Genomic DNA, 72089 nt, shown 5'->3' on the forward strand with positions numbered 1-72089 from the left:
CAAGATTGACTTCGTGTCAGTGCAGTACTGTTCTGGGACCAGTGAGAGTGGTACATACTCCGAGACTGACTTTGTGTCAGTGCAATACTGTTTTGGGACCAGTGAGAGTGGTACATACTATGACGCGGACTTTGGGTCGGTTGAGACTGGTCTGGGACCAGTGGTACACTCTCTAAGACTGCGATACTGGTCTGGGACTAGTGGTAGGAGTTGTACCATACTATGACACTGACTTCGGGTCAATTGAGACTGGTCTGGGACCAATGGTACATACTCCGAGACTGACTTCGTGTCAGTGTAGTACTGGTGTGGGACCAGTGAGAGTGGTACATACTATGACGCTGACTTCGGGTCGGTTGAGACTAGTCTGGGACTAGTGGTACACTCTCTGAGACTAAGATACTGGTCTGGGACCAGTGGTAGGAGTGGTACTTACCATGAAGTTGACTTCGGGTCGGCTGAGACTGGTCTGGGACCAGTGGTACGCGCTCTGAGACTGACTTTGAGTCAGTGGAGGATGATACTGGTCTAGGACCAGTGGAGTTGTACTCACTATGACGTTGACTTCGGGTTGGTTGAGACTGGTCTGGGACTAGTGGTACATACTCTGAGACTGACTTTGAGTCAGTATGATACATCCTCGATCATTTCTTCTTCTTCATAATTCGGACAAAAGCAGAGCAGAACAGAACAATGTAAGAGCAAAGCAAAACAGAGAAAAACAGTACCAATCAGTATAGGGTAGAACAAGACAAAGCAGAACAGGCAGAATAGAGTAGAGCAGGGCAAGGGTCAGCTATACAGGGCAGTGCATTTGATGGATGAATAGTAACGACCGATAGACAAATTGCAAATGAATTTCTCCTTGGTTGAGAGGGAGTGTTAAAACTGGAAACCAGGGCAAAACTTCATGCGGGTCATCTTATTCATGGCTGATAATATTTTTATTAGATTCCCCTTGTCGAGAAGTGTAGGATTGATATAAACATCATCCTATTCCGATAAGTATTCATGGAGATATGAATGTATTTTTATTATGGAATTATTATCAAGCCGACCTACAACTCATGTAGGCTCAAAAGCCCAATAGTCGCATCTATTCAAACACCAATGTTGTGTATAAATATAAGAGGACTTTTCCTCATTTGCACTCACACTTCTCATCACATCTCTCTCTCTCTACTGTGCAAAATGAGTCTCTTCTCTACTGCGTAGAAATGGGTCTCTCTCTCACACATGTGAGGCCGAAAGTTGTTGAACCTGAAGCTGCAACTGCAGATCAAAGATTGACCTACGTGGCCTAGAAGATATCCTCTTTGGAATTGCGTTGTAGGTTCGTCTGAACCTCCTCTAAAAGCCACAACTTTTGGTGGTGGAATGAAGTCAATCCGACGAACAGTTTGCAAGATATCGACTGCCCTAGTTTGAAGCCGGAAATAGAAACTGAAGCTGCAATTGCAGAAGTAAAGATTGACCTCCGTGGCCTAGAAGATCTCCTCATCTGAACTATGTTGTAGGTTCATCTAAACCTCCTCTGGAAGCTGCAAATTTTGGTGGTGGAATGAAGTCAATCCAACAGTCAGTTTGTGGGATATCGACTGCTCTAGTTTGATAATGAAGCCACTAATGTTGATGCTGTTGATCTAGGGTTTGCTACTGCTGATATCAATCAGATTTATTGTACTATTTCTCTCTGATAAATTATTGAAGATAAAAGAAGATTTTATCAAAGGGTTTCCCCACACATTGTGGGGTTTGTCCCTGGCTAGCCGCCACATCTTGTGTCTCTTGTCTTGGCTTGTTTTCTGTCGATCGTTTAATGTTCTATCTGCACTTTACTTTATGTACATGTGATTGCTAATCTGTGGAATATAATAAGAAAAAGAAGTAAACTGTTATAGGAATAGAACATACCATAACTTAACAACTCCAGTGTCAAGGTAAATGTCACACCTGCTACAGTGACTTGGCCATTATGTAGATGGAGCACAAACAACCTGGCCAACTCATGATGGTATTGGACTCTCTCTACCATCTCACAGAACTGATAATAGGATTGGTGTTGAAAGCATGTGACAGTAAGAGGGCAGGCCTGCAGCTTGGCAAGTTAAGTAGGCTCCTCTCGTATATGTTTACCACCCTTGTGAGGTCTCCTTGGTGCATGCATTTCTGTAAGAGAATCACTGCATGTCTCCTCATCTCAGTCATAAGAAGGATCAGACTCCATGTTTGCTAATGTGTGAGTTTTCTTGATGAGTATGAAGAGATTTATGGTGTTTTTAGTTTTCTGCTACCAAGGATGAGAATGTATGAGGGACTGTGGAGGGAGAGGGCATGAGGGGTTTTGGGAATGGGTTTATGAAACTTGAAAATAAATCAGGGAGGGAGTGATGAAGTGGACTTGATAGCAAAAACTCAAACTGCAAACCCTAGGCAATTGTTTTTGAGCCAAAATTGCAAAGAGGTATGGTTTTAGTTTTATCACACTAAACCACCATAAATTTTAAGAAAACTCTTTCACTAGCAATGGAAGGAATTTTGACTTACTTGCACACCATGGGATTGGGAAAAATTGGAAATTTGAGGGAGTTTATGGTGAAATCGGGCTTGCAGCTCTATGCGCCACGCCAGAAACCCAACGCACCACGCCTTCTATATGCATCGCGCCAGTGTATTTTTTACACTGTGGAGGGCAGCTCAATGTGCCACGCCTGTTCTATGCGCCGCGCCCATGACCCAATGCGCCACACCCTTGAACTTGCACAGTTTTGCTTCAAACTTGCTCCCTTTCTCCAACACGACCTTCTCTTGCTCAATTTTTCTCCTTTGAATGTAAATGAGCACTTTGAACATGACCAATGAGTTATATACAAGAGCTTTTGATTTTTCACTCATAAAACCCACTTTTATAATGTTTGCATTGTGACTTACTTTTTCAATTCTGTTTTTTGGGCAGTTTACTTCATTTTTGCCTTTGGATGAATTGAATGATTTGATTTTTTGGTTTGCCTTGCAGGGGATGGAGTTGCTAAAGCTTGGTAAGGTGACTAGGGTTTCCACTGAAGTTGCTTACATAGGAAAAATTGAAATGACATCAAATTTTATACATGAAAACATAGAATACTCTGTTTTTCCTCAAAACAAGGTTTTGAGGAAAAATAAGTCTCTGAGCATGTGATTATGGAACTTATTGGTACTGAAACTTTATTCGATCGCCTCATGCGCCTTCTGACTGTTATTGAACATTTTGAAGACATTTTTGACGAAACCTTAGACCTAATGAAGCGGAAACCCTAAAAATGACTTTTGCAGATTTAAAAACTAAAAATGACTGCAGATGATCTAGATGAATGGAAATGTGCCAGAAGGTAAAGGGCATGAGGGAAAATGTACAACAAGCCACTACCATCAGATGATCCATGATCCTAATGGAATGTACCTGACTAAGTGAGACACCTAACATGCAATGCAACAAGAGAATTTGATCACTGACGGAGGGATGAAGATACCGCACACTAACATTGGCTCCAATGAGGATGGTAGCTACTTGGAGGTGCCAAGAACTACAGATATCTGGGAAAGCAGGCAGTGCCTTCGTCCATTGGGCTATGGAGTCAATAACTTTGACAAACCAAAACCAAACTCTTGACTCAATTTGAGGACTGAAATCTGACTCAAAACTGACTCAATTTCAAGACTGAAATTGACTAAGAAACTTGACTTAAACAAACCAAACCAAAACTGAAATCAAACCTCATCTTTATAGCCTTCACCTCGGGCCCCAAACTGAAAGAATGATGACAGCACACACTTGCAATGAAATTAAACAAACCGATATGTACAGTGATACATAGGACAGCAGAAATCATTTCAAAAATAGTACCATTTGAGTAGTTGACCATTGACTGGCCCACCTGGACAATCTTCTCCATTCATTTCTTTTAGAAGGAAAGCATTTTGGCCCTGATATGCAGCAATTCTGAAAGGTCCTTTCCAAAGATTCTCAAATTTGCCATGTTTACCTTTATCTTTGTTTCTTGCATCCTATTTCAACACTACATCTTCTATTTGAAACTTGTCCACCTTTGCCTTTCGATCATATATCTTCTTGATTCTCTCTTGCAGCCTGAAAGTGTTCTGAAAAACCTCCTCTCTAGTCTACTGTAAATGGATCAGTTGATTTATTCTCCGCTGCAAATGATCATCCTCGCTGCTAGCTTCCTGCAGAAGTTTAACCACCGGGACTGCGAGAGAGGTCGGGAATACTGTGTCCACACCATACACGAGCTCAAAAGGGGACATGCCTATAGATTTCTTTTGACTTACTCTATCTGCCCAAAGTGCATTAACTAGTTTCTTGTGCCAACTCTTCTTGTTCATTTCCAGCAGCTTTTTGATAATATTGACCAATGATTTATTTGAGGATTTCACCAATCCATTGCCTTGTGGATATATGTAGTTGAGTACCCCAAAGTAATTTGATATTTTTTACAAAAATCAATCATTCTTTTAGATTTAAAAGCTGCTGCATTATCAGTGATCAGCTTATTTGGACAGCCAAAATGGGACAAAATATTGTTCTCAAGAAATGAAATGATTATCGAATCAGTGGCCTGCCTAGTGGGAATTACCTCAATCCATTTGGTGAAATAGTCCGTCGCTGTGAGGATCCATTTGTGTTGCGCTGAAGAAGTAGGATGGATCTCACCAATGAAATCCAAACCCCACTGCTGAAATGGAGCACTTACTTCAATGGGCTTGAGCGGTGAAGGCTGCAATTTTTTCCTACCTTGAAAAATCTGACATTCATGGCAGCTTGTAACAGTTTTGTACACATCAGCAAAAAGAGTAGGCCAATAATATCCTTCTCTCAAAATTTTATTGCCTGTTGTCTTCCAGAAAAGATGACCTCCACAATCTCCCTTGTGAAAGTCTTCCATAACCTATTTTACCTCTTCTTCAACCAATCAATTGAGCAAGACACCACCGGGATCTTTCCAATAGAGTGCATTATTCATGATACAAAACTTGGCAGCCTTCAATTTCAGTGTCCTGCTTTTGTTCTTAGCCATTCGAGGTGGTGGTGACAAATTTTGGAGTACATAAACAATGTTCAAATACCAAGGAGATAGAAGAAAAATTTATGATACCTTAGCGAGCGAACTTTCTTCATATTCCTAGGACATAGCAGCAATGAGATTAATGTCCAAGGCATGCAAATTTGACTCAGCCATTAGTTTGGCCAACCCCTATCATTTGATGAGCTTTGTTGGTTTGATCTCCACGTCATATTCCAACAAGGCAGCAATCCATTTGCCTCATCTCCCTTCTGGATCTGTTTTCACTAAGACATCTTTAACAACAGCATTAGGAACATAAGCAAGGATGTGAGAATGCAAAATATAAACTCAAAAATATTTCAATGCCTTTACCAAAGCAAGAGCTTGCTTTTCAATAATATTATACTTTAAAGCTACATCCCTTATGGTTCTACTGAAAAATGCAATTGGTTTCTCAAGATGGTCTCTTTTTTGCATCAAGACTGCTGCCATATTATGATCCAAGGGAAAAGGAAACAAAATGAAATCTTGAGTATAGTCCAGGCTGATCAAAACCGAAGCTGAAGAAAGGGCCAATTTCACTAAATTGAAAGACTTTATTGCTTCCTTGGTCCACTTCACTACACTATATTTCTTGAGCATGTTTGTGATTTCCCTTAAATGTTCTATAAGATTGGGCATAAAGTGACGTAAGAAATTCATCTTGCCGTTGAATGATTTGATCTCCTTTTTTACTTTGGGGAAAATAAATTTGTTGAATGGCTTCCGTTCGAGCTGGATCGATGCAGATTCCATCCTTTCATATAATATGACCGAGAAGGTTGCCTTCATCCATGGCAAACAGACTCTTCTTTGGATTGACAGATATACCATATTTTCTACACCGCTGAAATACAATCTTCAAACGATAAAGGTGCTCTTCATCTAAATTAGAGAAAACTATCAAATCATCAAGATAAAAAACTAGAAATACATCTTTTACATTAGAAAATTCAATATCCATTGCCCGCTGAAAGGTCGCACCAGCATTCTTCAATCCGAAAGGCATTTTGGCATAATGAAAAGTTCCCCACGGAGTGGTGAACGTTGTTTTATCTCTGTCATCCTCATGGACCAGAATTTGGTTATAACTAGAATAACCTTCGAGTCGCGACATGTGAGATGCTCCAACTACTCGCTGAAGTATGTGATCCATCTTGGGAAATGGATAGTTATCTTTCAAAGATACTTTATTCAAATTTCTAAAATCAATACATAACCGAATCTCACCTGTTTTCTTACGCATGGGCACCAAATTAGAAATCCAATCTGAAAATCTTATGGGGACGATGATACCAACTTTGTACAACCAATTCACTTCCTTCTCTATTGAGGGCAGCAGCTTTGGATTTATTCTTCTTAGCTTCTGACGAAAAGGCTTTTGATTTGGCTTGATCGGGATGATATGCTGAATTATGCTTGTGTCATATGCCTTCAAATCTGAATAATCCCATGCAAATACATTAGTAAACAAAGATAATAAACTGATATACTTTGCTTTTACCTGTGGATGCAATGCCTTTGATAACTTCACCATTCTAGGATTTTTTGTTGATCCAATGTTCACATCTTCAACTCCTTTCTTGGTTGGTAGCAAGCTCGGTTTTCGAGCTACATCATCTTGTTCGAAAATCTCCTCTAAAGTTATTAGACCTTTAGGAATGACATTATATTTGAGCTGCAAAACTTCCATCTGATTGACTTCTATATCCGCCTGCCATCATCATGCTTCCCATCAATAGAAGTGTCTTTGAATTTACCTTCATTTTGTAGAAATTCACCGATCTCTTCATCATCTTGAAATAATTGCCAATACCTTTGATTATCAGGGACAGTTGGGCGATGCTTCACATGAATTTCAAACTTGTTTGAATTCATCGGAATTTTCAAATTACTTGCTGTTGTTGCAAGTGAATTTGCAATGACATTCTGAACACGAGGGACATAAGTCAAAGTGTAATATGAAAACAATCTCAAGATATCTAATACAGCATTGCAATAGGCCCGCATTCGAGGATGCTTAGCTTGGTATTCCCCTTTGACTTTCTTGATAACTAACCCGGAGTTTCCATATATTGAAATCCTTTTAGCATTTAACTTTCTAAGAATTTTCAAACCAGCAATTAAAGCCTCATATTCAGCCTCATTATTTGAACAGTCAAAAGCTAATTTATAAGAACAGACCCTTACATTACTTGGCACTTTGTTTGGGGAGAAAACAGGGCTGCGTATCCAAATGCCAATTCCAACACCTTCCCTTCCTACTATGCCATCAAAATCCATGCTCCATAGACTAGCTTCATCCTCTTCCAAATGCTGAAATTTTGTTTGCTCTTTTACTTTTCCTTGTTGTCCATCAATATTTTGCTGCTGTCAGAAGGCTGATTGCTCAGCAGTACTATCAAGTCTTTGTATTTCTTGCTTTAAGACCTATCTGAAAGTTTCAGTGATTTCTGGAATGTCTTTTACTTCAACTACTTGGCTATTTACATCATTAAAACTATTTGAATATAAAACAAATGATTCTAAATCAGTATGTACATAGTTGATTGGATGATTTACCAGTTTCTCCTTGCTGGTGATCATGTACTTCATCTTTTGCTCCCAGTATAATTTCCTCATCTGACTAAACATGGGAATAGTAGCATAGGAGAAATCAAGCTGCAATGTCCATTTAAGTTTCGCTCCCCAAGATCTGGAAAGAAGCATGCCAAATCTAGGAGGAATATCCGCCACAACCACATCCATCAAAACATTTTTAGCCAGAATCTGATTCAAATTAACCACCAAATCTTTGATAAGACCAATGCATCATACTCTACTAGAATCGAAAGAGTAAAGGTCATGATATTTCCTAGTGATATCCAATCCCAATTTTTCCATGATTTCCTTAAGCATGAGATTATGAGAGGCTCCGGAATCGAACATAGCATTGTGTAACACATAGTCATGCACCCTAAGGCTGATGTAAAAAGGAGCTACATCACTATCTTGAGATTGACCTTCCAATGCTAGACCAAAAATCAACTCAGGTCGATCATCCTCCACGTTTACCATATCATATAATGGATCTAAATTCAAAATCTTAGACACCTGACCTTTATAGCTGTTATTCTTCATCAACTCAGTCAAAGGAATAGATACTTTTAAGTTAAAAACTGACGTTTTCTCTACCTCTTTAGCTGGCACATCCTTCTTTTCAGTTTTCTCCTTTGATATATTTGGCTGATTTAATATTTCATTTTCTGATAGTGTTTTGCTAGTGGTAGGATCAGCTATCTCTTTTCCCTTTTTCTGCACAACGGGTGGATCATTCTTTGGTGTTGTCGCCTCCTTTCTTTTCTGAATTGGATTAATGGGTACATCTCTATTCTTGAGTGAATATTTTCATTGTTGAGCTGTCAAAGCATTCATGTAACCCCTCTGATATTCATCAGACTCTTTTTCAAGAGCTGTTTCATTTGCCAAGATGAAATTTTCATCCCTTTGTACAGCTGGGCTCTCTGAATACTCCTCATCCTCAGTGATAAAAATTGGCATATCATCAAGTGTAAAGAAATTATTCTCCTCTCCAATTACATTATCCTCATCATCTGATTCTGAACCATGTACAAAATTCTATTGTAAGGGTGTCTTTACCTGCTGTTGTGATGCTTGGTCTTATGCTCATTGCTCTCTTTGATTGATTCTAAATTGTTGTTGCTGCTGGCCACAGAAGAGGATTTCGGAATTGCGGTTCAAAATTTTCAATTGTCAATCTATCAAACATCTTTTCCATCTTACGGAGCATTTGATCTAAAGTGGAAACTTCTTCCTTTATTGTTACCTTCTTTTCAGCTTTCGTTCTAGCTCTCTTGGCAAGTAGATTTGCTTCAACGTTGACTGCAATTTTCTGCATGTCTTCCAAAGTGGCTGGATCTCTTTCTCTTAATTGATAGGCCATGTCAGGATCGAAACCATCTGAAAACTTAATCAAAGCCAACTCCATAGGTGGCTTTATATCAGTAGGAATTGCATTGTAAACATAATTGAATCTAATACAATAATCTTGAACAGACTCACCAATGTTTCGCTTGATGTTCTCATATTCGGAAAGGATCTGAAGAGGGTTTTTATTCACTTCCCATTGATCCAAGAATTTTATTTGAAGATTAGTCAATGTAGTAATGCTCGCAGCCGGCAAAGCTCTGAACCACTTCCTCACTTCACCTCCAAAGTTTTGTTCAAACAGTCTCATTGTCACATTTTCCGCATCAATCTCATGAAGGTCAAAGAAATCTGCCATCCTATCCACATGTTGCTGAGTTGTAATACTTTGAGGAGTGCCATCAAATAATGGAATTATACTTTGATATTAGATGGGCATGTCATCCAAATTTTGAGGCAACACAAGGGGTGCAAATCAGGCAACCATTGCTCTAGGTGGATTTACAACCGTTGTTTGGGATGTAGGAGTTAGAGCAGCTGATGTATGTGTATGTGGTGTGGATGGAGGGGACGAAATTTTTGATGTTTTAGGGGTAGACGGAGTAGATGGAGGTGACACCACTATAGATTTTTTATCAGAGATAGAAGGCTACACGGGAATGGTGGGAATGAAAGGAGGCTCGGTAGGAATTTCTGAACTAGATGCAACTGCGATGACCCAAGAGTTGTAGATGCAAACTCTAAGAATTCGGGAATGTTTGTAGCCATAATGGAAGTCTGAAGATTCAAGATATAATTTTCAATTGATCTATTGGCCTTTTCAGTTTCAAGATCTTTGACAAACTCTGGATTTAAGGCGGTAGAACCAACAACACTTTCAGATTTGGTCTCAAACAATGATAGCTCAAACTGTTCGTCAAACTCAAGATCTTCAAGGTACTAAAAAAAAACAGGACATGAATGAGATTTGAACATAGGAATCACAAAACTTTATTGACGAAGGATTATCATAATAAGATTTGGATTTTCATACACAGGAGGTGGATCAGGATCCGAATTTGCCCTGGTGTGTCTTCTGGAAGCCAGTGTGTTATTATTTCCAAGAAATCAAAAGGACATTACCAACTTGTTCAGCCTATCAAATTCTAAACTTATCATCCAAAAGCTTAGAATTATCAGATGTACTGGGGCAATTTGCAAGCCAGATGTTTCGTTTATAAGACTAGACCGGAGATTGACTGAAGCAGCTTTTATCTACTTTTGCAAATGCAAAGAAAGATCGTTTCGAAGGCTACTTGGCATAACTTCAGGCTCCGTCTATAGTTTATAAAATGAAGAGCACTAACAAACAAACAATTTCTTCCCCAGTATGGTCGCCACTATGTTAGGGCCTAAATCTACCTTAGGCTGAGAAAGGTAGGATCTAGGGTAACATCATACCACGCTTAACATGGTAGCTAGCCCTACCAGTTCAGGAGAGGGCTCTCTCCTTGTCAATATCAGAAAATATGGCCAATGAAAGCTTGAGATGGCTGATGTGATGACTGATTTTAGGCTAGGTATGTGTACAGAGGTGTTTGATTGAATTTGATGATGTTTTGTTGGCTCAAATGTAAAAGGCAGATTTGGGCTTAGAGAATGAGGCTCAGTTTTGTAGAGATCTCTATGGGGCAAGGTAGGCAAGTGATTTGGTACTTCAAATTGAGTGAGATGGAGAGGTTTTAGATAGATGAGGAGTTGAAAAGGGCATGAAGAACTCAGGGATCCTTTTCAATCAGCTGAAAACATAGATAACTAAGCAAACCCTAGGTAGAGCACTACACTTTCAATGTATTCTACCTTTATCCTTGTTTGATTTAGTTAAGATGAAATAAAGAGAGATATGGCATACATAAAACACATGTAGACTTACAATTACAGAAGAAAACACAATACCAAAGCAAGATGCCACATGAATCCCATAAAGTGCTGCAAACCACTGGTCTATTCCTTAGCCAAACTATTGAAATGAGTATACAATGAAGCTCCAAGCTTTCCCAAAAGTCCAACCATGCTAATGACTGAAAAACACAAGATATAGGCAAACAACAACTCATCCTAGCCTCTAGGGGTCGAGCTCATGAGTTTAGGAGTTGTTCCAACAAATTGTAAACTAAGAACTAAAAAGTAGGCAGTGGAACATCATGCCTCTAAAAACTAGGGAACTGATTCATTCAGTTGCAAACTACCTTTTCATGGATGAATCTACCTCTACGACTGAAAATTTGACATAATTACATCAAGATCCATCAAATTACATTAAATTACATCATTTATTTGACAATTAGAAGGATAAAAGTCAAGCTATCAAGAAACTAGGCGAAAAACAAAGTATTTTTGGTCAAACTGAGCAAAATTCCTCCAATGCGCCATGTTGATTTCCCTATGCATAACACCTTTGTGCAGCTGATTTTGGAGGCCTTCCTGGTGTCCAAATTTTCTCCAAGTGGTCTTGTTGGAAAGGTCCACCTATCTACTTTCTAGAACAAGTGGAATTTTTGAATTTGGCCTCCATTTGCCCCTCCAAAACTGAGTTCTCCCAAGAATGCTTCCTGTGTGTCAAAAAAGGGGCAGAAAGGTTATTTTTGGAGTGTTTTTGACCTTTTTCGAAGCCCAAAACCTCTCAAAATGTCTTGGCCATTTGTGAGCATGCATATTTTTTCATGAAAAAACCAAATATGTTGATTTTTTCTCAAAATGATGCCTCCATCAAAAGCGAGCGCCAGGTGGTGCGGCGCATTGGGTAGAAAACTCTGTTTTTTGAGCCAAAAATTCAAAAATTACAAAAAGTGTCCCAAATTTTTTGAAATTTGGGTTGAGTGTCCTCCCTTAAGAGCTATGTTGGGCCAAGGAAGTGTCAACCAAGATCTGAAGTCTATCCTGCTCTTTTCGCCTCCTTGATGCCTTCTTCAACTTGGCCTTCAAGTTCCTGATTCTTGCTTTGCACACCTTATTTCTCGCCAAGTAGTGGTAGGCCATGTGCCTCAACACATTTTTCTCTTTGTTGGCCTTCTCCAGCATCTTTTCCAAATTTATGTTTATCCTTTCGAGCCAAGATTCACGATCAGCTTCAATTTCTTGTTCAAGTGTTGTGAGCTTGACTTTCCTTTTTTGGCAGCTTGCCGGTTTTCTCGTATGTTTCGTAGCTCCATTATAGTTTGCTGATCCTCTAGATGCTTGTTTCTTTGCTCCAGATAATTGATTATCCATTTGGATCTTTCTAGGTTGAGAGACAAACCATGGATGTCCTCTTGTTGCTCTTGAATGATCTCTTTAAACTTTGAGCTTTGTGAGCCCAAATCGGTGTCATCATCCTAAATAAGAATGAAATCTATCTCCTACCCTCCTGAAGGCCCCTCATCATGTAATGGCTGCTTGCCCTTGTCCTATACCTGCTCTGTTGATCGAGGAAGAGAGACCCCTTCCACCCCGGGTGGAGATAATACTCGCTTTGCTACTGCAAACAACCTTCTAGTGCCCTTTTGGTAGGTGACAAATACTGGCACACTAGCAGTTTGTGTCTCATGAAGCTCCTGCTGATGTGAAGGCCCGCCTGTCTCATGAAAAGCTGCTAGAGGTACTTGAGGAGCAATGAAGACCTCATGTGAAATGAAATCCTCCCATGAGATGTTCTGTAAACCAAGCTGATGCATGACCACCATCTTGATTAGTGCAAAATGATATATGTTGTTATACTGTTGCTGAGGAGTCTTCTTGTGCACTAAGGTGGTCATCTTCTCAATGTTCCGGCAAATAAAGTAGGGGAGATTCATCATTCTCACCCTAGTGAAGTGCATCAACAATTTGATATGGTAGGCATACAGGCGAGAAAATCGGCCCTCACAGCTGAAATACTTAATTATGAGTTTCATAAAGGGAGCATATGAGTCTTTCAGATACCGAAAGGAAAAAACTCTACTAAGATTTCTCAAATAACTAGCCTTGATGTAAGGCTCATAATGCTCTCTGTCAATCTGTTGCCTTTTATTCCACTGCTCACCGACATTTGGAACGCTAGTTTCTAGAGAAATAGACTCCGGTGTCAAGGTAAATGCAACACCTGCTAGAGTGACTTGGCCATTATGTAGATGGAGCACAAACAACCTGGCCAACTCATGATGGTATTGGACTCTCTCTACCATCTCACAGAACTGATAACAGGATTGGTGTTGAAAGCATGTGACAGCAAGAGGGTAGGCCTGCAACTCGGCAAGTGAAGTAGGCTCCTCTCATACATGTTTACCACCCTTGTGAGGTCTCCTTAGTGCATGCATTTCTGTAGGAGAATCACTGCATGTCTCCTCATCTCGGTCATAGGAAGGATTAGACTCCATGTTTGCTAATGTGTGAGTTTTCTTGATGAGTATGAAGAGATTTATGGTGTTTTTAGTTTTCTGCTACCAAGGATGAGAATTTATGAGGGATTGTGGAGGGAGAGGGTATGAGGGGTTTTTGGAATGGGTTTATGAAACTGGAAAATAAATCAGGGAGGGAGTGATGAAGTGTACTTGACAGCAAAAACTCACTGCAAACCCTAGGCAATTGTTTTTGAGCCAAAATTGCAAAAAGGTAGGGTTTGAGTTTTATCACACTAAACCACCATAAATTTTAAGAAAAACTCTTTCACTAGCAATGGAAGGAATTTTGACTTACTTGCACACCATGGGATTGAGCAAATTTGGAAATTTGAGGGAGTTTATGGTGAAATCGGGCTTGCAGCTCTATGCGTCGCGCCACAAACCCAACGTGCCGCACCTTCTATATGCGTCGTGCCAGTGTATTTTTTACACTGTGGAGGGAAGCTCAATGCGCCGCGCCACAAACCCAACATGCCACGCATTCTATATGCGTCACACTAGTGTATTTTTTACACTATGGAGGGAAGTTCAATGCACCACGCCTATTCTATGCGCTGCACCCACGACCCAATGCATCGCGCCCTTGAACTTGCACAATTTTTCTTCAAAATTGCTCCCTTTCTCCAACATGACCTTATCTTGCTCAATTTTTCTCCTTTGAATGTAAATGAGCTCTTTGAACATGACCAATGAGTTATATACAAGAGCTTTTGATTTTTCACTCATAAAACCCACTTTTATAATGTTTGCATTGTGACTTACTTTTTCAACTCTGTTTTTTGGGCAATTTACTTCATTTTTGCCTTTGATGAACTAAATGATTTGATTTTTTGGTTTTCCTTGCAGGGGATGTAGTTGCTGAAGCTTGTTAAGGTGACCAGGGTTGCCAATGAAGTTGCTTACATAGGAAAAACTGAAATTACATCAAATTTTATACATGAAAACATAGAATACTCTGTTTTTCCTCAAAACAGGGTTTTGAGGAAAAATAAGTCTCTGAGAATGTGATTATGGAATTTATTGGTACTGAAACTTTACTCAATCGCCTCATGTGCCTGTTGACTATTATTGAACATTTTGAAGACCTTTTTTACAAAACCTTATACCTAATGAAGCGGAAACCCTAAAAATGACTCTTGCATATTTAAAAACAAAAAATGATTGCAGATGATCTAGATGAATGGAAATGTGCCAGCAGGTAAAGGGCATGATGGAAAATGTACAACAAGCCACTACCGTTAGATGATCCATCATCCTAATGGAATGCAGCTGACTGAGCGATACACCTAACATGCAATGCAACAAGAGAATTTGATCACTGACGGAGGGATGAAGATACTGACACTAACAGAAAATAGCAACAAGAAATGCTAAAAATAGAAATACCAAAATTAGCATTGCTATAGATAGCATTTCAGGATATATTCCAATTTTAATTTGTCCTTGAATTAAAATTGAGAATTAAAATTCGAATTTAGTCTCACCAGTTGTTTGAAAATTAATTAATTAATTCATCCTGAGTTAATTAGTTGGAGAAATTCAAACATGAAGTATTTGTAAAGTCATGCAACAGTTATCCCTTTGATTGAGGAAGTTATCCCTTAATTAAGGAGATAAGGATGAGTTATATTTGAGTTGTAATTAGTTTGCTTAGTTAACTGAGTTAAGTCCAGTTAGATTAGTTCCAAACAATTTTTGGAACTGATTGTGAGTTCAGTCAATTAATGCATGCATGCATGAAACTAGTGTACTCCGATAACTAAATATTCTCTCATGAATAACTCATGCATGTCAGTTCAAACAGAGACCCAGTTGATATTAAAGGCAGGGACAGTGTACTATCAGTTGCAAGAATTTTCCTATAAGAAAATATCTTGCATGCAAAAGAAATTCATTCCTTGATATTTGTGCATTTTCGCAGTGTGTTGTGCGAGATCAATGTCACACAAGGTTACAGCAGGAGCACCCAGGGAAAACAATGCAAGGAAATAGGAGGCTTGGAGGACAGAGGGAAAGGCATATAAGTTGTCTGGTCTGTTTATGAGCAGTAAGAGGGATTGTACTGAGAGCTGGATAGTTGTGAGAGCTAAAGCTTTGTATAATCCTGAGATATTTCCACTTGTATGATAATACAAATAGCGGGGTTTTTAGTTGAGGCTTTCCCCAAAATATTCTTCTGTGTTTAATGTTTGATTGATTATTATTCTCTATTATATGTGTTTTGATTGATCTTGCTCAAATCGATTAAGCTTCCGCAAGTTTGATAGTAGAACTATATCAAGTATTTTTCTTTCGTCACATTGCATTATCAGGTGATCTACAGTGAGAATTTCTATACAATCTTCGTTTAGGATATCATCAAATTAGAATGAAGACTGAGGACATTCCAAAAACAACATTTAGAACTCATGAGGGTCATTATGAATTTTTGGTCATGCCTTTTGGCCTTGCTAATGCACCTTCTACATTTCAAGGTTTGATGAATTCCATTTTCAAAATCTTCCTTAGAAAATTTGTTTTAGTATTTTTTGATGATATACTAATCTACAACAAGTCATGGAAGGATCATGTTCAACATGTTGACTGGGTGCTCAAACTATTGGAGGAGAAACAATTATATGCAAAAAGATCCAAATGTTTCTTTGGAGTACATAAGGCGGAATATTTGGGTCATATTGTATCTCATGAAGGTGTTAAGGTAGACCCTAGAAAAATTAAAACCATTAAGGAATGGAAAATTCCCACATCCATAAAGCATCTACGAGGATTTCTTTGGTTGATAGGGTATTATCGCAAGTGTGTTAATAATTATGGGAGAATAACAACACCTCTAACAACCCTACTAAAGAAAGATGTATTTTCTTAGACTCTAGAAGCAACGAAGGCCTTTGAACATCTTAAAGTGATGCCTCAGGAAATGGAATTGGTGTTGTTTTAATGCAAGAAGAAAGACCCATTTCTTTCAAAACTTGTCAAATTAAAGGAAAGTATTTAAACAAAGCTATTTACGAGAAGGAAAAGTTGGCAATACTACATGCACTTAAGAAATGACGACCTTACCTAATGGGAAGACACTTCAAGGTAAAACCGATCATGATAGTCTTAAATAGTTTTTAGAAAAAATATTATCTTCATAAGAGTAGCAAAAGTGGGTCACAAATATGTTGGGTTATGACTTTGAAATCATCTACAAAAAATGGAAGAAAAATGTTTTTGCAGATGCACTCTCAAGAAAGGATGAGGATTTGGAAGCATTGGTTTGTGCCATTTCTATTTATCTAACCAGATTGGATAAATGAAGTAAGGGATGAATTGAAGAATGACAAATAAGTGTGGCCACTCATTCAAAAGTTGCAGAAAATCCTAGTTCAAATAATATTGCGAGAACTTGATGAGGAAGGAAAAATCATATTGGAACCTGAAGTAGTCACTAAAACAAGAAGTCAATAGCTACAAAATCGATCAATTTTAGAGTATGTCATCAAGTGGAAGAAATTACTCGCTGAAGATTCCACATGACAGGATGAGAATTTTATACAGAAGCATCTAGAACTACTCAAGCATTGAGGACAACGCTTTTTTGAAGGAGAGGGGCATGTTAGGTCCCTATACTACTAGTGTAATCCCTTATTGTTATTAGTGCAACCACCTTATTGTGTTATTGTGCACATATAGTCCCCATGTTATTATTATTGTGCCCCATAGAAGCCCACTATTGTTATTGTCTCTTCATTTGTATCATCCAAGAATTGTTCATTTGTGTAATGTAAAGGAGGTTTCTCCCTCGAAGAGGCCTATTTTTAAGTCGTTGATCTATCTTTTCTATCTTTTTGTGAGCTGGTTTCATCACAATGTGAGACTAGACAGGTGTTTGATGAATGGTTGATTATGCCATTTGATTTATGTGATGCTCCAACTTCTTTAATGAGAACGATGAATCATGTGTTTCGTTGTTTTCTTGATAAGTTTGTCATAGTCGATCTGGATGATATTCTTATTTGCAGTTCAAGTTGGTAAGTTATAAGTTTCATGGGTGTAGTTCAGTATTGGAGCAAGTTTGTTTTTCGTTTCTATTTTATTGCATCACCACTTCATGCTTTAACAAGTTTTAAAGCCTCATCTTAGTGGGGAGGAAAACAATAAAAAACATGTGAAACTTTAAAGAAGAAAATTGTAACAGTTCAACCCAACCTTCAACAACTGTTTGAAATAGAAACTGATGCAAGTAGGTATGCAATGTGTGGAGTTTTATTTCAGAAAGAGAAGCCTATTTGTTTTCATTTTGAAGCATTTTCTAAAGCAGCTTCAAACTATCCAACTAATGAGAAATTATGTGCATTAATGGAAAGTGTTAATCAATGGAAACATTATTTAATGGGCAAAGACATAGTGATTCAAATAGAACACGAGGCACTTCAATACCTTCAAACTAAGTTGCAACAATCTCAACGTTATAAATGGATGTGTTTTTTGCAACAGGTCCACTTAGTAGTCAAGTATCAGCAAGGTACATCAAACAAAGTAGTTTATTTGTTGTAAGGATTTTATTTGAATGTTTCAGTCATTATGCAAAATAGTTATTTAGCACATGCAAGTTATATTGAACAATATACTGTAGATATTGTTTTCAAATATATTTGTGAATCACTAACTCATGATGCACAAGTGGAATAAGTAAATTACCATGTTCATAACAAGTTATTTAACCATCTTGGAAAGTTGTGAATACCTCAAGGAGAAAGAACGCATGTGATCATGGGAACACTTTCTTCTTATGTTTCAGGGCATGTTGGCAAATGCAAGACAGTGGCACAGCTACAAAAGTTTTCTATTTTCCGCAGATGTAAGATACAATTCACAAGTTCAGAGTGCACCATGATAAGCATCGGAAGCGTCATCACTTTCAAGTTGGTGATTAAGTTTGGCTTTGCATCAGCATGGTAAGGATGAAAGGTGATGAGCACCAGTATTGCAGCAAGAATGTTGCAATTCCTAGAGCTACTAGCTTTACTTTATCGTACAAACTTGGAGGTGACAATGATGTATACACAAGTAAAAGTGATGGTTCTACCTTTTGTCACTATTCAGCTCGCGAGAGACCACTAGGTTTTTCAAGCCAAACTTCTATGGATTCAGAAGAATCTTGGTTCCTTGATGAAATAAATAGAAATCTACTCTAAGAGAGAGCTGATCTACTGCAAAAATGAAAAAAACTAAAATTCAATGCTAAGGTACACCATTTCCTAATTAACTGCTAAGAGTTATGCTTTGCAATAATGCTAAATTAACATGAACAAAATGCTACTGTCCTAATCGTGGAAGTAAAAAGCATCAAACATCACTACTAGGCATGTAAAGGACTGTAATATATATGTTTTGTCTTTTTATGCTTTTCATGAAAAATCAAGTGTGCAAGCTAATCACTTTTGGTGATGTGGCAGGTGGTTTAGGGATGCTGCTAGATGGTTGGAAGGTTCAGGAGATGGTTGGAAGGTTTGGGAGACCCTTGGGTGACCTTGGGAGGCTTCCTAGAGGTTTTCCCTCAATTTGGCCTCAAAACAGGCTACTACAGGAAAACCTACAGGATGTACTAGAAACCTACAGGATTCCCTATATTTCTACAGGATACAACCGTGAGGAAAGGTCTAGGATAACTTAGAACCCAAAACCAAGTTTAGGAGATGGTTGGATTCGCTCAAAATGCTTGAGGAAATTTCTATGTAAAATAATGAAATTGGTGAAGGTTTTGATGAAAACAAGGGATGCCTATGGGTGGATGAAGTTGGAAGGTGGTTGATTGCTATGAGATCTCTTTCTACTTATCAAGCACCTGATCTACATCAAACATGTGTAATTTCCAAAGAGTCATGTAAACAAGAAGAATTCTGATGAGCTAGAAAAGCATAATTTAATAAACTAACTGTCTACCTTATGCATGAGGAAATTTCTAAATAAAATGGAATTATGGATGAGATCTACTACAAGAATTAAGAACGAAGAGGTGGCAATGAAATCCTACTTTGCAAAACTGATCAAATGCTAGTTTAAGTACAACAAACTCTAAATCTTATGAAAGAAATGGAAATCTATCTTTTTGGGGCTACATAAGGGTATTTTCCTCAAATCATGATCCCAGAAGGAAGAGGTGAGACCAAGACACCTATTGAAAACTTTTTGGTGCTTACTTTATCCCTTCTAATCTGCTACTGAAGTAAGGCACAAATGGAAGCAAACTAATAAACAATTAATCAAATATACATTACTTGCAATGAAATACTTCTAAAAAATAGTTTAACCATGAATCTATGAAACTAAGCTAAGCATAAAGATACAAGAAGAGGATCCTTTGCTCCTAGGGTTGGGCCCTAACCCAAGAGCTTCAGCCCTCTAAGGTAAACTCAATACTAGATCAAGAAAAAACTCATTCTTATTACCAAAAACATAAAATTACATCAAAGTCTTCAACAAGTCTGGAGCTCGAAAATAGCTATACTTTTACAACAAAAATTTGAATCCTAATGAGGCTCTAGGACTCTCTACTTATACAACTAAAGTCCCCAACGAATTTCTTAAATTTAGGGAGGCTTGGCTCCCAAAATCGAGATGAACTAACTCTTTGTCTATCACTTGGTCAGCTGCCTTCTAATCTTCATGACTTGGCTAATTGCACTTCGGGCTTGTGGGATTAATAGAGGAATATTCGAATGGGGGAGGAGAAAATGAGGAGGATTTACCTCCTACAATCTCTCTCCCTTGTCCCATTCGAGTTTCAAACCTTGGTCTTGCCAAAATTCCTTGATTTTCTCTTCCAAACATGCATTCAATGCATATTAGTTCACTACGCATAATATCTCACTTTAACTCATCTCATTAAACAAAATATAATCAAAACATGTAATAAGTTGTGAGAAAAGTTGGTTTGACTAAGCTAGGAGGTGAATTAAGGCCCATATAATTACCCAATGATGAGGATCATCATCACCCCCTACTGAAAGTGTTGCTCATCCTTTGAGGAGAGTGGTATTCTCTTATCTTCAAACTATATGGAAATGTGTTCCATCTCCTTAGGAAAGCTTGCATGTTGTCATCCCCTAACAACCTAAACATGTCCTCAAAATGTGAAATTTCTTGCTCTTGGGTAGCAAGATACCTGGGTGCAAGATGAAGATCATTTGCAATTAAATTATGTGTATTGATGAGGGCCATTGGATTGGACTGCTCAGCTCTAATCATAAGAGGCTTTGTTTCTTCTCTTGCCAATATCTTCTTCATTTCTGCAACCCTTACTTCCTCATGGTTCATCCATGATGCCACAACCATAAAATGTAAATCTCCTAGCTTGGCATTAGGGTCCCATACATTCATGTCTGTTAAGGCCATGTTATGCAAATAAAACTTAGACATCTTGGCCCTATCTTCCAATGTACTTTGATCACAAAGATCAATGAACTGTCTATAATCCTGAAATGGCATAGTGCCTCTCTGTGCTAGGGTCTTGATTTGGAACTGCAGCCATTGTTCCTTAAGGTATATGGCATAGGATTTAGCTGGCATCCTACACTGGATTGCTTCCAAAGAGAGACTAGCCATACATGCCAATTGGTTCTCTCTTTCTTGCAGTTGTCCTTTCAACCATGAATTTTCTGTCTCTAACTGATTTTTCATTATGGCCTCTCTGTCCCTCAAGCTACTTAGCTCTCTGCCCATCTCTTTGAGCTTCTCCTCCATGTGACCAATGTCCTCCACCCCCTTGGACTTGGCAATCTGCATCCATCTATGAGTTCTGGCTCTCTCCTTCTCAAGCTCAAAGAATAATGGAATAGAAAATTTTGTGGAATCACGCTACCCCCTTCAATAAATCTATAATAGGAGTCAAGGTTAGGTTGGGGGCTAGGTTCCATTAGCTCTGGGTCCTCTTCTTTAGTTTCTTGCTGTAGGCTTCCCTCCTTATCCAATTTTTGAGTCTCCTGTAGGTTTAGCAGAGTCTCCTGTAGGATTGCTTCTGCTTCCTGTAGGTCCTGTTGTGTATCCTATAGGATTTCTTTTCCTTTGGATGAGGTGGATCTAGTTATAGGTCTTCTCACATAGGTGATAGGAGACTTAGGAGGAGGAGTTTTCTCCTGTTGTTTAGGTGAGTCCTCAATTACAGTTGGAATTTTGATTGGAGTTTGGGGTTTCCCCTGCCTTATCCTTTTGCTTTTCCATGTTCTGAAATATAAGGGGGTATGCCTTTGTCCTTTGCCTTTTTGTTTGATAGGGGTGCTAAGAGCAGTGACGGCAGCTGCTGCTTCTCTCTCTGTGGGTTCTGGAGACACCCTAGGTGACTCCTCCTTGTCTTCTTCTTCCTCTTTCCCATTGCCCTTTTCCTCTATGTTTTTCCCCTCTTCTCCTCCTCCTAGGTCCTCATCTTGTTTATGAGTCTCCTCCTTGACATCTTCCTCTATTTCCTCATCACCGACCCTTCTCTTTCTCCTCTTATTTTTCCTCATTTTTCTCATCTTCATCCCTCTCTGCTTCTTCTCCATCTGTTTCAGTTTCTTCCTCATCTTTTTCACTGACAGTAGGACTAATGTCATATGTGAGGGCTTTGATATCCTCCTTTGTCTACATGTCTCTAAAAATTTCCCATTGGATAGGAATTTTGAGCTTATGGAGGGCATCTTCTATGATGATTCTAATTAACCCATGTTGGGCTAACTGTTGGTGGTTTCCCTCCTACACCTTTATGCTTGTGTCTATCAGTGATTGTAGAAGGAAGTATGGTATGCTAAGCCTGTGGTGAGGAGGTGTTTTTGCTCCAAACCTCAACTCTTCAAGAAGACTAAAGTGATACCCATAAACCACACTATACCTACCTTCACATGATATGTATTTGATAAGGTGGTAGCTCACCTCATTCCAGGGGTATGGTAGGATTGCTCTCCTTAATCTATTTTTGTCCTCAATGGGCTCTTCTCCCTCTAGAAAGAACTTCTTCTTCGCAATCTGGCTATCTCCCTTGTCTTCCTTCCTTCAAGGAACTCCTAGGGGAAGTGTTTATGAGTTTATGGGTGAGCTCTATGGAGAGGCCTCTCATCACAACAGTGGCATGGACTCTGGTCGGTGGAATGAGGGAGAGAGCAAAATCTCGGGCCACTTTATCATCATACCCTCTTAATTTTTCAAAATACCACATCCAATTATGCCTTGTGAAGATTTCTAACACCTGAGGGTGTTGGTGGATTCTCACAGTTTAATGGGCTCCCTTCTATTAAACCCTCATGTCATTTTGGATAGTGAATTTTGAGGAGCTGAGATGGTTGACACAATTTTTGAATGCAGAAGTAAATAACTGAAAGAACTGTGGAGACAATTCCCTTACACAACTGCCAATTTCACTCAATACTAGGTGATTTCTCTTCAATTCACTTTGAAAAAGGGAAGTAATTATAGAGCATACCTCCTCATAGAATTTTTTGTATCCAACCCCTATGTTTTCCCCTCTGAAACTCCTCTCAGCCAATCCTATAGATTGTATGTCTGTATCCTATAGGATTCCTGTGCAATCTTGTAGAATTTCCTGTGTAATCCCGTAGGAAGTTCTGCGCAGGAGACAAACTGAATTTTCCTCTTTTGTAGGTTGCCTGGGTATGAGAATGACTTTGCTAGAGGGAGCCTCAAGGAAATGCATGGGAATCAATGATTATTTCCTCTTATTGTCGAGTTATGTGAGGTGGTGTGCTGGCAGCGGAGGTACGTTTTCTATTTTTGGACCATTGGTCCCCACTACCACCTCATCATTCCCCTCTCCTCATAATCAACTCCCAATTCATGCCTTTGTAGACTTAACTATTTTTGTTTTTCTCTTATCTTTTTTGACTTGACTGCTGCCATGTGTGGGAGGACCAACTATTTTTTCTTTGTCGACTAAACAGAGGTGGCCAAGTTAATTGGCCACCTTTCGCTTATAAACCAACTTACTCGTAACCCTTACATCTTTTGAATACATTATGCAAATGAGAGAGTGAAGAGAGATACTTACTTGTGGTGCTAATACCTTGTTGCAATTGTTGAAGACCGGAGGTGCTTGCTGTGTGTTGGTTGCATGCTACTTTTCCTTCCTTTTTTATTTCTCTCTGATGATTCCTTTGATGTGCAAGTACCTGGTGTTAAAGATGATGGTTGTGTTGTTGCTCTGAAGCTTCTTCTTCCCTTGGATCTTCATCCTGTAAGATTGCTTCTACTCATGATTTTTATTCTGTGGGACAGTCTGCTACAAGATTTCCTACAGGATGTCCTGTAGCTTCTTCTCCCTCAGAACTTTTAATCATTTCTTCTGCCAGGATTTTGAGGATGATGACATGGATTGAGAAGAAGAATAGGAGTGTGGAGAATGAGAAATACTCAAGTGTTTCTTCCTTCTGCTCTTTGTTTCATTTTTTCTCTGTGTTTTCTCTTGAAGAATGGAGATAGGTATAGTAATGAAGAGGTGATGTAGGGATGTTATTTTTTGACATGGTAGGTCATTTTCTCACCCTAGGGTCACTTCCTTTAGGTTTTCCAAGGGATCCTATAGAAAACACAGTTCCCTTGTAAATTGAAGCAAATGATAGAAAAAAATGAAAGAAATGGTGTTGTGATGAATGATAATGAGTGGAAAAATAAAAATGTGAGTGAAATAGGTCCTTTTTTGATCCTCCTTTGTTTTTTGATCGTCCTCCTTGATGACCTGCAAATAGAAGTTTTCATGAATTTTCTCTCTTTTTTTTTTAACTTTTTTTAATTTTTTGAAGACAACTAGTTTGCCTCTAAGAGGTTTTCATCCTTGTTTTTTGCCCTAGGTGCCCCAAGAGAGGTTTTCACCCAAATATTTTTTCATTTTCTCCCTTTTTTTTCGTTACCATTGGGCTGCCCCAAGATTTTTTCCACCCAATAGTGGGACTCAGGGGCCTCATGGAGGTTTTCACCCGAGTCCTTATTTTTCTTTTTTATCTCAGTGATTTGATGAGGCAGGAGTTGTAACTTGCTCCACCACCATCACTGTTTTATTGATACCATCAATGAAATCTTGCTTTGACAATGGTCTCTTGTAAACTTTTAGTTTGTGCCCATTAACAAGTAAAGGAATGGCCTCTTCATCTATGGTTATGATCTGCACTGAACCATTATCATGACATTATTCTATAACATAAGGCCCTAGCCATATTGTCCTTAACTTGCATTTAAAGTCTTTATATCTATAATCATATAACAAGGCCCAATCACCTTCTTGAAATTTCTTATCCTTGATGTTCTTATCATGCCAGATCTTCCTTTGGAGTTGGGTTGCCTCTGTGTGTAGAAGGGCCTACATTCTGAACTCGTCTAAACCATTTAACTAAAGCAATATCTCTTTTTGTGCATTGTTGAGATCTAGATCTAGTTGGGCTGCCATCCTTAATGTGTTATACTCAAACTCAATGGAAAATAGGGCCTTTTTCCCATAGAACAACTCATAGGGTGTGAATCCAGTGGTGGTCTTCCAAGTGGTATTATAGGCCCAAGTGGCCTCAACTAGTCTATCTACCCAATCTTTCCTGTTGCTGTTAACCACTTTGGTCAAGATGCTCTCCAATGCTTTGTTGGTCACCTCCACTTGTGCATTAGCTTGTGGGTGATAGGGAGTGGAGGTCCTATGCCTGAGCTTGTGCTGGCTGAGAAAGTCTTCAATCACGTTGGGGGTAAACTAGCTTCCTTGATCAGTGACCGCTCTCTAGGGCACCCAAATTTGTAAAACACAATCTCCCTTAAGAACTCGACCACCTTCTCCTCTGTTGCTACCTTAATTGCCTTGGTTTCATCCCACTTATTCAGATAGTCAGTGCACACAATGACGTACTATTTTTGCTTGGAAGGAGGGTCAATAGGTCCAATGAAGTCCATGCCCCACTTGTCAAATGGCTCAAAAGTCACTTGAGGCTATAGAGGCATTTCATCCCTTGGAGTAGGCTTTCCCATCCTTTGGCACCGATCACACTAACTAGTATATATTTTCACATCCTGATGAAAAGTGGCTCTATAATAGCTTTCTTGTAACACTTTGAATGTTTTCCTCTTTGCTTCAAAGTGACCTCCACAAGGCCCATCATGACAGGTCAGAAGGATGTCAAAGACTTCTTCCTCCCTAACACACCTTCTCAAGATTTGATCTGGGCCATGTTTGAAGAGATTCCCCCAATCCAAGTGAAGGGGGCGCTCTTCCTTATAATCTTGCTTTTCTCTTTGGAGGACAAGTTCGGTGGGAACTGTGTAGATACCAAATAGTTTTCTATGTCAAAAAACCACGGAGAGAGAACTAAAATGGTGAATAAGTTCTCATTCAGTAACTGGTCATGAACCATTCCCTTCTCACCTGTAGGTAGATTTAATCTAGAAAAAAAGTTTGCAACAACGTTTTCCTTACTAGGCTTATCAACAATAGTTAGATCAAATTGGTGTAACTAAAGTAACCATATTATAATACAAGCATTCACATTGGGTTTATTCATTAAATATTTGATTGCAACATGGTTAGTGTGGAAAAATGTTTGATAGTCTGTAATATAATGCCTAAATTTGTTCAATGAATGCACAACAGCCAGGAGCTCCTTTTCAGTCACTGTGTAGTTCAGTTCGACCTTTGACAAATTCTTACTAATAAAGTAAATGGCATAAGGTAAATTTTCATCTATCTGACATAGGGTTGCTCCTATGGATTTGTGTGAGGCATCAACATGAATTTGAAAAGGAAGGGCCCAATTTGGGCCTTGGAGAATCGGTGCAGTGGTTAACTTGTTCTTCAGGATGTCCAAGGCCTCTTGAAAACTTTTTGACCATATAAACTCAGAGACTTTTGCCAACGACCCAAATAAAGGAAAGGCCAACTTGCTGAAGTCCTTTTTGAACCTTTGGTAGTATCTAGCTAACCCTAGGAAACTTTTGAAATCTCTCTATTTTTGAGGAGGTGGGAACCTTTGGATGATAGCTATTTTGTTTGGGTCCACCTATAGTCCTTGCTGAGATATTGATTGACTTAGGACGGTCCCTGCAGTCATCAAGAATTCACACTTCTCAGGACTGAGAGACAAGTTCATCTCAATGCATTTGTGCAGTACCTTACCTAAGTTAGACAAAGCCTCCTCGAAATCACCCCCATAAGGTGTGAAATCATCCATATATATTTCTACCGCATCATGGACCAACTCAACAAAGATACTCAGGACTTCTCTCTGAAAAGTGGTAGGAGCATTGCATAGGCCAAAAGGAAGGACCCTATAGGAAAAATTGCCCCAAGGACAAGTGAAGGTGGTTTTATCCTAGTCTTCCAGGCTAATCTGGATTTGATTGTACCCGCTGAATCCATCTAGGAAAGAGAAAAAAAATTCCCTACTAGGCCATCTAGCACTTGGTCGATGAAAGGTAGAGGGAAATGGTCCTTATTTGTGGCTTTGTTCAACTCCATGTAATCGACACAAATCCTCCACTTACCATTTTTCTTAGGAACTAACTCCAAAGGAGAGACCCACTCACTGTCAGAGATAGGATAAATGAATCCTGCATCTAGAAATTTTTGCAGTTCTTATTTGACTATATCTTTAAGAGATGGATTCATCCTCCTTTGGGGTTGTCGGACTGGATTGAAACCTTATTTTATGTAAATGTGGTGAGTACACACTGAGGGGTTTACTCCCTTCATTTCTTTGTAACTCCAAGCGAAGGCATCCAGATGTTCCTTTAGCATGTTGCACAACTTCTCCTCTTGGAGAACAGAAAGAGATGGATTGATTTTCAAAGTTATCTTAGGTCCTAATTCTATGGTTTTGACACGAAGATGGTAGGAATCAGCCAAGTATAGATCAATTGGATGGCTGTTTTGGGTTTCCTTTACTACTTCTTCTAAGGACAATGAACTAGGAGTTGGACTTTCGAGTAGGTGTTCAATAAAATCGTCTTCATCCTATTGTCCTACTCCCATGGTTGTTTCTAAGGTATACAGTTGGGCAGAATAAAATTCATCTTCTTCCTCCTCTTCCAACCATAAAGCTAAATCATGCTCTAGAGATTGTTGAATGGGAGGGTATAGGACTAACTGCTTGGACATATGCCCATTCTTGATGGTCATATTCCCAGCTCTATAGCTGATATAAGCATCGGCAGTGGCCAACCAAGGCCTCCCAAGGATGAGAGGGTAACCAGTAAGCTTAGCCTTAGGCTGGAGAACTAGGAAATCTACAGGGTACTCCCAAGAGTCAATGGAGACCATCACATCCTCCAGAATCCCCTCAGGGGTCACTGTGGAGCGGTCTGCAAGTTAAAAAGTTGTCGTGGTCTTTCTCAATGAACCTTGGAGGTTGAGTTGAGCATGGTTTCCTTGGTCATCACATTAATGGTAGGCCCAAGATCGATCAAAGTGTGTGGGACAATGGTGCCATTGATGTGCACATCTACTATAGGGCTTCCAGGGTCCAAATACTTTGGACAGATTACCTACCCCAGCATTAAGTCAGACAGTTGTCTAATGACATTAATGGTAGGGGCACCTCTTTTTATCCTCCTTGGATGACTGAAACACTTCTCCTTAATCAACTTGTTGTAAATAGGTACATCCTTGATGGCTTGGAGAAGTGGAATCTGGACACATAGGTTTTTAAATTCTCCCAGAAGTTCAGTCTCTCTTGGGGTAGGCTGGAGTGGTTGAGTTAATCTCTCAGGAAAGGGTGGATTTACTTTAAGAATGCTTTCCTCTCTTACTTATTCAACCTCCCTAGGTGGAGGTGGAGGTGGAGGTTGGTTATCCGGGAGAACTCTCCCAGATCTCAGTTTAATTTCCTGGATCTCCACAACATAAGCTGGATATGATGTCTCTCCACTATATACTGGTTGTTCCTGTCTGTTGTTCGGGTTCAAATTTGGTTGGGCAGGCATCTAGGGTTGTTTAGATGGAGCATAGTGTAAAAATTGTGGTTGGGAAGGTGGTGAAGGCAATAAAGTAGGAATATTGTTGTACTAGGGCCTCCACCCTATGGTTGTGCATTCCACTGAGGTTGTGGTGGAGCATATGGTTGAAATGACTGGCTGGCTGGCTGGGAATGATAATGAGATGCAAAGGACCAAGGAAGAGGCGTAGACATGGAAGGAGCAAGGGGTCCCCAAGAAGGTATGGATGTGGTCTGATTGGGGTTGTAATATGCATGGGATGACCCTAGCATGCCCTGCTAGTATGGCCTAGGCCCATGAGGTCTCCTTTGGTTTATGTAGCAGAGCTGCTTAGTGACCCCTTCAGCTCCTTGATATACAGCTTTGAGTCCAGGCAAAGAAGGGCACTTGTCTGTGGAGTGGTTTTCTTCACAGACTGAGAAAATTTCAATAGAATTTAATGGACATTCATTCCTAGGGTGCCTCTTAGTGCATCTAGGACAGAAAATGGCCAAGGATCTCTCTGCTTCCTCTTGCTTTCGCCTAATGTGGATAGTGTCCATCTATAAGGCAAGGGTTTGCAACATCTCACTCTTGAAATCTTCCAGCATGTTTCCAATTTCACCCTTGATGGATGAATTGGAGGAGGATGTACTGACCATAGGTTGACTTCCCCTACCCTTTTTCCTAGCTACCCTAGAATGGTTTCTAAAGACAATCTTGATATCCTCATAGGGTAACTGGTATATATCTCCTCCTACTAACAAGTGTAGGGTATCCAAAAGGTCTTCCCTTACTCCTCTAAATAGGACCAGCTTCAATGACTCAGGTCAAGTGTGCACCTGGCCCTTTTGTAACTAAGCTGTAATATTTCTTCATAATCATCTAGGGATTCATCATTACCTAAGGTCATCCTAAAAATTTCCTCTTTAGTATCTTTAGACCTACAGTAGTCTCGATACTTGTTGTTGAAGGCTTGTTGCATCTGAGCCCAAGTTGTGATGCTATCCCCAGGTAAACCCATGAACCAGCGCAAAGCTACATCCTTGAGGGTAGATGGAAATAGTTTCAACTTCTACTCATCATTTGTGTAGTCATCGGTTTGACATATAACAAGAAACTCAAATAGGAAAGTGTCGGGATCTTCTGTGGTTAGGCCATGGAAATGAGGGAATGTAGAGTGGCTTATATTTTTCATCTTAGTGTCCCCATTGGTTTCCCTGAAGGGGAAGGCACCTCAACTCTCTCTCTACTCCCTCTGTCATTTCTGTTTGTAGCCATTGGCTCAGTAGGAATGTGTTCTTCTTCTTCTTCTTCCCCTGTAGGTTCTTCAAATATGTCTGGTTTCTCACGTAAGGGTTCCTCCAGTTCATAGCCACCTAAGAAGAGGGAAGGTTGGATGTTTGATGTAGTGGGGGCATGTGGTAAAAAATTCCCTAAGTTATCCATATTCCTACGAGGCATGAAAGAAAATGTTTTTGGTTTGGTTTTGTGATTTTTTTTAAATTTGAAAGTGCTTTGCAAAACTGAAATTGCAGATTGAATGAAAACTACTAACTGAATAAAAAACTAATTGTTGAATTAAATCTAACTTGTAAAATTGAAATTGCAGACTGAATGAAAAGATTAACTACTTGATTGAAATCTAACTTGCAGAATGGAAAGGAATGTAAAGAATGCAAAATGAAAAGGAAGCAAACTAAATTACTTTTGCAGAAATGAAACTAATGGAAAAATATTTGAAACAAGAAATAGAAGAAAGTAGTAATCACATATTACTCAGACACCTCCCCAGCAACAGTGCCAAAAAGTGATGAGCACCAGTATTGTAGCAAGAATGTTGCAACTCCTAGAGCTACCAGCTTTACTTTATCAACTCGGGGTTCGTACAAACTTGGAGGTGACAGTAATGTATACACAAGTAAAAGTGATGGTTCTGCCTTTTGTCACTGTTCAGCTAGCGAGAGACCACTAGGATTTTCAAGCCAGACTTCTATGGATTCAGAAGAAGCTTGGTTCCTTGATGAAAGAAATAGAAATCTACTCTAAGAGAAAACTGATCTACTGCAAAAATGAAAAAAAACTGAAATTCAATGCTAAGGCACACCATTTCCTAATTAACTGTTAAGAGTTATGCTTTGCAATAATGCTAAATTAACATGAACAAAATGCTATTGTCCTAATCGTGGAAGTAAAAATCATAAAAAAACACGACTAGGCATGTAAAGGACTGTAATAAATATGTTTTTTTTATGCTTTTCATGAAAAATCAAGTGTGCAAGCTAATCTCATTTGGTGATGTGGCAAGTGTTTTAGGGATGCTGGTGGCTGAATGGAAGGTTTGGGAGACCCTTAGGTGACCTTCAGAGGCTTCCTAGAGGTTTTCCCTCAATTCGGCCTCAAAACAGGCTACTACAGGAAAACCTACAGGATGTAATAGAAACCTACAGGATTCCCTGTATTTCTACAGAATATAATCGTGAGCAAAAAGATGGGCGTTGGAGGTGATGGAAGGCTTAGGGAAGGTGGTTGATGGGTGGAATGGAGTGAGAAAAGGCCTATGATCACTCAGAACCCAAAACCAAGTTTAGGAGATGGTTGGATTCGCTCAAAATGCTTGAGAAAATTTCTATGTAAAATGATGAAATTGGTGTAGGTTTTGATGAAAATAAGGCATGCTTATGGGTGGATGAAGTTGGAAGGTGGTTGATTTCTATGAGATCTCTTTATATTTTTGAAGCACCTGCTTTGCATCAAACATGTGTAATTTCCAAAAATTCATGTAAACAAGGAGAATTATCATGAGCTAGAAAAACATAATTTTATAAACTAACTGTCTACCTTATGCATGAGGAAATTGCTAAATAAAATGGAATCATGGATGAGATCTACTACAAGAATGAAGATAGAAGAGATGGAAATGAAATCCTACTTTGCAAAACTAATAAAATGCTAGTTTAAGTACAACAAACTCTAAATCTTATGAAATAAATGGAAATCTGTCTTTTTGGGGCTGCATAAGGGTCTTTTCCTCAAATCATGATCCCAAAAGGAAGAGGTGAGGCCAAGACACCTACTGACAGATTTTTGGTGCTTCTTTTATCCCTTCTAACCTACTACTGAGGTAAGGCACAAATAGAAGCAAACTAATAAACAATTAATCAAATCTACATTACTTGCAATAACATACTTCTAAAAAATAGTTTAACCATGAATCTATGAAGCAAAGCTAAGAATAAAGATACAAGAAGAGGAGCCTTTGCTGCTAGGGTTGGTCCCTAAACCAAGAGCTTCAGCCCTCTAAGTTAAACTCAATACCGGATCAAGAAAAAACTCATTCTTATTAGCAAAAATAGAAAATTACATCAAAGTCTTCCATAATTCTGGAGCTCAAAAATAGCTAGAGTTTTACAACAAAAATTGAATCCTAATGAGGCTCTAGGCCTCTCTACTTATACAACTGACGTCCCCAATGACTTTCTTAAATTTAGGGAGGCATCACTCCCAAACTCGAACTCTTTGTCTATCACTTGGTCAGCTACCTTCTAATCTTCATGACTTGGCTGCTTGCACTCCAAGCTAGTGGGATTAATGGAGGAATATTTGAATGGGGGAGGAGTAAATAAGGAGGATTTACCTCCTACAATCTCTCTCCCTTGTCCCATTTGTGTTTCAAATCTTAATCTTTCCAAAATTCCTAGATTTTCTCTTCCAAACCTGCATTCAATGCATATTAGGTCACTAGGCATAATATCTCGCTTTAACTCATCTCATTAAACAAAATATAATCAAAACATTTAATAAGTTGTGAGAAGAGTTGGTTTGACTAAGCTAGGAGGTGAATTAAGGCCCATATAATTACCTAATGGTGAGGCTCATCAAAAGGTGAACGTAGAAAGTTGAAATCGAACAGGTGTTGTGGGGAAAAATGGCTATGCAGGACGATCCTATCCACCTAAGGTGTGATAGTGCCTTAGCAACAAACAGAAACAGCTATTCTAGTATTCTTCCTTTATGAATTGAGAATGAAGAGAGATGGGATGGACTAACCGGTGTCTTCCGTTTGTCCTTCGATTCGATTTCTCTTCTCTTTGAGAGCTCCCAGCTACTTGCCTTCTCGCTCGCCCAGCTTCACCAAGTTCCTGCAAGATCACAAGAAGGGAACACTACACAAAGACATAGATTCATATTCATAACTAGCTCAGGATTAGAAATAAGCTAAACATATTAATGCCATCATACATCAAAGACACATCAACATGTAGGAGAAACTCAAATAGCTTTATTGATGAAATAACAAGGTTCAGGAGGAGATACAACCAAGAGAGTTCCAATCCAGCATCTACCTCCCAGCAAATGAAATCCTTTCTTCACCTCCCTTCAAAGCATATAGCACCCAATGATCTCAATCTCAAACCAACAGCAATTCTTTGAAATATCAAAATTCCAGCCTCTGGATCCCATGGATGAGAGATCCATATATAGATGTTTGGAGAGAGGATGAGTCAGCTTGTGATCTGACTAGTGTCCTCTCTCTCTGTCAGTTCTTGCTTCCATTTGGAGACTAAGAGCCTCTTACTCATCACTTAGTCGAACTCAACAAGGCAAGTGTCATGGAGGAAGATTCTGGAAGCTTCCACAGTCTTTATACCTCGCACAAGGGCCCTTCCATTTGTCATTTCCCGCTCAACGCACCCTGGTAGTGCATTTGGGTGCGTTGCAACGCACCTAGCTAGTGTACTGGGGTGCTTTGCAACACAGGTGGCCAGTGGAGCCACTGAAATGATCCTGATTTGACTTGTTTTTGAGCAGTTTCTGGTGGAGAACTTTTGTGAATTGCTGTGGTTTTCCGACCTTGTTCCTCTAGGGGTAGGAACAACATGTTTAGGGACTTTGGATCCCTTGGATTATGGACATTTCATGCTTAGAGCTGTAAGGCACAAAAATGTTTATAATAGTTGCCCCCTAAAGTATGAGGCCATTTATCGGGTGAAATGCTTTATTAGGAGGATCCGAAGTTCTTTCAATGCTGGGAGGAGACCTGTAATAAATACAATACAATACATTATTTTCATACAGTTTTCATGATCTAGCTGAGGCGGGCATTCCCATGCTCATCTTTATAAATTCATTTTCATGTACATAGGACAGACAATCGTCTGATGATAGACTGATGATTCTGATAGAGCCATCATCCTTTTGGTAGGATGATTATCTGTGCTGCAAAGCTGTACATTTCCATGCCTTTATTTTCCTGAATATATATCCCAGCCCGGATGGATGAAACTAGATCCGGGGTCTTCAATCTCGTCCGATCTTCACTCTAAGTACAAGTCGATCTGTGTGAGAATTGTTTTGAAGTCGAACATGGAAAGACATCACTTGATTACCAGTCAATGATGTAAATTGTTAACAAGCGTGAGAGGAATCACCGATAATGATGATGACCCTCAAGGTACTACAGTACAGTTCACGTGGTGTGAATAGAGGACTTGGCGTCGAACACCACGCAAAATCTTTCGGTCGAAGGTCATTGATGTATACCTGTCGTCGGAAGTGAGAAACTTGCCATTGAGGCATGCAAGCTTCAAAGTACTGAAGGGGGTGTTCCTAGATCAACCTCTTGGATAATGAGCTGATGTCGACAAGAAGCGATCCGTCAAAGGAGGGCCTTGATGAATCCCACATCAATGACACGGAACGGAGCTAATGATTTTGATGGAGGTGAAAATGATCTAATGATATATGATTCAGGGTGGTGGTCATGAAAGAGTATAATGTATGGTAGTGGATGGGACACAGGTGACTTCTCTGAACGACTTCTCTTGAACATATGGCGACACTTATGCGATGGATTGGTAGCATTTACCCCAAGTATGGATGGTATGGCGAGACCATGGTGATGTGACCGGTGAATGAAACAACCCAACCCGATTGTGGTACGGAGGAAAAGTGTCATGTTCAAGAGCGACTTGCTACCATCAAAGTTTCTTTGAGTTTCTCCCAATTTTTCCCCAGTCATTGTTGACCAGTACCTCTTTATTTTTGTCAAGCTTGAGGAGGATAACATATGCTTGTTCTATAATTTGCCCTTCGGGCAAACCCATCGCTATGTTTTAACGAGCCTAGCGATAGTGAAACTCGTTCTCGTCTAAAGACAAGTTTGTCGCCATTTAATGCTTTTAACGAGTCTAGCGACAAAGATAACTCGGTCCTTTTCATTTTTAGAGAGTCTGAAAAGGTACGTAAAGTTAACTCCAAAAGTCCTTTTTCGTCATCTAATCCCTTAAGTCCGAAAAAGTATAAAACAATACAGAAGGGATGAATTTTCGATAGCTTTAACGAGCCGAATAAAACAAGCGCTCGATCTTTTTGTGCAATAATCCCTCAGGTCCAAAAAGATTAAAATCTAGAGGAGGGATAGCTCTTCCGGTCACTTTAACGAGCTGGAAGGCCAAAACTCGGCAATCTTTTCATATTTTACGAGTCAGATGAAAAGAGCTTAAAGAAGACTCGTCTTTTGAGGAACGAGTGATAAAATGGGTAGCAGCTGATTCCAGGTAAGGATTGGAATTTCCAAATCACGGCAATGTCACAAGGATGGCTAGTGAAATCACTCTTCACAGCTGTTCCTCAAAATGGGTAAACAATCATATGGAGGTGAATGATCGGCCAATAGAAAAGTGGAGGTGATGGGCAAACACAACCAAGGCTTTAATGGCTGATGATGCTACATTCACGGTGGTTATTTACCGGAATAGTTCATTTTTTAACGAGCTTAAACGCGGGTGGAAACATTTGCTCGATCTTATGTTTATTTTTTAACGAGCATGAACTATGTGCTAAAACTGCTCGGATCTTGCGTTTATTTTTTAACGAGCATGAACTGTGTGCTAAAACTGCTCGATTAGATGGTCTTGTTTTGATTTTTTACCATAAGTAGCTTTGTTCTTTGAAAGACAGTACTGCATGTTCAACTCCTTCATCAAGTTAGTTAGAAATGAACAATATTTGTTTGAAAATGAGATTAAAACACTAATATTTTACTTTGAACTACGTGAAAAGCAATTTAAAAGTGTCTTTACCTCTCATTTTACCATTTCATTTGAACTTGGTTTGTTGGAGCTTTGGAGGTGCTTTTCCCTCTTGATTTCATCAGCTGATTTCGGGAGATTCTGTGGACGATTCTCGACGCCGTCTGGACCAGGTAGGAGCTAAACCCGAGCTCTTTCATTTCATGGTTTCCTTTTTGCATTATGTGCTTCTTTTCCTATTTTTCTGAGCCCCTGGGGTTTGATGGGCTCGTTCTGCCATCAACGCACCCAGTGCCTATCGAAACCTGCGCTGAATGTTGGCCAGTATGAAGGCAGTTTGGCATTCAACGCAGGTGGAACACTCCTGCAGGTGCGTTGGGCGAAAAAGGGGAATTTGTTGCACAGTTTTTGATGAAAATTTTGCCTGTTTCTCATCAAAATCAGGATCTTACTCCTTCTCTTGTTTGTTTTGCAGGGATCTTTGAGCAAAATGACCCTTACATGGCGAGAACGAGAACATGAAGAAGAGGACATGATTGCCCTACATGATCCAGTTACAGTAAACGCGCTGCGGAACTGTGGCTTGCTGAAGTTCTTCCGCATTTCTAGCATGAGACAGCAGATCAACCTACTGCAATATTTGCTCGATGCTTGGGATCCTGACCACCAAGTTTTCCAGATTAGGGGCAAATCCATCCCCTTGACAGCAGTGGACATCTATTTCTTGACTGGTTTGTCGAGGCGAGGTGCCCCCGTATCTTTGTCAAGTTTGGTCCGGGGGAGCAATTCTGTGAGAGATTATGTCCGCCAGTATTGCAGGGAAGGATCTCAGCTGAGTAAAGACGGCAAGATCATCATTCGTGATGTCACTGACAGGCCCCTTAGGGCTATCCTGTTTACTTTTGGTAGGATGGCCGGTAGTGCGTCTCTTCATGTAGCTAACAGATCCTATATGCAGCATGCCTTGGAGTGCCTCCAACCGAATGTGTTCAACTGGTGCGATGCAGTACTTCATGTGATGAAAGAACAGTTGACCAAGGTAAAGAACGGGAGGTTGAAGAACTTTGGGTTCAATTCTATTTTGACCGCCTTTGCCTTGGAGAAGATACCACTGATGCAGCCTCAGTACATTGCACTCGACTTACCTTCTCCTACTGAACCACGTATGCAGAGATGGGTTGACCACATGTCTAGGCATGTAGGCCAGTCTCAGATTTCATTTTCTGATACCTTCTTCAGGTGGTTCGATCGTCAGGAGATGTTTTATGCCGAGTATCCATATGTTGGCATGGATTTCCGGGGTGATCCAGATTTAGTACTGCTGGCTGGCGAGCAGTGGGGTGCTATTGGTAAAATCTCTGACCATATCACTGTTTACTGTTTTTGCTTATAATGTCCCTGTGCTTTAATCTATCAAGACTTTAATCAAACTCATGTGTACATGCAGATGTTGGTCCTGTTCGTCCAGCAGTTCGACTGGGAGCGCCAGCCGCTGTCCCAGCAGGAGAGGCTGCCGGAAGAGTTATTCTTCGTGACCTCGATGTAGCCGAGACCCTTACAGCTGTGCAGGAGCAGGTTGAGAGCCTTACTCTCGGTATTCCAGATGTGAGGATTGACGAGCTGCCGTTGTAGTTACAGCGGCATACCACTGGTGTGCCCAGACGATGGACTCGTCTCTTACGCATGATCGCACAGGCCGTGACTTGCTATCACGAGCATCATTAGACTAGGGTGCCCCCTAGCATTTTGAGTTTTTGGGTCGCGTGACCGATTTTGTCTTGGTTACAGAACATTATATGTAAACCATAAACAGCTATATACATTTTTTATTTTCGGAGTTTTATTCTGGTTGATTTATATGATCCACATGTGAAACATTGATGATGTGTTTCTTTTTATAAATTTTGCAAATGTCTATCTAACACATAGTTTGCTAATGAGTCGGTTAATGTGTTTAAGTTTCTGGAAATGTGTTGATATTGAATAAGATCAAATCGTCTTTCCAAAATTTTAACCCTTAGGAACATGCGATAAATAGCTGGATTTCGGACAGAGTAGATACCAGTGAGTTGTAGTATTACGAGTTGTGAGTCTAGCCTGACAACTAGTCGGCGTATACCATGGGTGATGGCATCAGAGAGTAGTTCTATCAACGCGCTATACTCAGCGATGTTATTCGTTGATTGACCAATACATACACCTCTGAAACTTACTAACTCGCCACTTGGATCAAAAATGGCCCAGGCTGCGGAGGATAGGTTCCGCGAACTACGACTCGCTCCGTCGGCATATCCAACACACGGTTCCAATGGGTTTGACATCTGCAATAAATGTAAAAGTGGATTACTTGACCAAAATAAACACTTTAGCGAAAACAAAAATATAACAAAAGCATACAGGTTACTATTAGGCATAGTAACGCTTGAGGTACAACCCATTACGAGGTTGCGCCAGTGGAATTCCGTCATAATCCATTAACTCGTAGGCTCCTTTTGCTAATACCCTTTTAACAATATAGGGGCCCATCCATAAAGACTTAAATTTACCAGCTCCCAATTTATCGGATTCTTGGTCGTAAAGCAAGACCAAGTCACCTTCTGAGAAGACACGGGGTTTGACATTTTTGTCGAACTGCGCCTTGACTCGTTTCTTATGGGCTTCGTTAGCCAAAGCGGCGTCACGACGGGTTTCATCCAATTGGATTAACTCCAAGAAACGAGCCTCTTCTTCTGAAGTTCCGGGGAGGAGATCAATTGCGAGTTTAAGAGACGAGATTTCACACTGGATTGGTAGGACTGCTTCCAGGCCATACACCAGTTGGAAAGGTGTGAATCCAGTTGCATTCCTTACCGATGTTCGATAGGCCCACAAAGCTGAGTACAGGATTAGGTGACATCTTCTTTTGTGAACCCCAATCATCCTTTGCAGCATGCGCTTCAGGACTTTGTTGATTGCTTCAACCTCTCCGTTAGCTTGCGGATAATATGGAGTAGAGCTGTCGTGAGACAACCCTAGTTTGGCAGCTAATTCGACCATCATGTGATTGCGAAAATGCGATCCATGATCTGTAACTATGGCCTGTGGTACGCCGAATCTAGCGACTACATGATTGAAAAAGAAAAGGGCAGCTGTTTCACTAGTATTATCTAATGTAGGCATCGCCTCAGCCCATTTGGTAAAATAGTCAACCGCGACTATGATATACCCATGCCCCCCGGTCGAGGTGGGGTTACATGTCATGAAATCGATGCCCCATTTGGCGAAAGGCCCCACAGCTACTATTGGCTGTAGCAGAGCGGGTGGTCTTTTGGTTTTGCTATCAAAAATTTGACAAGCATGGCAACTTCTGACTGCGGTTATGCAATCTTTGAACATGGTTGGCCAGAAGTATCCTGCTCGTAAGATTTTTTGTGCTGTAGCATATCCAGATTGATGCCCCCCACAGGCGCCTGAATGACACTCATTCAGGGCTTTTTCGGCTTCCTCATGGGTGAGGCACCTTCTCAGAACTGTATCGACACCACGATGGTAAAGTGTATCACCGACGATCATGTAGTCTTTTGCTTCATATCGAATACGTTTTTGTTCTGAGTGGGAGGTGTTTGGCCGAAATTTTTGGGTTTGGAGATAAACAATTATATCTCCATACCACTCATTGCTTGTTGATATCAGAAACAAACTTTCGTCCATGATTGATTCTTGGGATGTTTCATCGTTGGACAACGATGGGAGATCGCATAATAATTCTGCGAAAACTAGAGCTTTCTTCGATTTGGATTTTACAAATTCCATATCAAACTCTTGAAGGATTGCTATCCATTTTGAATATTTGCCCCCCAGCAACTGTCACGACAATATATAAGTCATGGGGTTGCAATCTGATAGAATGGTAGTTTTCCGAAAGAGGACATAATGTCGAAATCTCTGTATCGCTTGAACAGCGGCGAGTGCTAGCTTTTCAACGTAAGAATATTTGCTTTCTGTATCATTTAAGTTTTTACTTAAATAATATATTGGATGTTCAATTCCATCAACTTCTTGAACTAAAAACATCGCAATGGTCGTATCTGCTGCAGCTAGATACAGGTTAAAGTCTCTTTGATAGTCTGGTGCATACATTAATGATGCTTTTACTAGAGAGTCTTTCAAAGCATCAAAGGAAGCTTGCGCAACCTGATCCCAGACAAAAGGTACTTCCTTTTTCAAAAGATGAGTATAACCTTTAGCAAGTTCTGCGTAATTTGGAATGAACCTCCTCAGAAAGTTTGCTTTTCCTTGGAGTTTCTGAATCTGAAGCAAATTTGAAGGTGGAGGCAAATTTATGATTGCCTGAACCTTACAGGGGTCGAGACGAATCCCGTCTTTGGTGACTACAAAGCCAAGCAAACGACCAAAACTGACGCAAAATACACATTTGTGTGGATTGAGTCGTATCTTGTAGTGTCGGCAACGTAGAAATATCGCTCTTAAATGCTGCGGATGATCAGTCCGCTTTCGCGAGTGAGCCAGAAGGTCGTCGAGGTATGGTTGAACGATGTTCTTGATGTCATGGAAGGCATAATTCATTGCCCTCTGAAACGTTGCCCCAGCGTTCTTTAGACCAAAGGGTAATTTTCGATATGCGAATGTGCCCCACGGACAAATGAATGCAGTCTTTGACTGGTCCTGCGGGCGGATATTTATTTGATTATACCCAGAGAATCCATCCATAAATGAAAAGATTTCACATCCGGCGCATTCATTAATTATCTGGTCGATAAAGGGTGTAGGGTAGTTGTCTTTTGGACAAGCTTGATTTACATCCCTATAATCGACGCACACTCTAATTGTTCCTTGTTTTTTCATAACAGGGACAATATTCGATACCAAATCGGTTAGAGGAACCGGGTAGATGAAACCAGCATGGAGAAGTTTTTCAACTTCTGCCTTAATGGCAGCGGCTTTCTTGGGGTGCACCTGTCGTAGCCGTTGTCTTACCAGTTTGACATCAGGATACATCTTAATTTCATGTTCAACGATACTTGAGTCGATGCCTGGCATTTCATCATATGACCAAGCAAAGACATCTCTGAATTCGCGAAAAAGAGCGTTATATATTTCCAGTTCTGAAGGAGAACAACATTTGCCAACATAAATATTCTCTACAACATCTGTTTTGGTCGAGATATTTATGGCTATAGTCTCTTCAATATTGGATAGGTTTCGCTCGGAATCCACCGTATTTACAGTATTTGATAGGAATTCAAAGACTGAAGGATGATAAAGGTCATCTTGAGTATCTTCTTCACAATCCGGAAGAAGGGAACGATGGTTGCTATCATTCCATGGTGCCCCCTCAATCAACATCGATTGTATGATTCCTTCGTCGGTTCCATGCACTCGCGACCAAGGATCTAAAGGGGTACCATATTCTCTAGACCTATCTACCCAAACGCATGATGAGCGTTGATTTGGGTTTGCCTCCCATGCTAGGAACATTGATTGCTACAATATCTCCATTGGGCTTGGGGGCAAAACCATTGCATGATCCATGTCAATATCGTCTTCTGACATCTTTTGCGTTGAAGATATCATGTTGCAGGTTCCTACCAACGCTACTTCTCCTATATAGATTGGAGGTGGAAGTGCGAAAGTTCCCATTAATACGGGATCTTTCAGTAGGCCTACTCCGATATTTTGAAGCGAATGGGTGCTTCCATGGATCATCGGAATGCTTCCCGTAACTTGAGAACCGTTAGGGAGGAAGTTTTGCTGGTCGACAATTGTAATCCCTCCTTGGAAAGGGAATGCAATTTTTCTGAAATAGGTCGACACGACAGCTGCCATGGCATAGATCCATGGTCTTCCTAGTAGGATGTTGTAGTCAAGGTTCCCATCAATGACTTCGACATCTATTTCTACTGTTTTCCCTCCTAGTTCAACTTTCAAGTTATTCAGGATACCATATGGGGTATACGATCGTCCATCAAATGCTTTTAATGTTGTCGAAGATCGCGACAAGGTTGGAGATCCTAAAGTTTTCCAGCAACTCATCGACATAATACATGTGGATGCTCCCTCATCAATAATCGTTCGATGAACGGTTTTGTTGAGGGCTTTCACTTGAATAAGGAAAGCTAATTGAGCTGGTAACTGAGGATCGTATCCTTTATGATCGAAGGATACAAGATTGGAATCTTTTGGGTCAACCCCACCGATAGCTGATAACAAAGCCTACCTTTGGGATGGGCAATTCTGTAGTAATTCAAGAGTCGACATAGCGGATGGCGATTGGGCCAAATCTTCCACTATGTTATAATGTTGCGCTGCCCTAGCGCGAGGATTAAATGTCGACTTGTGTACTACTCCCTTTGGCGGTTTTATTGTTAATTCAGGTATTGTGGGTGGAGTTACAACTTTTGTCGAAGTTGTTGTCGAACTACTTGGTTGATCTTTATCCTTGTTGTTCGACAGCTGCGGATTCCCGTAATCTTTGTTCCTTGTCGAGATCAAAGCATCATTTTGCTGTTTTGAAACCGACAACATTAGCACTTGAGACGGGGAAGCATCTCCACTATCAACCAGATTTGTTCCTGGATTTGGAAACGGATCAGTTAACACTGCTGAGGTTTTCGAACTCTTAAAGAATTTCTTAAACTCAGCTTTGTATGGACATTCGGTTGTCCAATGACGCTCGTCACATATCTGACACCTGAAGTAGGGGGTTTCCTATTTCCAGGAGGGTTTGAAGAAGGTTTTTCAGGCGATGACTCATCCTGTTTCTTCTTCTTCCCTTTGTTTTGTTTCTTCTTGCTTCCTGGTTGTTTGGTTTCTTTGCCCTTATCTGTCGATACGGCATTTACTTCCGAAGCAAGAATTTCGTCTTTTGCATTTTGATCTGAAACCTTACGGGCTTTCTTGGATGTAGCCTTTGTCGATTTCGCGTTTGTCGTGCCAATCACGCCATCGCCGGCGTGAGAGTCATTGTTTGATTTAGGAGGAGGAGGAATTGAGAATTTCGGTCTAGGGGCGTCAGGTATTTTGTCATAGAGCATGCCAGACTGAGTATAGACTAAGTCCAGATATTGCACACGAGCGATAACTTGCTCTTCTGTTACGACTCCCCCTTTTGCCACATCTTCCGTGATGGTAGGAAGTAATGACTTGATAAACCATTCAGCTAATAGCTGATCGGGGACGTATGTTTTTACCATCCTACGACGACGTCGCCACTCATGTATATGATCAGATATGTGAGTGGCCGTTGTCTGTTTGAAGTTGGTAAGGATTTCCGTTCCCGTTTCATACCTTATCGGTAATTGAAAATGGGTTAAAAAGGTTGTGGCTAAGGTACTGAAATTGTCGAACGAAGCTCTAGGTAATTCAATATACCATTTTGCCGCTGGACCCGTTAACGTCCTCTGAAAGAGGCGAAGTCTTATCGAATCATCATTTAAGGTGTTATATGAACACCATAGATGAAATTTCATCATATGATTCAATTGATCTTCACCAGGATTTCCATTAAACTTAGGAATATCTGATGGAAATTTGTGTGGAATCGCTGGCCACCAAGGGGCGTAAGCAATTGGATCGTTTGTTAACCGGTGTAAATCCGGTAACTCTAGAGTTGCCACGAATGGTAACTGTTGGCTCAGGTTAGGCGAAGCATACCCAGGATACGACGGGATCGCCTGAGCAGTTGGTCTTTGCATGCCAGCATAATGCAGTTGATGCTGGTATGACTGGTAAGGTTGGTGGACAAGACCATTGTAAAATGGTTGATTTTGACCATTTTGAATGTATGGTTGTCCACTGTTCGCAAAGATCTGCTGCTCAGAACCTTGGTATACTTGTTGGAATTGTGGTTGTTGGTATTGCACCAGCCATGGTTGGGAGGCCATGTGTTGTTGCGCCATACTAACCGTTGGACCAAGGTGTGGGGTAATTGTACCCGTCTGGACCTGTGTCGCCCCACTAGTTGGCGATTGTGGTTGAGTCGCAGGGTCAAGGGGGTGTTGCATTACAACCTGAGAAATCTGAGGTTGGCATACAACAGGCAGCGTTTGAACTTGCGACACCGTCACAATAGCTGGTGTAGTTGGGATGTTCGACATAGGTACACACTGTTGCATTGAATACACAACCCTTGGTTGTTGAGGTAGCATAGGTACCCAACCACTTGAAGTAATTCCAGTGTAACCTGAACTTTGTTGTAAACTCCCGTATGGATAACCTCCTGGAGGGGGTAATGAAAGGGCGTACTGCCCCCCATACGGTGGTAATCCGGAACTGAAGGGGATTGTTTGCCCTTGGGGACCGGATTGCCCAAATTGACCTCCAAATGGATCAATTTGTTGAGTTTCAACATAAGAGTTGAGGGGTATTATTCCGAAGGAACAAACAGGAACCGACCATACTGTCGTAATACCCCTTGAGTGGGCTCTTTCTAGCAGTTGAGAGCTAGTCGGGACAGATGGTATGCCGGCGAACATTGTCGGAGTGACGGCAGGGAGTTCTGCTGTCGCTGTGTCAGGTGCCACAGTCCTAGATGTTGACGGTTGTTCAGACATTTGTAGTCTATCCAAGAGATTCCCTAGCGATTCTATAGGAACTTCCTCTGGTGGTAGACTAACTTCCGATGAAGGATATAGAGTGACCCCGACTCCAAAGTGAGTTGGAGTACTTGCTGGAGGATCCTCTACAATTTCTTCAATCGCAATCAAACCAGGTGGAAGAGGAAGACCGTCAGGTCCGTAAAATATTTCTAGTGCCGAAGAAGGGGTTGAATCAACAGTGACAGATGTTTGAAGAGCAAGACTCTCTGGACCGGTTACTGATGGAACTGGTTCGGTAACACAAGTGTTTACTCTCAAACTAGGATCAATATCACTGTCCCTCTGTGACTGTGGAACTTCTTCTGTAGAGGCAGGGGTTCCAGAAATTCTTGGAGTAACCGGAATCTCTGTTGTCGTCGGAACACTTGTTCTAACTTTAAGCGGAGATTTGGAACCGGTTAAATGAGTTCGCTTTGTCCGTACTGGCTTCGATTCCGGAGACAAAGACGGTTGACTCGTAATCCTCCGCGAACGATGGGGTTTCAATTGACTTTCTTCCACGATTGTGGATTACTCGATCAACTAAAATAAAAGGGGAAGTATGTTTCCGATTTGAATGAATTTTAGACGCTTTTAGACACAACTTGTTTTTTCAGTTTTAAAGAGTCGAGAAAAAACAAAAGATGACTCTAGTTGCCTTCGATGTTTTAACGAGCCCAAAGTGACAAATGCTCGGATGGACTTTTTCCGTTATAGAGTCTGAAAAAGGCCAAAAGGAACTGCTCTGGAGATCTAAGTAGAGGGTGTGCCAAACCAATCACAAAACTGCAAAATACGTTTTACGGTATGGCAGTCAATCTTCTCGAATGCTGTGTTCGGTGCATTGCGATCAGTAGGGCGGTCGACACGGATTCCTAAGGATAAAGGTTTTAAGCCTATAGGGGTCTCCCAATATATACGCGACGGTACGTGGGAGCACAATCCGTACTGGCACTTTTGGTCCCTCAGGAGGAATCACCCAACCATCAGTGAGGCCAACAGATACCAGGTTTTACGACGCCGGAACACGTCTCTAGCCTAGACCTCTATGTTGTGCGTTAAGTTACAAAGCGTTGTTAAGTTCATTCAGTTTATTTTATGTTGATCTTTCTTAGAATTTTGCCTTTTGAGGTTCACCACGAGATGTAGATACAACTCCTAAATGCAATCTAAAAGATGATAAGCAAATCTTTATCTCTTTTTCAACAATGAAAATCCTAGCTACAAGGGGAAAAGAAAGACACCATCTTTTCTCAAAGAGCAATCAGCACACTCTAAATGCACTTTTCCTAAATCAAGCCATACAAACTATCAATATGCAAATGCACAATGCATGTGTTTGTTTTTCGCTTTCTTAATATTGATGCCTAAAAAGAAAGTTTTTGCACAACTTTGAATTCGCTTTTAAATGACAAATACAAACAAGCTTACTTTTTCGAAATCAAAAAGGGTAGAAGAGATTACAACACTTAACGATTTTCAAAATGGACACTTGTTTCGACACTTAAAAGAGACAAACTCAAACCAAAAGCAAAAGTAAATGTGTATAATCAACTGTCAAATAGCCAATGAACTCTCTCCTAAGATCAAAATCAACAGATCTGAATCAAGGGCTACAGGATGACTATTTCACTCTTGCAAAGGAAAACTGTAAATGATGCCACAAACACATAAAAACACTCACAGTATTTTTGTACAAAGGAGGCGGAATTAAGGCAGAGAAAAGGGGTTATCAGACAGGTACCTATGCTGGTTACAGGCTGCAAAAATCAGAGATCAAAACAAGGCAAAACAGAGCAAAGAACCCCAGCTGCACAAGGCATAAGCTGATCAGCGCACCTGTATAACAGAGAAACTGAATTGCAGCGCAAGTAGCCCTCTCGGGAACTATGTTGAAATGCAGAGTCTCTTCACAGAGCCTACGCTGGAGCAGAAGCGAGAGTTCTCCCCGGGTTCTGGGTCACGGTTTGCTGTTTAATCTACGGTTTCAGGCCAAATAAAAGCAACAAGCAAGGTACAATCAAAGGGATGATTTGAAGGAGGGCTAAGAGCTATCACAAAGGATCATCAAATCATTTGTGAGTCCATTGTTCAGATCATAGACAAATCCAGTGATTGGATCAAGGCAGCAGTTGTCTACTTTGCATCTGAAAATAGCAGATGCAGTTCGATTGCTGCTCTTGAGTCTATGAAACAAACAATGATAGAGACACAAATAAAATGATTAGACAGATGTCCCCAGTGGAGTCGCCAATTTGTTGTGGGGAAAAATGCCTATGCAGGACGATCCTATCCACCTAAGGTGTGATAGTGCCTTAGCAACAAACAGAAACAGCGATTCTAGTATTCTTCCTTTATGAATTGAGAATGAAGAGAGATGGGATGGACTAACCGGTGTCTTCCGTTTGTCCTTCGATCCGATTTCTCTTCTCTTTGAGTGCTCCCAGCTACTTGCCTTCTCGCTCGCCCAGCTTCACCAAGTTCCTGCAAGATCACAAGAAGGGAACACTACACAAAGACATAGATTCATATTCATAACTAGCTCAGGATTAGAAATAAGCTAAACATATTAATGCAATCATACATCAAAGACACATCAACATGTAGGAGAAACTCAAATAGCTTTATTGATGAAATAACAAGGTTCAGGAGGAGATACAACCAAGAGAGTTCCAATCCAGCATCTACCTCCCAGCAAATGAAATCCTTTCTTCACCTCCCTTCAAAGCATAAAGCACCCAATGATCTCAATCTCAAACCAACAGCAATTCTTTGCAATATCAAAATTCCAGCCTCTGGATCCCATGGATGAGAGATCCATATATAGATGTTTGGAGAGAGGATGAGTCAGCTTGTGATCTGACTAGTGTCCTCTCTCTCTGTCAGTTCTTGCTTCCACTTGGAGACTAAGAGCCTCTTACTCATCACTTAGTCGAACTCAGCAAGGCAAGTGTCATGGAGGAAGATTCTGGAAGCTTCCACAGTCTTTACACCTCGCACAAGGGCCCTGCCATTTGTCATTTCCCGCTCAACGCACCCTGGTAGTGCATTTGGGTGCATTGCAACGCACCTAGCTAGTGTACTGGGGTGCTTTGCAACGCAGGTGGCCAGTGGAGCCACTGAAATGATCCTGATTTGACTTGTTTTTGAGCAGTTTCTGGTGGAAAAATTCTGTGAATTGCTGTGGTTTGCCGACCTTGTTCCTCTAGGGGTAGGAACAACATGTTTAGGGACTTTGGATCCCTTGGATTATGGACATTTCATGCTTAGAGCTGTAAGGCACAAAAATGTCTATAACAACAGGTATGGTCTTTTTAAAATTGTTGAAAAGATTGGGCACAATGCATTCCAGTTAAATTTGCCTCCATAAATGCACATTTATTCAGTTGTAAATGTTGAAAATTTGAAGTTGTATGAACCTCCTATGATTATGGATCCAGAGGAGAATGTTCAAATTTCAAATGTAGATTATTTTTCACTTGAATAAATGACTGAGTTGCAGGAAGATACTATATTGGACAAGAAAATCCATACTTCTAGGCATGAAGATGTTGAATATCTTCGAGTGGTACTCAAAGGAATGAAACCAAGCAAGATGAGGTGGATGGAGATCATAAGGGTGATGGAGTTGTACCCTCACCTCATGTCTGCTTAAAACCAAACTTTTGGTGGTCCAAAATCTTCTAGTGGAGAGCAATGATCCAAGACGATTCTTGAGATGCTAAAAAAAAAATTAGTCTTATATCGTCCCAAAAAAAGCACCAAGTCGTAGTGCTCATTGCACTGATTCTGGTGGTATATTTGGTTTCGCGATTGGACTTCGTATGAGCAAAAAAATGCCCGTTGAAGTTTTGTGTAAACAAGTAAAAATTTGGGTTTTGTGCAGGACAAGTGGCAGCCCCACAGGTCGAAACGTGGCAATCAATGGTCAAATTGGTCAATGGTCAAATTCAAACTGGTAAAATTTGGAGGAGTGGATGGGAGGATCATTGAGGCTCGACCCCACGACCTTACTCTACTAATACAAAAGTTTCAGCAACGCGCCACGCGTTGTAGTTATAAAGTTGTGGTGGAATATTTATATTTATTGTTGATTTCAAATGGCATTGGGGGAGAGGGTTGGTGGGGCCCATCATGTTTGGTGGCCCCACCAAGCCCTCGGTCTATTTGGCAGAAGCTAACAAATGTTGGGTGGAATTTCCACATCTGGCAACGAAAATCACATAACCTAAAGTCTAAACCTTGCAATCCGGTGGAGTTTGATATATTTAAAATTTGTTAAAAGTTATGACTGCACCATTGGCATTTGGAATGGTGTATTAAGGTCTATGTTGATAAATGTTTTAATATACCGAGAGCTGGTCCAATAAACATTGGACTACATACATGCCAGAACTGTATTACCAATTTTGCCGAGGGTTAGGTTCATTAATTGAATTGTCAAAATGTGGTGGTCTATAAACTTTGGATTATGTATTAAGGTTTTGGTAAAAACAAATTCAGGCGCAATCCAATAAAGGTTTATCATATAGTTTGTTTAAACTATATTTGATAGATGCCTAAACACCGACACATAACCTTATGTCACAAATTCATTTTGTTAAAACAAACAAAACAGTTGCCAAAGATAGAGCGGGTGGTTCAACCCTAAAAACCTGCCCAGGGAGTTATAAAACTTTTTTCCATTGCACCAGTGAGGGAGAATTGATTAGTGAAGGTTGGTGTCGAATCTTGTACAGTGCCTGCAGTGTTCTTTTGGGCGTAGAATGGCCGTCCTTGGGCCTTTTTTAGAATGGATACAAGGGTTGGAAAGATGAGGCTGAGGGATTACATTTTATAGTAACTAGTAGTGCCTGTGTGCACAGTTTAGTTGGTGAGTTTTCATGTAAAGAAACTCTTTGGATCATTTCCGTTGTCATGTTATTTGTTGCTCTCAAGTTTATGTTATGGCATATTAATAATCTATTTCCCTCTTTCATTCAAACATAAGCAACCTTAGTTAATGTTGGTTAAGTTGCGTAAATATTCAATCCTATTGATTTCAGATCAATAATTATCCGAACTTAAACATGAATGCAAAAACTAACAGATATACTCATAAACATAGGATGCAACAGAAAAACACTTCATTTCATTAATAGAAAAATACTGAACTATGCTTACAAATAGAATGGAAATAAGATAGCTCAGGCGATGGTAGCTTATCTCTGAGAAGAGATGAGGTGGCTACATGCCTTTGAATTGAGTTAAAATGAGGCTCAAGGGCCTTTTTATTATTGAACAATAAACAACCAAAACCCTAACCCGAGGAGATGTAACAGTAAGAGTTTATGGGCCCCGTTGGGGTTAGTTAGGCAGCCAACTTCTTGGGGTCGTAACTTGGGTCATATTATCTCCATTTGACACGTATGATACTTCATTGGAAAGATCTATCCGAGGACTACAACTACCAATGCGATTACTTATGTAATAACTATAGGAATTTTGCCCAAAAAACATCATTTAGGGCCTCAAAACAACTCCAGAAGTTCATGACCCGAACAACTACCAAAAATAGTAAATTGTGCTACAATTAAGGAAACTGAAAAACTAAAAGAAACAATGTTGAGGGTCCAAGTGGAATAGGTGGGTGGCCACCAATATCCACTTGTATCATTCCTCCCCCCTTAGGAAGCAATGGTCCCCATTGCGTGCAGAGCCTCCATGAGGTGAGGAAATTTCTGTTGAACCTTGTCCCTAGTGAAGGAGTTCGCCTACTTTGACAACTCGATATAGATGTATCCTCTATTGAAGAGTGTTCTTAATCTATGTGTCCATGATCTGATAAGTTGTGGCCTGTTCCACGCAGTCCATGTTGAGCTCTGTTGGTGTGGGTTTTTTTGCAATGTCAAATGTGTCCAACAATGGTGGAAAGAATGGTCGAGGGCGATCTACATTGAACATTGGGTGCAGACCAAGGAACAGTGGGATGTTGAGCTTGAAGGAACTGTCATCAACAACCTTGGTGATGGTGTATGACCCATATCGAAGCGGGAAAAGCTTGTGGTGGGGTCTAGCAAGGCGCTCCTTCTACAAATGTAACCAAACTTTGTTGCCCACCTAGAACTTGTGCAGCATTTGATACTGATCATGGCGCTGCTTGTACTTAGCATGGGATCTATCCAATATATCATGGACCCGTCGGCAGATGTGTTGAAAGTGCTCAATGAATTTGTTAGCCCTTTCAACTTCGAACTGCACATGAGCCGAATCTACCTGAGTGGTTGCAAATGGTATGGCCACATCAATGGAGCATAATGGTTTAAATCCCAGCCCTACCTGAAAGGGGTTGTGGCCTGTTGAGCTGTGGAGAGCTTTGTTTTAGCTCTGTTGGACATAAGGGAGACTTTCATCCCATGTGCTTGGATGCTTCGATATGTACATGCACAGAATGTGTATGATCATCCTTTTTACAACCTTTGTTTGGCCATCAGTTTGGGGATGGAAAGTCGTAGAATTAGTGAGTTTTGTATCCAGCATCGACCAGAGACTTCACTAAAATGCACTCAAGAATCTGCTGTCCTGATCTGAGATAATGGACTGTGGGATGCCAAAGTGTACCCACACTCGCTCAAAGAGGAGCTTAGCAGTGGCCTCTGTTGTGATACTCTTCTTGCAAGAATCTATCGATGACCATGAAAATGCAATCGTTGTCATGCTTAGTAGAAGGAAGGCCCGACATATAATCCATGGAGACAGATTCCCAAGGCTGACTAGGAGTAGGTAGAGGAGTATACAGGCCTTGCTTCTTGATGGTTGGTTTGGCAATGGCGTAGGTGGTGCAGGATCTAATGTACTTCCCAACATCCTGACAAAGTTTCGTCCAATAAAAATACTTCTGCAATACCGCCACTGTTTTCTCTACTCCAAAATGTCCAGCGACCCGACTGTAGTGCGCCTCCCAAATCATCTTGGCACGCTCACTTGAAGGAACACATATGTGTCCCAAGTGGCATAATAGTGCATCCTAAAGGTGAAAATTTGGAACTTTCTTCCCTTCCAGGAGTGTCTAGTATATGTTGTCGAATTCTAGATCGTTCTTGTAAATATGTGGCCACCCTGATGTCTTGTGCCCACAGGAGTCAAGCACAGTGATTAGCGCCATGACCAGTGGTCGGCTGAGGAAATCAACGACATTATTGGTGCTGCCCTTCTTTTACTTAATGTTCAGATGAAACTATTGCAGATAGGCAGACCATTTCTGATGACGATCGTTCTACAACTTCCCTTGTGTTTGTATGAACTGTAGAGGTTGGTGGTCTATGTGGATGACCGTTTCCTTCCCCAGAATGTAATGCTTCCATTGACAGGAGGCCTGCACAATTGAATACATTACTTTTTCGTAAGTAGGGTACTTTCAGATTGTGTCTGAAAGTCTCTCACTATGGTAAGCCACTGGATGCCCATGTTGAGTAAGATCTGCACCAATAACATAGTTAGAGGCATTTGTCTCAATCTCAAATGGTTATTGCAGGTCTGGTAATGTGAGAACTGGTGCAGAACAGAGGTGATTCTTCAACTCGGAGAACGCTCGTTTCTGGGTTTCTAACCAAAAGAACTTGGCTTTCTCTCTGCCCTTGGTGACTTGAATTAAAGGCCAAGTGGTTTGAGAGAACCCCAACACGAACCTACAATAGAAATTGGCAAGACCCAAAAAGTTGCGAAGCTCTGTTAGAGTGGTTGGGGATGGCCAATCCCGAATGACTTGTATCTTGGATGGGTCCACATGTACACCTTGATCATCAATGATGTACCCCAGATATTGAACTTGGGTCAGGCCAAAGGTACATTTCTCCAAGTTAGCACACAACTTGTGTCATCGAAGGGTTTGAAGGACCTGTTGAATATGGTGGAGGTGCTCTTTCCAACTCTGGCTGAAGATCAATATGTCATCTAAATACACCACCATGAATGCATTGGTGAAGGGCCATAAGATGTCATCCATCAGTCTCATGAAGGTGGGAGGGGCGTTCGTCAATCCAAACGGCATGACCAACTATTCAAAAAGTCCCTCCTTGGATTTTAAGGCAGTCTTCCACACATCAGAGGGTTCGATAGGCACCTGGTTATAACCTCATTTCAAGTCAATATTGTTGAAATATTTCGCCCCCTTGAGCCGGTCCAGAAGGTCATCAATATACGGGATTGGGTACCTATTCTAGACGATGATCTTATTCAGTGCCTAATAGTCAATACAGAGCCTCTAGGTCCCATCCTTCTTTTGTACCAATAAAATTGGGCTCCCACAAGGTGATGAGCTTGGTCTAATGTGCCCTTTTTGCAGTAGTTCCTGAATATACCTCTTGATCTCATTGTTCTCCAGAACAAAGCATCGATATATCAGTCCATTGGGCAGAGGCGCGCCCGAGGTTAGATCGATGGAGTGCTTGACCTAACAGTGCAGAGGTACACCTATGGGTGAGGCAAAAATGTCCCTATACTCCTCCACGACCTTGTCCATTTGTTATTGCTGTGCAGAGGAGCCCTGCCTGGAAGCCGTGGCCACAACCTTCTTCTTGCCTTGGGGACGAATCATAAGGAAAACAATTTTCTTGGTCTGGGAAATGATCTTACTGCATTGCTTTGCAGTGATCAAAGAGATAGTAGTAGGTGGGGCTACCTCCGGTATCCTATACAACTTATTAGACAAAGTAATAATCATAGAGCGAGGTCTAGACTCATATACAACATGTCGCTTCCATAAGTATGGTTGTCCTAACAATACATTAGAAACTTCAAGAGGAGCAACGTCACACAATACCTCATCCATGAAGGGCTTGATGCTATAGGGAAGGCAACACTGTTGGCTGACGCGAAGATCTCGTCCTTGGTGAAGCCACCCGATGGTGTACGACTGTGGATGTGTTGTAGTCTTTAGGCCCAACTGCTTCATGACTTCTGCTGAAATGAGGTTCTTTTGGCTCCCACTATCGATAATGAACTACAGCGGAGAACCCTTCACCCACATATGTGAGTGGAAGAGGCGTTCCCCCTCCTCTGTATCTTTAGGCTCAATTTTTTGGATCTTTGTGGTGGCCACAGTGGCATTGGGCTTTGCATCAATAATCTTCTTCCCTTTGTCAGTCCCCTTATCAAGTTTTGATTCAGAGCCAGAACCTGCGTCTGATTCAGAAGCCTTCAGCTCGGCCACCAGTGACTGCTTGGCCCGACACTCACTTGTATTGTGAGTGGATCTCTTATGGAACTCACACCATTTTCCTGTATCCTTGTTCATCTTCATGGTGTTGTTCTTTAATTATGGCTTCGGCAGGTTGTCCTGGGTAGCCCCACCTTGGCTTGGTCCCTTGTTTTGTGTTTTAGGGGCGCCTTTTTCTTGCTTTGGATTCGTAGATTCAAAGTCCTACTTCTTTTGTTTAAACTTCTACTCAATCTTTACAGCATACTGATATGCTATGCCGAGCGAGGAAATGTCCAGGAACTCCATCTTGGCCTGGATGTACTTGTGTAGAAAGTCCAGTACTTGAGCACCAAATGACACTCAGTATCCTTGATTCCTAGCTTCATGCAAAGTGTATGGAAAGTATTTGTGAACTCCTACACATCTTGGTCCCTTACTTGCCATAGCGTGCTCTACTTTATGTATTTATATTCATAGCTTCTGATAGGGTAATACTATTCCTTGATGGCGTCTCAGAAGGAATTCCAAGTGGGTGCAACTAAAAACAACGAGGGTTCACTCTCGTCCTTTTGTTCACAGTAGGTTTCCCACCAGTCCTTGACATGTGGGGTGGCTTTGAGAAGTGCAAACATAATCTTTTCCTGATTAGAAAAGTCATGAAATGAAAAATATCCTTCCAATAGATTTAACCATTTATCTACAACGGCTGCATCTATGAGGCCTTCGAATATGGGAATATCGAAGTTAAATTGTACCTTAAAAGGAGTGGGGCCTCTAGAGTGGTTGTTGGATGAAGATGCATTTCTTGTGGGTAGTCGTCGAAGGATCTGGGCAAATTTATCCATCATCACGTCCCTTTGTCGTTTGAGGGCTTCTTCGAGCAACATTTTGAAAGGATCTCTTGCCCCCTTGTCTTTCTTTCCTTCCACCATGGGATTTTTTCGGGTTTTGTGAGGCTGATCCTGCAATGGTTCAACCAGATCGAGCCCTGACTCCTTATACTCCAAACTCGTTGGGGTCATGCAAAGAGAAAAGGAGAAAGAGCAGATCGCTCTGATACCGCTAATCCAAACTTAAACAAGAACAAAACAACTTACAGATATACTCATAAACACAAAGGCACAACAAAAAAACACTTCATTTCATTAATAGAAAAATACTGAACAATGCTTAAAAAGTGAATGGAAATAAGATAGCTCGGGTGATGGTAGCTTATCTCTGAGAAGAGATGTGGTAGCTACATGCCTCTGAACTGAGTTACAATGAGGCTCAAGGGCCATTTTATTATTGAACAATAAGAGAAAACCATAAACAATCAAAATCCTAACAACCAAAACCCTAACCCGAGGAGATGTAACACCAAGAGTTTATGGGTGCCATTGGGGTTAATTGGCCAGCCAATTTCCTGGGTCGTAACTTGGTGATATTATATCCCTAGAAATATCTATCCAAGGACTACAACTGTTGATGTGATTACTTTCATACTCGCTAGAGGAATTTTGCAAACAAAACATCGTTTAGGACCTCAAAATGGCTCTGGAAGTTCAGGACCCGAAAAACAATGGTGTGCGTACAAGTGGAATAGGCAAGTGGCCACCAATATCCTCCTGGATCAACAATCCACTGCTAAAGGGGTGTATTTTGGTACACTTGTGCTCCAGAAACACTACAACAGGCTGGGTCAGTCTGTCACTTCTTTTGGCATAAACCTTAGGGATTATAGGACTGGAGGATGAGGTAATGTCTCTCTCATTTCGATTTTGGGTTTTAGTGGAGGTTCCATGAATGGAGGTTTCTTCCTAAGTTTTCTTACCCTACTTAGTACCCTTTTTCCTCCCTCATTTGGCCTGAGGGGGATGGGGTTGAAACCCTCCCTAGAAAATGAAATGGCTCCAAGTTCTACCAACTTTGACCAACTGATTCTCAATTAAAACCTTAATTACACTGATGACAAACACAATCAGGAGATGGGTATTCTCTAGCCCAGAGACAAGCAGCCACATGCTTAAGACTCTCCAATAAAAAAACAAGCGTTCACTCTTACTTTCCCTGGTAGATGAACTAGGAAATGAAAATGGTAAATATTTACCCGGTTAAAATTCACTTCACACGTGAAGTATGACTAGGTAATTCATAAAAACCCATGCCATTTATCCTACAGCCAGCATTTTTGCACCCCTGCCTTCCAATTTTTGTCCTTGATTTAGGTCTTCAGGAAAAATGGGACATCAATCCCAAATAGAACGTGGTTTCTAAAGAAATTTTCCCCATCCATAAGCAGGGTTGCTACTTCTATGATCAATTCCTCTGTGACTAGGAATGAAAATCCTCCAACCTCCACACATTTTCTGTCAAACCCCTGGGAGAATTCTCGAGCCACGATGTCATGGTTATCAATGCATCGGTGGAAACATTCCTGCCACCCAACCTGTTGGAATTGTTGTTAAATATCTGTATAAATCTCCAGAAGGTCGGGACCTTTGGGATCGTTTCTGTTAAGTTTGCCTCTCTTTCCCATTATCCCTATTATTTTGTGATTACACAAACTAGAGAGTGGGATCAAACATTGTATCTTTGTCGATAAATTCGAAATGAACAACCCTCCAACACTTAAACTAACACAACTTTTCAAATGACAATGGTGAAAACAATATATGGTAAAAACAATGATATTTTTCAAGCAGACTAACTGATTGAGTGGTGAAATATTTTTTTTAACCCTTCGATAGCTAAAAAATCACACCATAACTCTTTGGCGGTGGAAAAATTCACTTACAATACGTACCTTTCACCTCCAGACAATTTGTTGCGTCACTGAGCAATGATTATTGTATCACTGACGTAGAATGTGTCAGCGCGATTTTAAAATTGAAATTGAAATTTGACTTTTGGCGTTGATATTCCTATTATCAGCCAACACCTATTAACACCGACACTCCCATTTTCAACATATTCATATTAATCATTTTCTAAATCTATAAGCGTTGATAGTCCCATTATCAACATTCTCTTGTTTATTACAAATTGTTTTCGTTGACATAGAAATTGTCAGCATTTATAGAAAAACTTTCAAACTCAAACTAAAATGTGAGAATAGTTGACTCCAAGAGGATGTTGTCGATCATTGATGACAGCAACAACCCCACATATTAGAGGCCTACTTACTATAGAAAAAATTTCTAAACAATGCTTTGCCACACTCTAAAAAAAGAAAAAACATCTTTCTAAAATATGTTCTTTGACAGACTTTGGGATTCTTGAACAAAAACATAATTGCTATGAATTTTTTTATTGTTTGATAAACATCACCAGAACCTTAGGGCCTTCTCCTGAGGCTTCAATTTCTTCAGAATTTTCATCTAGACTTGAAAATACCTTTACAAAATACAAATATTTACAATGAAAATTGAAGCATTCTTTGTTCAAGAAATGTAATGTTTCAGGAAACGTCCATTGACTGGACCTCCTAGCAGCAACACTCCTTCAAGATCTTCCAAAATGAAATTGTTCTTACCATGGAAAGTTGTGATTCTGTATGGACCCTTCCAGATGTTTTCAAACTTCCCGTGCTTACCTTTATCCTCAATGCGAGCATCCCATTTCAAGACTAGGTCTAGGCACTTAAAATCATCTTCTTTTGTCTTTTTATCAAAAAATTTCTTGATTTGATTCTAAACTTCTTGAGCCTTTTCATACACTTTCTCTCTTTCCTCTTGTACCTCTATTAACTAATTTATCCTCCTTTGCATATGATTTGGTTCTTCTCCTAATTCCTGTAAATATCTCATAACAAGGATTCCAATTGAAACTAGGAATGTTGCATCAACACTGTATACTAACTGAAAAGGGGTAGTACCTATTGACCTTTTAGTACTGATCCTATCTTATCACAAAGCAAACTTAAGTTTTGTATGCCAAAACTTCTTGTTGACTTCTAAAAAAAATTTGATAATTCTGATAAGCCTTTTATTTGAGAACTCAACCCATCAATTACCTTGACGATAATAGGTTGTGGAATGACTAATTTTATTATGGTACTCATAGTAGAATTTTATTAGTCTTTTGGATTTGAAACACTGCGCATTATCTGTAATAATTCTTTTTGGACTACCAAACCTGGAAATAATGTTTTCTAAAAATTGAATAACAATAAGATCAATAGCTTGCCTGCTTGGAAGTGCCTCAATCCATTTGGTAAAGTAATTTTTTCCTGTTAAGATCCATCTGTGTTGTGTTAAGGATGTTAGATGAATTTTGCCAATGAAGTCAAGGCCCCATTGTTGAAATGGTGCTTCTACATAAATGGGCTTCAAAGGTAGAGACATTAATTTGGCTTTGCCTTCAAATAACTTACATTTATGACAAGATGCAACTTCCTTTCTGACATAAAAAAACCCGTACATGAGTAGAATCCTTCTCTCAAAATCTTATCAATAGTAGCCTTCCAGTAATGATGTCCTCCACAACCTCCTTCATGAAATTATTTTATCATTGTTTTGGCTTCATCTTCTAATAGGTAGTTCAATAAGATGCCTTGCAGGTCTTTCCAAAATAGATAACCATCCATAAGACAATATTTGACAGATTTGAGCCTAAAAGACGAGCTCGAGCTTTATTTTTCCCCTGTGGCACTTGTTTCTGTAGTATGTAAATGACATCAGTATACCATGCACAATTTCTGAAACAATCATCCACTTTAACCACTGACTCATCCTCTGGAAAATCTGATAATTCCATAATTGCATTCACATCAAAAGTATCAAGATTTGTTTCAGTCATTAGCCTAGCTAAACCTTGTCCTTTGATTAATTTGGTAGGCTTAATTTCCAAATCAAATTCTAACATCTTAGCAATCCACTTCCCCCTCCTTCCATCACTATCAGGCTAAATCATAATACTTTTTATTGCAACATTTGGTACATAGGAAATCACGTGAGAATGAAATATAAAGACCCTGAAATATTTGAGTGATTTAATCAACACATATGCATGTTTTTCCATTATGTTGTATTTTAGTTCAACATCTCTCAATTCCCTACTAAAAAATGAAATGGGTTTTTCTTGACCTTCCCCATTCTTCTGAAGTAAAACACTAGAGATAGTGTGCTTGGAGGCAAATGAAAAAATTACAAAATATTTAGAGAAATTTGGACTAGTGAGTAAAGGAGCTTGTCCTAAAGACTTTTTGATATCACTAAAGGATTCTTTAGCTTGTTCAATCCACTTAATCTCATTTCCTTTCTTAAGCATGTTTGACATTACCTTCAAAATTTCTGCAAAATTTGGGATAAATCTTCGCAGAAAATTCACCTTACCTAGAAATGACTGCACTTCTTTCTTGTTTCTTGGTTGTTCAATCTTTTGTATTGTTGTCACTCGACTGAGGTCTATCTAAATTCCCTCCTTCAATACTATGTGACCCAATAAATTTCCCTCCTTCATGGTGAAAAGGGATTTAACATCGTAAACTTTGATACGGGAACTGATACTGTTACCCGTTTCGTAGAGATAACAAAAAATTGACCCGATTTTGAAAATGGGCGATGCAGAACACAAATGTTTTTTAGAGCATAGTTTTTGCCACTTTTTTTTTTGACAGAATCGGTTGCTATATTAGGGACTGAAAAAAAATGCGGGAACATAAGTTCCTGTGATACATGCGGAGCAGAGGCTCTGGATCTAAGAGAATACAGAGAGCAATGATCTCCTTAGACCTGCTTGTTCCGGTTTGGAGAGAGTCTTTACTAGAATAAATTCTGACAAATTGAAAGCCTAGGAACTGACATTTGCAAGTAATCTTATATACATTAACAGCAGTGGTAGGGAGACTGGAATTAAGTTACATTTAATACATTTGATGCCGTTGTTTGCCAAGAAAACATTTGATGCCACTGTTTGCCGAGAAATGGAAACGTCCAGGTCGCATTGGAGCCTGAAGCCTACGCTGATAAGGAGCGGAAAGATACGGTTTTGATAGGAGTAAGAGCAGTGAATTAGAGACAGAAGTTTAAGAAAGGGAGCGTTTCTCTACCTTATTCGATCGTTGAAACTGATCATGCTGCGAGCCTGAAGGATCCGATGTTGTTTCCTCTTGGTGGAACTGTCCGGATAAATGCTGGAAAGACTGAAATGATTCATGGCAAAGACTGAAACGATTCCTCTGTATTGCATAACAGATTGCCGATTGTCCGGTTACAGGCCTTATTTGCATGCCTGTCTACTTCCTTGTTCAATGATCGAAGGATGTGGTGGAACTGCAGTGTTCCCATTGTCATTTGCAGGAATTGGCAGCGTTGTATGACCTGCTGGAGGAGAGCATTTGGAGAATTTTTTTTTTCATGCCATTAAACTAATAACTATGGAAGAATCACCAAAGACTTTCGCTGTTCTTATACCAAGTCTACTGAGTTGTTTAAGACCTTGAAAAAGGGCCAGCGCCTCTGCCCTGTTATTGGAGATGTTCCCTAAGCCCCATTCGTAAGAGAGAACACATTCCCCATTGGCATTGTAGATCACACCCCCTGCCCCTGCCATACCTGGGTTTGACTTGGAAGCTCCATCGAAAAAGAGGTAGAAGCAGTTACATTTTTGCAACCAGCTTGCGAACTCCTCCTCTTTGAGCCTTATCTTCCAACTGTGGGTTCCCTGTCTGCTCTGAGCTCTCATTGTTTTTCCATTCTGGATGCTATGATTTTTGTCCAAGATGTAGCTGATGAAGTTCCTTTCTTCCACACTATACTCTGTTGCATCAATATTGCTATGAGCTTTGACAGAGATAGTTTCAAGAGCTAGAGTTTTTGCCTTGTTGCAGGCTGATCTGGAGGTCGACTTCTTATCCTTAAATATTTTCCTATTTCTTGCCAGCCAAATACTCCATAACATGGTGTATGGAAGAATGTTCCAGACCCTCTGCGCTAAATTGTTGTTCTTATTTTTCCAAGGACATTTCTTTTTCCAGTATTTTATCACTTCACCTATGGAGTGTTGGGAGATCCAAGGGGTATCAATAGGATACAGTTCTTTCCAGCAATCAATAGCAAAAGAACAGTCTACAAAGAGGTGTTGCATGGTTTCTTCCGCAGCATAGCAGTTGGGACAACAAGAAGGACCGTTGATACCTCTTTTTTGTAAATTCTCTGCTGTTAGAATTTTTCCTTTTAATAAGGTCCAGATGAAAAATTTAATTTTGGACAGAGCTTCGGACTTCCAAACCATTCTCCAGGAGTTCCGTATTGGCATAGGGAAGGTGTTGAGGTAGATTTGTTGGTGAGCTGCTCGAACAGAGAAATCAGAGCCGGTTGGGTCCCAACGAAGGCCATCCCTGTTATAGACATTTTTGTGCCTTACAACATTGAGGATGAAATTTCCATAATCTAAGGGATCCAAAGTCCCTAAACATGTTGTTCCTACCCCTAGAGGAACAAGGCCAATAAACCACAGCAATTCAGAGAAGTTCTCCACCAAAAACTGATCAAAACCAAGTCAATTCAGGATCATTTCAGTGGCTACACTAGCTGTCTGCGCTGAATGTCAAAGCCAACACTGGCTACCTGCGCTGAATGTCAACTGCAACACTGGCTACCTGCGCTGAGCAAGAAGGGACAAGTGGCAAGTTCATTTCTCAAGGTGTCAGAGTCCAGGAAGCTTCCAAAATGACACTTGCCTCAGGGAATTCGACTGGTGATGAGTAAGAGGTTCCAAATCTCCAAGTGGAAGCAAGAACCTCCAAGTGGAATCAAGAACTGAAAGAGGGAGAGGACACTAGTCACATCTCAGGCTGACTCATCCTCTCTCCAAACATCTATATATGGATCTCTCTCCCATGAGATCTGGAGGTTGGAATTTTGTGAATGCAAAGAATTGCTGTTGGTTTGAGTTTAGAGCTATTGGGTGATTTGCTTTGAAGGAGGTGAAGAGGAGATTCTTTTCTGCTGGGAAGGTGATGCTGGATTGGGCCTCTTATGGTTGTATCACTTCTTGAACTTTACTTCTTCCATCAATAAAGCCATTTGAGTTTCTTCTATATGCATGTATCTCAATGATGTTTTGTTGTATTTGCATATTTAGTTTATTCTAATCCTTAAACTAGTTATGAATGTATGCTTCTTGTAGTTTCCCTCTCTTGCCATTTTGCAGGAACTTGGTGTAGCTGGGCCAGTGAAAGAGCAAGGAGCTGGGAGCAAGCAGCAAGGAGTGAGATTGGATCATCAAACTAGCGGAAGACATCGGTTAGTTAACATCCTTCTCCTCTCTTTACATTTCATAAAGAAGAACACTTAGATAGTTTTGTCTTGTTTGTTGCTGAGGTACTATCACTCCTTAGAGTGGGATAGGGTCATTCCGTATTGGATACTTTTCCCAACAACAAATTGGCGACTCCATGTTCAAAGATTGCATAACCGCAGTCAGAAGTTTCCATGCTTGTCAGATTTTTGATAGCAAAACCAGAAGACCCCCCGCTCCTTTACAGCCAATAATAGCTATGGGGCCTTTCGCCAAATGGGGCATCGATTTCATGCAATGTAACCCCACCTCGACCGGGGGGCATGGGTATATTATAGTCGCAGTCGACTATTTTACCAAATGGGCCGAGGCGATGCCTACATTAGATAATACTGGTGAAACTGTTGCCCTATTCTTTTTCAATCATGTAGTCGCCAGATTCAGCGTACCACAAGCCATAGTTACAGATCATGGATCGCATTTTCGCAATCACATGATGATTGAATTAGCTGCCAAACTAGGGTTGTCTCACGACAGCTCTACCCCATATTATCTGCAAGCTAACGGGCAAGTTGAAGCAATCAACAAGGTCCTGAAGCGCACGCTGCAAAGGATGATTGGGGTTCACAAAAGAAGATGGCACCTAATCCTGTACTCGGCTTTGTGGGCCTACCGAACATCGGTAAGAAATGCAACTGGGTTCACACCGTTCCAACTGGTGTATGGCCTGGAAGCAATCCTACCAATCCAGTGTGAAATCTCGTCTCTTAAACTCGCAATTGATCTCCTCCCCGGAACTTCAGAAGAAGAGGCTCGTTTCTTGGAATTAATCCAATTGGATGAAACTCGTCCTGATGCCGCATTGGCTAACGAAGCCCATAAGAAACGAGTCAAGGCTCAGTTCGACAAGAATGTCAAACCCCGTGTCTTCTCAGAAGGTGATTTGGTCTTGCTTTACGACCAAGAATCCGATAAGCTGGGAGCTGGTAAATTTAAGTCTTTATGGATGGGCCCCTATATTGTTAAAAGAGTATTAGCAAAAGGAGCCTACGAGTTAATGGATTACGACGGAATTCCACTGGCGCAACCTCGTAACGGGTTGTACCTCAAGCATTACTATGCCTAATAGTAACCTTTATGCTTTTGTTACATTTTTGTTTTCGCTAAAGTGTTTATTTTGGTTAAGTAATCCACTTTTTATATTTATTGCAGATGACAAATCCAATGGAACCGTGGGTTGGATATGCCGACGGAGCGAGTCGTAGTTCACGGAACCTATCTTCCGCAGCATGGGCCATTTTTGATCCAAGCGGCAAGTTAGTGAGTTTCAGAGGGGTATGTATTGGTCAATCAATGAATAACATCGTTGAGTATAGCGCGTTGATAGAACTACTCTTTGATGCCATCACCCATGGCATACACCGACTAATCGTCAGGCTAGACTCACAACTCGTAGTACTGCAACTCACTGGTACCTACTCTGTCCGAAATCCAACTATTTATCGCAAGTTCCTAAGAGTTAAAATCTTGGAAAGACAGTTTGATCTCATTCAATATCAACACATTTCCAGAAACTTAAACACATTAACCGACTCATTAGCAAACTATGTGTTAGATAGACATTTGCAAAATTGATAAAAAGAGAAGCATCATCAATGTTTCACATATGGATCACATAAAAAACTGAAATAAAACTCCGAAAATCAAAAATATATAGTTGTTTAAGGTTTACATATAATGTTCTGTAACCAAGACAAAATCGGTCATATGACCCCAAAAACTCAAAAGGCTAGGGGGCACCCTAGCCTAGTGATGCTCATGATAACAATTCACGGCCTGTGCAATCATGCGCAAGAGACGAGTCCATCGTCTGGGCACACCAGTAGTATGTCGCTGCAACTGTAAAGGTAACTCGTCAATCCGTACATCCGGAATGCCTAGAGTAAGGCCCTCAACCTGCTCCTGCACAGCTGCAAGAGTCTCGGCCACGTCAAGGTCGCGAAGAATAACTCTCCCAGGAGTCTCCCCTGATGGGGCAGCAACTGGAGCTCTCGGCCGAACTGCTGGACGGACAGGACCAACATCTGCATGCACACATGAGTTTGGTTAGAGTCTTGACAGAATAAAGCACAAGGACATTATAAATAAAAACAGCAAACAGTGACGTGGTCAAAGATTTTACCAATAGCGCCCCACTGCTCGCCATCCGGCAGTGCCAAATCTGGATCACCTCGGAAATCCATACCAACATATGGATACTCGGAATAGACCATCTCCTGACGCTCGAACCACCTGAAGAAGGTATCAGTAAAAGAAATCTGAGATTGACCAGCATGTCTAGACATGTGATCAACCCATCTCTGCATGCGTGGCTCGGTAGGAGAAGGCAAGTCGAGTGAAATATACTGAGGCTGCATCAGTGGTATCTTCTCCAAAGCAAAGGCGGTCAAAACAGAACCAAAACCAAAGTTCTTCAGCTTTCCATCCTTTACCTTGGTCAACTGACTTTTCATCTGAACAAGTACTGCATCACACCAGTTGAATACTTTCGGTTGGAGACACTCCAAAGCGTGCTACACATAGGATCTGTTGACAACATGAAGGGATGCAATACCAGCCATCCTACCAATAGTATACAGTATGGACCTGAGAGATCTGTTAGTAATCTCGCAGATAACGACCTTGTCGTCTCTGCTCGGCTGGGATCCTTCCCTGCAATACTGGCGGACATAATCTCTCACGGAATCATTCCCTCGGGCCGAACCTGACAAAGAAATGGGGGCACCCCGCCTTGACAACCCAGTCAAGAAGTAAATGTCTACTATGGTCAAGGGGATGGACTTGCCCCTGATCTGGAATACTTGGTTGATAGGATCCCAAGCATCAAGCATATACTGCAGCAAGGATATCTGTGCTCTCATGCTAGAGATACGGAAGAACTTCAGCAGGCCACAATTCCGCAGCGCGTTCACCGTGACAGGATCATGGAGGGCAATCATGTCCTCTTCTTCATGTTCTCGTTCTCGCCATGTAAGGGTCATTTTGCTCCAATTACCTCTGCAAAACAAACAAGAGGAAGAGTAAGGTCCTGGATTTGATGAGAAACTGGCGAAATTTTCATCAAAAACTATGCAATAAAAACCTTTTTCTGCGCCCAACGCAATTGGCCAGTGTTCCACCTGCATTGAAGGTCAAACTGCCCTTAGGCAGCTTGACATTCAACGCAGGTTTCGAGTGAACCACCTGCACTGATGGCAGAACGCCCTAACAAAACCCCAGGGGCTCAGGGGAATAGGAAAACAGGCACAGAATGGAAGAAGGAAACCATGAAAAGAAAGAGCTAGGGTCTAGCTCCTACCTGGTCCAGACGGCGCTGAGAATCGTCCACAGAATCTCTCGAAATCAGCTGGTGAAAAATCAGAAGGAAGAGGCACCTCCAAAGCTCCAACAAACCAAATGCAAATGAAATGGTAAAATGAGAGGTAAAAACACTTTTTAATTTCTTTTTACGTAGTTCAAAGCGAAATATTAGAGTTTTAATCTCATTTTCAAACAAATGTTATTCATTTCTAACTAGTTTGATGCAGCAATTGAGGATACAGTACTATCTATGAAAAGGGCAAAGCTAATCATGGTAAAAAATCAAATTTGACCATAAGATTCGAGCAGTTTTAGCAAAGTTCATGCTCGTTAAAAAATAAATGCAAAATCGAGCAGTTTTAGCACAGAGTTCATGCTCGTCAAAAAATAAACGCAATTGTGAGCAAGCTTCCCCCTAGAGTTCAAGCTCATCCAGAAAAAATGAACCGGTAAATAACCATTGTGATCGTAAATTCATCAGCCATAAAAGCCTTGGTCCTGTTTGCACCGTCACCTCCACTTTTCATTTGGCCGATCGTTCACCTCCATTTGATTGTTTACCTTTTTTTTGAGGAACAGCTACGAAGAGTGATTTCACCTAGCCATCCTTGTGACACTGCCGTGATTAGAAAATTCCAACCTGTACCTGGAATCTGCTGCTATCCCTGTTTATCACTCGTTCCTCAAAAGACGAGTCTTCTTTGAGTTCTTTTCATCTGACTCGTAAAATATGAAAAGTTTGCCGAGTTTTGGCCTTCCAGCTCGTTAAAGCGATCGGAAGAGCTATCCCTCCTCTAGATTTTAATCTTTTTGGACCTGAGGGATTATTGCACAAAAAGATCGAGCGCTTGTTTAGTTCGGCTCGTTAAAACTATCGAAAATTCATCCCTTCTGTATTGTTTTATACTTTTTCGGACTTAAGGGATTAGATGACGAAAAAGGATCTTTGGAGTTAACTTTACGTACCTTTTTAGACTCTCTAAAAATGAAAAGGACCGAGTTGTCTTTGTCGCTAGACTCGTTAAATGCATTAAATAGCGACAAACTTGTCTTTAGACGAGAACGAGTTTCCCTATCGCTAGGCTCGTTAAAACATAGCGATGGGCTTGCCCGAAGGGCAGGTTATAGAACAAGCATATGTTATCCTCCTCAAGCTTGACAAAAATAAAGAGGTACTGGTCAGCAATGACTGGGGAAAAATTGGGAGAAACTCAAAACTTTGATGGTAGCAAGTCGCTCTTGAACATGACACTTTTCCTCCGTACCACATCGGGTTGGGTTGTTTCATTCACCGGTCACATCACCATGGTCTCGCCATACCATCCATAGTTGGGGTAATGCTACCGATCCATCGCATCAGTGTCGCCATATGTTCAAGAGATGTCGTTCAGAAAGAGTCAACCGTGTCCCATCCACTACCATACATTATCCTTCATCCTTTCATGACCGCCACCCTGAATCATATGTCACAGATCGTTTTCACCTCCATCACAATCATTAGCTCCGTTCCATGTCACTGATGTGGGATTCATTAAGGCCCTCCTTTGACGGATCACTTCTTGTCGACATCAGCTCATTATCCAAGAAGTTGATCTAGGAACACCCCCCTCAGTACTTTGAAGCTTGCATGCCACAATGGCAAGTTTCTCACTTCCGGCGACAGGTATACATCAATGACCTTCGACCGAAAGATTTTGCGTGGTGTTCGACGCCAATTCCTTTATTCACACCACGTGAATTGTACTGCAGTACCTTGAGGGTCATCATCCTTATCGGTGATTCCTCTCGCGCTTGTTAACAGTTTACATCATTGACTGGTAATCAAGCGATGTCTTTCCATGTTCGACTCCAAAAAATTCTCACATGGATCAACTTGTACTTAGAGTGAAGATCGGACGAGATTGAAGACCCCGGATCTAGTTTCATCCATCCGGGCTGCGAAATATATTCAGGAAATAAAGACATTGACATGTGCAGCAGATGATCATCCTACTCAAAGGATGATAATTTCATCAAAATTATCAGTCTACCATCAGACGATTGTCTGTTCTATGTACAGAAAAATGAATTTATAAAGCTGAGCATGGGAATGCCTGCCTCAGCTAGATCATGAAAGCAGTATGAAAAATAATGTATTGTATTGTATCTTATTACAGGTCACCTCCCAGCATTGGATGAACTTCGGATCCTCCTGATAAAGCATTTCACCCGATAAACGGCCTCATACTTTAGGGGGCAACTGTTATAGACATTTTTGTGCCTTACAGCATTGAGCATGAAATGTCCATAATCTAAGGGATCCAAAGTCCCTAAACATGTTGTTCCTACCCCTAGAGGAACAAGGCCAATAAACCACAGCAATTCAGAGAAGTTCTCCACCAAAAACTGATCAAAACCAAGTCAATTCAGGATCATTTCAGTGGCTATACTAGCTGTCTGCGCTGAATGTCAAAGCCAACACTGGCTACCTGCGCTGAATGTCAACTGCAACACTGGCTACCTGCGCTGAGCGAGAAGGGACAAGTGGCAAGTTCATTTCTCAAGGTGTCAGAGTCCAGGAAGCTTCCAAAATGACACTTGCCTCAGGGAATTTGACTGGTGATGAGTAAGAGGTTCCAAATCTCCAAGTGGAAGCAAGAACCTCCAAGTGGAATCAAGAACTGAAAGAGGGAGAGGACACTAGTCACATCTCAGGTTGACTCATCCTCTCTCCAAACATCTATATATGGATCTCTCTCCCATGAGATCTGGAGGCTGGAATTTTGTGAATGCAAAGAATTGTTGTTGGTTTGAGTTTAGAGCTATTGGGTGATTTGCTTTGAAGGAGGTGAAGAGGAGATTCTTTTCTGCTGGGAAGGTGATGCTGGATTGGGCCTCTTATGGTTGTATCACTTCCTGAACTTTACTTCTTCCATCAATAAAGCCATTTGAGTTTCTTCTATATGCATGTATCTCAATGATGTTTTGTTGTATTTGCATATTTAGTTTATTCTAATCCTTAAACTAGTTATGAATGTATGCTTCTTGTAGTTTCCCTCTCTTTCCATTTTGCAGGAACTTGGTGTAGCTGGGCCAGTGAAAGAGCAAGGAGCTGGGAGCAAGCAGCAAGGAGTGAGATTGGATCATCAAACTAGCGGAAGACATCGGTTAGTTAACATCCTTCTCCTCTCTTTACATTTCATAAAGAAGAACACTTAGATAGTTTTGTCTTGTTTGTTGCTGAGGTACTATCACTCCTTAGAGTGGGATAGGGTCATTCCGTATTGGATACTTTTCCCAAAAACAATCCCTCTCATTCTTTTTGATGGGGGATTTGCTGTGAAGGAAAGACTGCAGAGAGGCAAGGCTAGGAATAAGAGCAGTGGGAACATCAGGGAAGGACCATCCCAGCCAAAGGTAGGATAGAGGGTCCCAGCTAGAAATCTGTTCCAGAAAATGGATACCCTTGCTGCTGAGAAAGGAAAGAATAGGGATGGTTTCTTCATGACTTATTATAGGTTGCTGTCCCAAAATTTTGTCAGCGCCAATATTTATACTGCCTCCTCCCTTGGGCACTTTGGATATGTTCTGGGCAATGAACGGAATAGCTTTTTTACAAAGGCTCCAGATTTTTGAATTTTCTCTGTTGGGTATGACCGAATCAAGCAATTGTTGTCTTGGGTAGTTCATATATTTGGTTTCCAGCACCCTTTTCCACCATGTTGAAGGGCCAGTGATGAGCCTCCAGACTATCTTCCCCCCGTAGGCAAGATTTTGAAATTTGGGGGATCTGACACCAAGACCTCCTCTGTCCTGGGTTTGAATGACTTGTTTCCAGTTGACTAAATTGAATTTTTTTTTATCAGTTTTCCCTCCTTGCCAAAGGAAGTGACGGAGGATAACTTCCATTTTGCTATGAAAAGAAGAAGGGGCTTGATACAAAGAAAATCTATAGAGGGGGAGAGAAGAAATACCAGATTTGAGGAAGATGAGCCGTCCTGCTGGGTTAAGCCAAACAGCACCCCACTGCTGCACTTTCCGCTTCACTTTGTCGATGATGATGTCCCACGTTCCTGCCTTCAAAGGTTTTAGGCTCACAGGCATGCCCAAATAGGAAAAATGCGTCCACTCAAGGTTGCAAGTGACGCCAAAGATATTAGCGATTTTATGAATGACCTGGTTTGAAGCATTCCATCCATAAATACAGCTTTTCAACTGGTTAACCAGACCTCCTGAGTATCCCATAAATTTGTCCAGAAGTGTCTTGAACCTCCTTGCTATGGTGGTGGAGGCTCCTCCAATAAGCAAGGTGTCGTCGGCAAACTAAGAATGATTTATGTTCTTGGCTCCATTTCCAAATTTAATTCCAGTTATGAGGCCCATTCTTCTGTTGTAGTCCAAAGCTTGGCTAAAAGATTCAGCCATAAGAATGAATAGATACGGGGAGAGGGGACAGCCCTGTCTGAGACCCCTGGAGGATTGAAAGGCTTCACCCGATCTACCATTAACCAAAGGGGAAATCCAAGGCCCAGAGATACAAGCAGTGATTAGGCTGATGAAGGGCAACTCAAAACCCATGTTTTTTAGAACAGCAGTAAGGTAGGAGTGTCTAACTCTGTCAAAGGCGTTGGCGAGGTCAAGTTTGAGGATGAATCCTTTCTCCTTCCTAGAGAGGCTAGAGTGGATGGCTTCTTGGACTAAAAGGATGGAGTCAGTAATTTGTCTATTGGCCATGAATCCTCCTTGATTGTTCGAAATCAAGGAGGGGAGGAGAGGCTTAAGACGAGCAGCAAGGATTTTAGCCAAAATTTTATATGAGGAGTTGCAAAGGAAAATGGGTCTAAACCGAGCAAAAGAAGTGGGCCTGTTTTCTTTAGGGATGAGAGCAAAAAATGTGGCATTGGTATATCCACCTATTTTGCCCTTTCTCTGAAACCATTTGATCATCTTAGTCAAGTCTTTTTTTATAACACCCCAAAAGGCCTTATAGAAACAAATGGGGAATCCATCAGGCTCAGGAGCCTTATCAGGATTCATAGCCCAGATTGTTCTTTTGATTTCCTCCTCTTCGATTTATTTTACCAGGCTATCATTCATTTCTTTGGTAACTCCCTTGGGCATGTATTGAAGGATGTCAGTGTAATTCTCTTCTCCTTTGGTTTCCTTTAAAAGGTCTCTATAGTAATCTGTGGCAGCCCTTCTGATGGCCTCTTGAGTGTTCTGCTGATTGCCTTCGTTGTCCAGAATTGAGCTGACATTGTTCTTGATTTTTCTAGCCGTGGCCTGTTTGTGGAAAAACACTGCATTTTTGTCGCCATCTTGCAGCCAGAGCTACCTTGACTTTAGTCTCCATTTTATCTCTTCTTCTCTATTTATATGGATCAGCTTTGCATAAAGGGTACCTTCTTGCTCCTTATTCTGTTGAGAGAGACCATGAACCTCTATCATTCTTTGGATGCATTCAAGATCATTTTAATTTTTTTTTATCTCTTCAGGTTCTTTGTAATTGGCTCGTGCCCACTCTTTGATGGCATGTCTGGTTCTCTTTAGTTTGGTTTCCCAAATGAAACCTGGTGAGCCTTCAACGTGTTGGTTCCAGGATCTCTGGATAATATCTCTGACAGCTGGGTTACAACTCCAGAGCAGATTGAATTTAAATGGGATTGGCCCTAGAGAGCAGTGAGTTTCCAAAGTGAGCATTATGGGGTAGTGATCCGAGGCAAAGGTGGAAAGAATGTTAGCGTACCCCACAGAAAAGGAGGAGAGGAACGAAACATTTATTAGGAACCTGTCCAGCCGTTCCATTATGTTGCCAGATCCAAGCCTATGGTTACTCCAGGTATACCTGCAATTTTTTTGTACAACATCCACAAATTCATGTTCCCAAATGATGGCTTCCAAACGGCCTCTGAAGGGGTCAGGCGAAAAACATCCTCCCCTTTTTTCATTGGCATGAAGTATCAGATTGAAATCGCTAGCCACTATAATATTTATAGTTGTTTCCCCATCGATGCTTGCCTTCAATTAGTCCCAGCAGCTTTCCTTTTCTCTGTATTGATTGGGAGCATATACATAGTAGATAACTACTATTTGGTTGCCTATTTTATTTTCCAAGACCGTTCTGATCCAATGCTGGTGCAGATTTTCTGAGATGTCATTCCATTTGCTGTGAGCCCAAAGGGTAGCTATACCTCTGGAAGCTCCTCTTGAGTCGCTGGTACAACCTATATAATGCTTCTGCTTATCTATTATTCCTCTTAAATCTTGTTGTTCAAGTTTTGTCTCCTGAATCAAAATAATTTCAGGCTTTTCGCTGTATATAAGATCTCTGAGGGCTAAAACTTTGGAGGGGTGCCCTAAACCCCTGCTGTTCCATGATAGAATTTTCATCATTGGGTATTTGGCTTCCGGAGAGGTGCTCGCCTCTCATGAGTTGCCTCCTTCTCGTGCTACCCCAGAATGAAGGCTTCTATAGGCGTTTGAGTGCCCATGGCTATGTTTTTCTGAGCGTTCTCGTCTCTATGCTGCTTGGCAGATTTTCTACCAGGACCTGATTTCTTGAAGGAGTCACCGGAGGAGCCATGATCTTTGGACGAGCTTCTTGTGAGCCTAGGGAAGGGGGGATCGAGGGATGCCTGCGAATGGGTGATTTGGAGGGGGGGAGGGTCAGAAGGATCGGAGGGAAGAGAGGGGGGCAGAGAGGGTTCTTCGGGGGGAGGATCTAGGGAAGATAAGACAAAGAAAGGGTTAGAAGAGGAGGGGAGGAGCGGATCAGAAGGGCGCTGGGAGGAAGGGGAAGGGGATGATGGGGTAGGACGGGGAGCAGGAGGAACAGGAGGGCCAGATTCCAGAGGAGCTTTGGATCCCGGGGTGGACTTTTTATTTTTGATAGGTTCCCATTGGCCTTCTTGATCACCGCTCTCTGCATCAACAAGTTTAGTACATCGATTGGAAAAATGGTCGTATTCGTGGCATACCTTACATTTGAAGGGGATCTTCTCGTATTCGAGCTGCTGAATATGGCTCCACTCGTCCACCTTCAGTTTTATTGCTTCTGGGAGTCCTTTACCAAGATCAACTTCGACGCAGATCCTCGCGCAAGCCTGCATGTTCTCTTTCGGTTCACTACGGTCGATGTATTTGCCAACTGCATTCCCGATGGCATGAACAGATTCATCTCCCCAGCAGTGGAGAGGGAGGTGGGGAAGACGAACCCACACCGGAACAGCACTGGGAACATCCAGTTCAGGGTCAAAATCTGGAGTCCATTTGTTGAGGTAGAGGCCCCTGGAGTCCATGAAGTAGGGTCCGTTTCTGAAAATTAAATCCTTGTCCTCTTTGGATTCGAAGTGGAATGTGAAATATCCTTTCCCGCAAAACCTAATGGAAATCTTCCCTTGAAT

This window comes from Pinus tabuliformis, chromosome 1_2, assembly GCF_031772625.1.
Source record: "Pinus tabuliformis cultivar Carrire ecotype Pingquan chromosome 1_2, CPIR1, whole genome shotgun sequence".
Classification (NCBI taxonomy): domain Eukaryota; kingdom Viridiplantae; phylum Streptophyta; class Pinopsida; order Pinales; family Pinaceae; genus Pinus; species Pinus tabuliformis.